Consider the following 72,089-nt stretch of genomic DNA (forward strand, 5'->3'; position numbering starts at 1 on the left):
CCATTATGATCCCTGATACACAGCCTAAAAGGTGTAATAGTAGTTCCCAGGTAAGTAAAATGAAAGCTCTCATGCAAAATATTTAAAGTATTTCTAATATCTCTACTGATAGTTGGATAAGTCCAAGAGGGGACATAAAAAGCAGATTTACTTACATTAACTTTTTTTGTTAGAAATAGCCCTCCAAAACCTCTTTAATAACATTGCAACTGTTAGTAGAAGCCTTGGTAATAATGGTAAGATCGTCGACATACATCAAATGACAAACTCTCGTATTAGAGCTCATAGGGAAACCTACCAAGCTACCATCATTCATTTTGCTATTAAGCATTACTGATAGAATTTGAGTCACTAGAATAAACAGATAAGGTGAAAGCAAGTCACCTTGGCGGATACTGTAATTGCCATGTATCATAATTAACCATATAAATGCAATTTCTAATCGAATCAATCCACTTAGAAGGACAATTACTAATCGAATCAATCCACTTAGAAGGAAAGTTCATTTTTTCCAAAGTAATAAGGATAGTCGATCAATTTAAACGATTATAAGCTTTCTCTATGTCAAATTTGACAATCATATAAGGTTCATTAGTAAGATTTCTCCAAAGAGTGTGCCATCTCCTAAGCAAGCAAGATATTATCCCCAATAAATCGACCTTCAACAAAGGCGAACTACTCAAGCATAATGAGCTGAGCCAATAGAGGTTTTAGTTGATTGGCTAACAACTTGGTTAGAATACAATATGTCACATTACAAAGGGAGATAGGGTGGAATTCAGACACCCTAGTAGGGTTAGACTTTTTAGGAATCAAAGCAATAAAAGTTTGGTTCCACAAAAGAGGTAGCTTGCTATTGTTTTGGAAAGACCACAGGGTTGTGCACAAATCCTCACTTATGTGGCTCCAATAGGTTCTAAAAAATTTGACATGAAAGCCATTAAGGCTAGGAGACTTGCCAAGTGGCATGCCCCACAAAATGTTTTTAATCTTAGTATCCGAATATGGCTCAGTCAAATCATCATAGCAGTCATTGGGGATTGGCACAATACCCTCCCAGTTCCAATCAATTGTTCTAACATTATTAGAACTGTTCCAAATGTAACCATAAAAACTAATAAAAGCATACTTAATTGCTTTAACATCATCAATTCTTTCACCGGAATCAAGTAACAGAGAGTGGATAGTGGATAGTATTGCTCTTTCACTTAATCATGGTCATCAAATGAAAGTAGTGAGAGTTCTTATCCCCTGAATGGATCCAACTATCCCTAGCCTTAGACTGCCACTTAACCTCCTCCTAACGGAGCAGAGCAGCATGCTTCTGGTAAAGAAAGTTAAGGTTAGGCTGAGAAGGATGAAGGGGAGTCCCCACAAGGTCAACTTGCTTAAGAGCGGCTGTAGGTTAACGACCTTAATATAATTTTCGATGCGGCCAATGTCATACCGGTTCCACAAGCCAACTTTATGCTTGACAAAGGTCAGCTTGGAGTATAAAGAAGGGTTGGGCTAGGGGGTGGTGGCAGAGGTAAAGGTGAATTCAGCAATATGGTCAACAGTTAAGTAGTCCAACCAAAAGTGCTCAAATCTAAAAGGCCTTTTGACAAAAGGCTTTCCAGAGGGAGAGAAGACATGTAGTAGCATAATCAGAACCAATACAAATAAAATGGGAAACACATGTAGAAGGAAAAGTGTGAAGCCACTAGCATTGACAAAAACTCTATTAAGCCGACATCAAATCCTCCCCACTTTAGGGTGATTATTGGACCAAGTAAAAAAAGGACCAGAGAATCCTAGGTCAACTAGATTAGTGACCATAAGGGTGTCCAAGAACTCCCTATTACTAGTCTCCATGGTGAAAGGTTACCACCTTTTTTATCATTAGCATCAAGCAAAACATTAAAATCACCAGCACAAATCCATGGCAACTTAATATATCTTAAAAACTTTAAATCAGCCGAGAGCATTCTTCTAATTAAATAAGAATTACTTGCAAAGATACCTGATGCCAACCAAGATGAATTGGAAAGTTTAGAGGTTACTATACTGTGTATTACTTGCAGTGATGCAAGAAGAATTGAGACCAAAACCTCAGACGTGTTCCAAATAATCATGATACCGCCAGACAAGCCACAGTTAGAGACTGCAAAAAACTCTCAGCTACAGCCAAGCCTACGAGCAATCAAGTTAGCCTTAGAGCCACTCACTCTAGTTTCCAACACAAATAAAACAACAATTTTTAAAGACCGAACGAGATCAAAACACTTATTGCTGGTGGCACTTTTCAAGGCTCCAAAGTAGTTTCAAATAATTGTATGCATTAAGAAAACTAATTAAAAACTTCCCTCTTGTGACCCGGAGGGAGGCTCAGCCACACTACAAGATTTCGTTTTCTTTATGTTTGAACGAGCCAAGGGGACAGTGTCCTTCTTCCTTTGAATAATCTCTTTTGATGCTTGCAAGGCCATTTGGAAGTTCATATATTTTCTAGACTTCCAGGCCTCCTCAAGGATCTTAGTTCCACCTTTACATTCTAGCTCCACAGCTAGATCCTCAGCAGCAGATGATGAAGGCATAGAGGAGATAGATGCTTGGACCTTCCTCACTGCTGCAAGGTAGGTTGCCAGCATTTCAGAGTTCTCTTCATTGCCAAGGGCAAAGAGATCTTTTGTAGGTCAAGGTCTATATCTCCAACCCTCTCAGCGCTAGAAGCCAGGTTATTTTCTTGAACCGTTTGATCTAACAGTTCAGAGTAAGCCACTTGGAAACCCCCAATGGTCATAAATTTAGTTAACTTACGAACACCAAAGATCGAACCACATGTAGGCACCACCTTGTGATCTATTTTTTGAAAAAAAATGCTAAAGGAGCCGTTTCGTTACCATGCACCTTGGGAACCTACTCTTTGCCTAGGTGACAAGATTGGTGAGCCAACTGGCTTGTTTTTCTAGAAGGACTAGCATGCGAGGTATGCATTCAATGGATGGCAGTCACATCCACAGGGCTCGAGGGAGTGGACTTGGGAACTAGGTTGACCATAGATTGGTCTTGGCTAGGTTGCACCCCTTTAGCCTTAGCCAAATTTGTTTGAATCCAAGCGCAAGTCATTTAGAATTACAACCCGAGACTACAAGTAGGTCCAACCAAATGACCACCTCCTCCCCGAGCACTGCTAGGCTTGCCCCGGCCTCCACGGCCCCCTCAAGCTCTCCTGGCCAAGCGCCAATTAATGAGAACCCAATGCTTGTAAGCTTGGTCCTTGTCCTCGACGCACACAGGCCCTGAGGGTTGAGCTAGCGAGGTCAACGAAGGCCTAGAAGTGGCCGGCATGCATGTCTAAGTCTCAGGCATCACCTCGTCAGAGGTAGAGGTGTCCATAGGGACAAAATTCATAGCGGGCAAAGGTTCCTCCACCTCCTTCGCCTAGGTCGAAGGTTTCCTCGCCAAACACTCTGAAATCCTGTGACCCACTATACCACAAGTAAAACACATAGAGAGCAGATTCTCATAGGCAGCCACCTGATACTTTTGATTTGGGCCAAGTAAAAAATCATGTTTAATAGGTTTGGTTAAATCTATTCTACACAAATCCTAGCATAGCATCCCTTCCCTACCACCATGGTAGTGTCATCAATTCTTAAAGGTGTACCAAGCATGGCCGTCACACTCATGAGGATGTGAGGCTTCTAGTACTCCTCTAGGAGGTCCACAAACCTCGCCCACACACGAGCTTTGGAGATGTTCTACTCTAGAGGTCTAAACTCCGGTTTCTATTTGGTTAGGTTAAGGACCAACCCTCTAACCACCCACAAACCTCAGTAAGAATAGTGATCATATCCTCTTCACTGCAAAATCAAAGCAGGAAGAATCCGTGCCAATTTATTAGTAATGCTAACAGGGCCAGCTAGTCCCCATTGCTGAATCAACTCAGATCTAACAATATGTAAAGAAGGCACCTTACCCAGGAACTTACCTAACAATGCATTTTTCCATTCCGCTCTGCCCTCAATAAGGATTGCAGGGTCAATGATGAGGACATCGGTGGTGGAAGCCTTAAACCTGGCTATCTGTTCCTCAGAGATGATATTGGCACTAGCAACTTTGGCCGGCAGCCTTTAGGCACTCGGACCCAAGACAAGATAGATTAGGAGTCAAAATCATAAGAGGTATTAGAGTGGGAAACACCATGCTTGATTGCCCAGCATCAGGAACAGACCTCAAACGCTTAGCATCAAGGGCAGAAATAGAACTAGACGTCTTTACTGTCAGTAGGCGTTGTGGCAAAGAGAATAGAGACTTTACCTAAAGGAGCTTAAGGCAACAGAACGATACTAGGAACAAGAGAGGAGGGAGATGGAATGGGAGAGGGAGAGGGCCTTGAGGAGGCAATCTCTCCCAAGGCCATTGAAGGGCCCGAGGAAGACAAATCGCCCCAAAATCGCTTCAACAGGCACTCACGATTTCTCTCGAGGTTGAGGCATTTTATATTGTCCCTTTTTTCACTCCTTACTATCTATGGATTCTTGAATGGTAAATGCACGTACAGCAATAGTAAACCCATGTATAACTAAATTTGGATAATTTTGCAAATAAAAATATAGACTAGATAATCCTGCAAAGAAAATTATTTTGGTTTATTAGGCAAATGAGCTGTTTTTTTTTTCTTTCTTTCTAATTTTTTTTTTCAAATCTTTTTCACTTCCATCAATTTTTATGATTAGATTTTATGGACTTTAATTGGTGATAAACAGCCAACTCTCTCCAAAGTCATATACACATATTTTTCAAGCACACTGCTTAAAATCTCCATAAGATAACAACACTATGGAATGACAACTTTTTTTAGTAATTGATTGAAGCATATGTGCTACCTAACTATAGGCAGGTCAAGATCAGATTATCCTGTCATATGTGACTTGTACATTATAGACATACAGACATCCTAAGTTCTCTGCATTTTGCTTCCGGCAACTCGCAAGTTTATTGTAGTAGAAAATAATCTACGAATTTTTATTTTATTTTTTTCTTGTAATATTCCAGTTAAACCAATTAGGTTGAGATTCAACTAAAAAATATTGAGCCCCTTTAATTATCTAAACATACTCCCACTCATAAGAAGAACTATGTGCATTCTAATTGTCTCAATCGCCTTACCTCTCTCCTGAGGAAATTCCAATTGATTATATTTATTACCAAATTCAATTAGAAACAACCCTCAGTTGTGGCATTTCAAGGCTAACGTGTTTCAACTCCCACCAAATATTAAATCAATGAGTGATTACCTCTTTGGTTCTAATGAAACATCCCTCTCATTTAGAGCCTCTCCCCTCATTAGACTACTCACAATAAGGAAATAATATAACATAGTCAATTGGCTTCAAACCATATACACAAGATCTATCATTTTTATTTCTCTTTGCACTATAACGGGTTGACAGAAACATTAGCATGGTTATGGAGTCAGTGGCCTGTTGAGGATAGGATTTATAGTCATCCTTCTATAGAATTTGTTGAAGTCTGTATCTATCTTTCACATACCCCCACAAGCTGATGGGGTAGGCACTCAATATAAGCTTGGTATAGTTAGTAAAGAAAAGCGAGCAAAGGATAGACCCTTTGTTAAAAGAAAAAAGTTAATATTTGATTAGTTGTGCTAATGTAAAGACGTTGAGCTCTTTACAGACAACTTTGTCGTGAACATAGTGATATTCAATTTTCAAATGCTTCATCTTTGAATGGTGGATTAGATGGGTAACGAGATGGAGCTGATGTTATCACACCAAATTAGAGACGTGGCGAGAGTGATATGCAAGCCATGGAACAAAGATAGCAACCAAGAGATTTTCACCAGTGTAAGCTAGTTGATGATACTCTACTTCTGTGCTAAAGCAAGAGATTATTTCGATGTTTCTTAGCGCACCAAGAAATAGGATAAGCTCCAAGGTACATCCGGATCACTACTGTAATCCACAGCAAAATATGCTTGGAGGTAAATAGTTCTAAGGTTGTAGAATAGGGCCTATTATGAAGATTTCTTCAAGTGCATTAAAATTTGCTTAATAGCTATCCAGGGGGAAACTAGTGGGCTAATGCATGAATTGACATACTTGGTTAACAGAAAAGGCAAGATTTGGGTAGTTAATAGTGAGGTATTGAAGAACACTGACGATGTTACTGTAATCTGAAGCATCAGGCAATGGATCACCATCATAGCAACTGAGCTTCTTCCTAATGGAAAAAGGAATGAACATAGGTTTGGCATCTATAAATTTAGTGCAAAATAGTAATTTAATAATATATTTGGTCTGGGAAAGGTATAAGCCATCATTGGCATAGTGAGCTTCCACTATAAGGAAATAATAGAGTTCGCCAGAGTCCTTCATCGCAAAAAGTATACCAAGCTTATTGATTAACTAAGAAATATTGTAGACATATTCTTAGTGATCAATATGTCATCGACGTATATTAGTAAGAAAATAATTATACCTGCTGATGAAAGGTAAACAAAGAGTAATCACATTTGGACTTCTCAAAATTACGATCCTCAAGATAGTTGGGAAATCGTTGAAACCAAGTTTATGGAGCTTACTTCAAGCCGTAGAGTGACTTGTGGAGGCAACAAACATGATGAGGAAAGTTAGAATCCGTGAATCTTGTAGGTTGTTGCATGTAGACTTCCTCAATTAGTGATTCATGAAAGGTAGTGCTAGTAGATTGCCACAACAATAACTATTCAGATAGTGGTGTGCCTTATAGAACCCTTGGTAATCATCTAACGAGCAAAGCCAATGTAGAAGGTTATGGTGCTGGAGGAGGAGAGGGTGCAAGTGAAGGTAGGTCTATTAATAAGTGCGTAAGAAATGCTGGGTTGGTTTGAGAGGATGTAGGTGTAGGTGTAGGTGATGATGGATGTACTGGTGAGTGGGTTGGAGGGGCCACTAAAGTGGGAGGGTTGTTGGTTACATGAGTTGAGAGTGTAAAAGAGTTTGCATTGATGTCTGATGAGGATTGATTATATTGTAGATCTTGGAAAGAATAAGAATATTCATAAAAAATAACTTTGACAAGAGAAAGAAACACAGCCTGTAGAAATATCAAGACAACAATAGCCTTGACGGTTGAGAGAGTAGCCAAGAAAAACACATTTCTTATAAAATTGAAGTTTATTAGTATCATATGGGCGAAGATAAGGAAAGCACACACAACCAAAATCCTAAAGAAATTTATATTTACGCAACCAAATGAAACAACTCAGTTACATTGTAGAGTAATATAGAATATGTGTGGCAAGACGTTTATTAGATAGATAGCACTATTAAATCGTCTACTCAATAGGAGAGGGGCATATGAGCATGGGCAAGTAAGATGAGGCCATTTTCAATAATATGACGATGTTTACGTTGGCTAGACTCTTTTGTTTGAGATAAGAGGGACATGAAGAGCGAAAATAAATCCATGGGTGGCAAGGAATCGGTGAAAAGTATGTTTGGTGCATTCAACCACCACCATTAGATTATAATGCCCTAATTTTTAAAGAAAACATTTTCGATAATGAATTTCAATTTTGATAAAAATCTCATAAAATTCGCTCAATAAAATGCATATGAAAAATCAATGAATATCTTGAGTAATCATCAATAAACGAAACGTAATATTTAGAGTCACATATAGAAAGTACGAGAGAGATCCAAACATCAGAGTAAATTAATTTGACAAGATTATTTGCAATGGAATTGGATAACTAGAAAGGTAATTTACATCTTTTACCTATAGGACACAACTAACAAAATGAAAGAAAATTTGAGCCCATATTGGGTAAAACTTTATTTGATAGAAGCTTTGAAATTGTAGCAGAAATAAGATGGCCAAGACAAGAGTGCCAAATTTGAGTAGAACCCGTGCACCATGGAGAGCAAAAGATCGTCTGTTGGCAGTAGAAATTTGGTAGTGAATGTTTATGGGATAAAGGGCACCTTCCCCATCTTTAGATCCTTGATATAAAAGAGTCTAGAAGAAAAACAAAGAAGCAATTATTATCATGAGTAAATTGATGAACGAATAAGAGATTAGTAGAAACATCAGAAAAATATAGAATCGCTATGGAAAAAAGTAGATGAGCCAATATGGGATATGGATAAAAATGCACCATTTCCTATAGTAACTTTGTCATTCCCATGATAGGGATCATGTACCTTAAGGTTCACATAATCATTGATGATATGGTTTGATGCATTGGTATCCATGACCCAAGAGGATAGGTTTGTGATTGTGTCCGACCCATTTGCTATCATTGTCGAGAGTTGTTTGTGTAGTATATGACCTTTGAATATATAGTTCATTTGTTATTGCATATTTGGCACATCATCGTAATAGAAGATAGAGGCGAAGAAGAGGGTGACACATACCGACTTGCGCGGCCATGACCACCACGGCTATGATTGCAGATAAAGGTGCCACAGGCTCGATTATGTGAGCCCCGTCCAACGCACTATTTTTGAGCATATAAAGCTATTGGGGATGCTTTAATGATGAGTGTGCCTTCATCCGCATTTCTATGCTAAGGAGGACAACGCAATCATCATACGAAATGGAGCTTTCATGGTGCTCATAGTGGCATTTGGCTGTCGAGCCAATGTTGTTCATGAGAATTAAGATAAGTCATCATCGTCAGTCGACTTTCCGTTCAAGACAAAGTTGTCAGCAATTTAAGTGATTTTATCCACAAAGTCAATGACTGATATGCGATCGCCTTTGGTGGTGAGTAGCATGTTCCGTGAGTTGCATGGTGCGATTGTGAGACTGAGATCCATGCGCTTCTCAAGAGACCCACATCTCGTGAAATGACTTAGGTCGTGGAATGGTGGCCAAGATAGAAGGCATTAGGGAGCTGTTCATCCAGCTTAAGATGAGCTAGTCCTTTTGTTGCCAATCTTCATATGCTGGATTAGGCTTAGTGGCTATCGCATCATCGACAACAAACTTGAACTAGGATGGGCATTTAATGGTCTCATTGAGAATATGAGAAATTTGGGTCAAACACAAGGGATAGTTGGTCTAATCGAGACTAATCTTTAGAAAATCAGAGAGGTTGAGCACAATAGCTTTGGACTAGGATGTAGCAGTATACTTGAAAAAGAAAGGAAATGTTTTTTAATAGTCGGTGAACTTTAGTTATAAAGAAATTGCATAACATAGTACATTGATTTCAAACTAGACAAACATAGTCTATCATTGTTTTTCTCTTTATATTGTTAAAGTAGTTAAAAGAAAATAGTGAGTTCATATCCAAGATCAGTCTAATCAAATAAATGATAAAATATGCTCAAGTGTAATTATTTTTATATAGAATTATAATCATGCTGAATGTCAAAATAGATGTGTATACATAATATATAATATATCATAATATGGTAAAATTCACTAGAATGTAATACTACTAATAGTTTAAATAGAAGACACAAACCACATATTTCCCACATTCGTCAATCAAATGTCAGCTTCTTAGTAGCAGGGTCCATGAGATCCCAAATCAGGGGTTTTGGATCTAAAAAATATTTAGGTAATATAAATGTTTATCCAATTAGAATCAATTTGTATAAAATATGATAACTTATTAGCTCTAGAGCTACTACATTTATTTTTATTAACTAACTATATTACATTATTGATAAAATTCTTTTATATCAATTATGAAATAAGAGTAAAAGGGTTGCTCCTTTTATATAAAAATAATCTAAGTATGAACATATAAAATACAAATACAAGTGTAGACAAAAATTTAATTATAACTAATTTGTTATTCTTACTCTATCTTAATCAAAAACTACAGTGCCTTTACTTAATTATATAAAATAATAAATAAATAAATAAATAGCCTAGTATTTCATTCTATACACAATGTACATCATAAATTGTTAAAATTACTTAAAATGTATATATTTTGAATATTAGTGTATACCTATAGATCTCATGATTATAATTAATGAAGATATCTATTAATCTAACAAAAACATAAACATATATATAAGTAATACTTATATTTATGTGTAACAATTTACAGCATTATTATGTTAATGAATATATATTATTAAAATAATTAACATCTAAATAATCTATTTGCATTAACTAAAAATAAATGCATAAATAAAAAGAAAATTGAAACTCCATTGCCACAGTGCTGGGCCAAGCCTACCACTGTGCAGTAAAGAGGAAAAGAAGACCGAAGAGGAAGAAGAGGAAGAAGAGAAGGAGAAGAAGAAGGAGAAGGAGGAGAAGAAGGAGAGGAAGAAGAAATAGAAGAGAAGGGAAAAGAAAGGAAAATTCAGGCCAGCAGGGATGGGCTCAACCACTGCTGAGTAGCCAATGACTAACCTCTTGTAGGGAGGGAGGGGCCTCACCAACGTGGCAATGGCGGTGACGAAGGTCTGGGGTGACCAGCATTGGCATACCAAGAGGGAGAGAGAGTTTGAGGATGAGGTGGAGAAAAGCAAGATCGAGAGAAGAGAGAGGAAGAGGCAGTGGGATGGAGGCAGCAACTGGGGGCGCGTGGCACCCTTAGCGCACCCCCGCATGCAACTTAGCATGAGTGAGCCATGTTGTGCCATGCAAATAGTTTTGTCTTTCTTTTTTCTTTTTCTTCTTTCTTTCTTTATTTATTTTTTGTTTCATATATTATTATTATTATTATTATTATTATTATTATTATTTTATTTTTAGGCCTAGGTTATTACAATAATGAAAGCATTACTGTCATGGAGTAATATGTGTTGTCATACAAAAGACAAAAGCATGCTTATGAATATGCATAATGATCATGATAAATACAATCATATTAACCATTAGGTTAAATCAACATGTGCAACTACAACATTCAGGGCTACCATGTCACATGCAATTATTCTAAAGTATAGCCTAGCATATCATATCAAGCAATAATAGAAAGAGAAGATAATTCACTTGCCTAGATAAGCACATCTCCGGTAGACTAGAAAACCCCAATCTAAACTAAGTTCACTCTAAAATTCATGCTTGTCCAAGGGATGTCTATAATAAAAGCTAAGTTCCCACCAACTTTCCAATCCATAATAAATAATTAAAAAGTTTAAAACCACCAATGACGAGCTTAACTAAGATCCAACGAGAAAAGAGTTTGGCTCAACCCAAAAAAGGGTTAAGCTTAGCTTATATGTACTCCGACAAGCCTAGCCCACAACCCACATCAGGCTCAAGCTAGCCTACAACCCATATGAGCTCATGCTAACCTAGTTGTAGACCATGCTAGGCTTAGAGGCTAGCCTAGCACCTATCAAAATGGGATTGACTTAATAAGGAATGGAAAATAGGATTCATTCCCTTTCTCACTCAACCCTCCACCTCGTAAGGGAGAGGACAATCACCGATGACTACCCATCACCAGCCACTAGGGATACGAGAAAAGGTTGGCTAATAAGGAAGGAGAAGGTGGCTTAAATAGATCTAACAAGCACAAGGTGGTCACCAATAGGAGTGAGAAAGGGTGAGGCCAAGGACAAGATGGATTTGGCACCGGAGAGAGGAGAAGCAAGATGGTGAGCGGCTAGGTGGAGAGCGAAGTTGATAGGGGAAATTATTTTGGGAATTGTTGTGATCTGTAGGATACAATGGAGGAAGCCACAATGGGTCAATCGACGCAAACAAGGCACCCAAGGCTGAGCCTAGCTAGGCCTTTCTAGAGGTAGAAATGATTCCATGCCAAAGTTCATCACTCCACCCGCTTTTAGAACATGAAGGTCATTATTCTAGTCACTACCAATTGACAAATTTGAGAAGAAAGGGATGGCTAGCAAAAGAGCGATGAAACTCCACATCAAATTCCAAATAGAAGGATTAACACACGAGAAGGGGAGACTGCTCATTGATGACTCCAACGGCGGGGTTGTCACCAAACTTCGGCCATTGAGACGATGAATCGAGGAGAGCTATAGAGATTTTGGGGAAAGAGAGTTTTTACTGAGAACAATTGAGATAGAGGAGAGGGAGTAAAGGGAGGAGATAAGGGCGATGGATACACAGCTTGAGGATACCATTTGTATGTGGCCTGGTGAATAGACAGTTGTCGATGAAAGTGAGAAGGGCAGTTTGAATAGTGTCAGGGAGCAGGCGTAGCAAATAGGAAAGGAGGCAAGTGGGAAAAATAAAATAAAATAAAATACAAACGTAGAGGGGAAGAAGATGAAAGCGGCACATACTAGCAATCATCATTTTTTTTATCAATCCTAAGGGATTAGAGGGATTGACGGACAAAGGGGGTGGTGGCCTAGTCGACAGCCAAGGTGGCGGCGGCTAGGGTTTAAAGGAATTCAGTTAGGGTTAGATAAGATAGCAAGAGGGAGAGGGGGAGATAGGAGACTCAATTCAATATTCTATTCATATCTAACCTGGTTGCAGTCCATAATATTTAAAGTAGGCTAACCGACTTGACCAACTAGCTAATTAAACAACTTAAGTTATTACGAAAAGAAATAGAAATCAACTCAACTAAAATGAAAATTGATTAATGCCCCATGATATGATCCAATCAGACCCAGTTCACATCAATTTACCATGTTGTCACTCACTTTGTCCTTATAGTGATGGCCCGAGTAGGATTGGTTGGTTTGACCTTGGATTTAGTTCGAACTAGCCTATTTTGTAGCTTTAATTCTAAGTGGTTAGTTGGAACCTTCTCCAACTTGGACTTGAGCCCGACCATCTTTGGAACTTCCAAGTAAGCTTCCCTCAACTCTAAAAATAAGAGAAAGAATTTGACCTGAAATAGAGGCCAAATTGGTTTAATTGGGTTGGTGCAAGCATGACTTGGGACATTGCAATGTTGCGTGCATCATGGCCTCAGGTGGAGCAGTCGATTGTCAGGGAAATTTTGATGCATCTCCCTCTATCCAAGGGGGCTTAGGTGACCTTATTATTTGCAATAAGATATCATGGCTACTAATTTTAGATAGCCCCATGATTAGATATAAGGAGGTGTCAATTTTGCGTCAAACCTCGTTCAGCTATATATGTCGTCTGTTCCATGAGCCGATCAATTATACCCTTTGTGTGACTTGGTACTATTGAATGGAGACTTCTTCTAGGTGGAAGGTTACTAAGAGGATCTTTTGATCCTCTGTTATCCACTAATTGTTCAACGCGGTAGATTCAACTGACTAGATTTTTGTCTCAAATCCAAAAACTTCAAGTTGCATTGTTCAGCCTTGAATCTGGTATTCTTGTTGTTTCCCTTTCTTTGTTCTATCCTGGCTTGTTGAGGGATAGTCATGGCCTTATAGGGCGGCTGTAGAGGGGTTTATCAAACTCCGCCTATGGTTTATCCTCCTCGAGGCGAGGCATCATAAATCGAGTGGGTGTAGGTAGATCGCCAACTTGCCTTAGGATTGGTGTGGATAAGATCGACTCTGTAGCCACTGGTCCTAGTACTCCATGTAATCTTTGCAGTCTAGAGGTCGGGATAGCAACCATGGTTACACCATTATTTTGGTCTGGTCCAATGGTAGGCCTAGTGTCAATGCCCATGGACGGTGGATATCCACCTACTAGATCTTGTATCCTTAGGTCTACTCGTAGTGAGGGATAGCTATGGTCCTCTGATGTAGCCATCTAGGTTCCAAATCTTTATGGTATGCATGTTCGGTGCGAGATCGTGGAAGATTTCTTATTTCTCGAAATCCTTTACTAGCGGCTTGGGTGGAGGATGGTGTAAATTGGCCCCAACCTCGAGGTGCATTATTGTTGATGTGGCCAGCAATGGCTCTCCTGGCTGTGGGTACACCTCTATGGTCCTTTGTCTTGTGGTGGTGGAGGTAGAGGGGTCTAGTTAAGAGGTGGGAACCTTGTTATTGTTAGGGGGCACTGTTGCGAGCTAATGAAGGCTTGAGTAAACACTACCATGGAGGCTTGCATGGTCATCTGTGATTCCAAGAGGGAGAGCGGCCATCGTCCGGACAAGATCTACATATCTGGGCATCCTTGGTGGTTAGGAGGTCCTAGGCAAAATGAGACTTGTATTAGTCTCCATGAGTCCTGCTAGTTTCATCATTGCAGAGGTGCCTTCATTTGGTTGTGAAGCCTTGGATCTAGTGATGATCATAATGGTCTGAGGATCTACTACTTGATACCAATGATGTGGCCCGATCCGGAAGGTATAAAAGGTTGGTGATGGTGAATTTGTTGCGGAAATCTCAACCTACGCAGTTCGGAGAAAATTTTCACTAAGTATTCTTCTAAGGTTAAAAAATTACAAAACAAAATGGATTGTCTTCATACTGGAGAGGAAGTGGCTCGGCATGGCTCTTCAGTGATTCACAGTTGGTTGTTAAGTTGGTAAATAGCTTTTGCAGTGGCAGAAACTAGAGTATTCTTCTAATAGTTCAGGAATGTATTAGCTAGGTGGTTTATCCTATATCCCCTTCTTTGGGTATGTCATTCGAATAGGTTTAATATTTTCCTGCTCATAACATCACTTCCTACAAAAGATACTTTGTAAAGTTTACACTGGCCCATTGTTGGAAGGTGGTGTGTTATCTTGAGCTCTAAATTGTTATTGATCTTTGAATTGCTTTCAATTCTCAAATTGCTAGAGAATTTATACAGAAACTTCTTAGCTTCTCTTTTTTCTTTCTTTTTAGCCTTAAACTTTGAATTAGTTCATGTGCTATTTACGAGAATATGAGAGTGGAGATAATTACATTGATGGAGTGGAATTTGTTTGACAGCATGGGGTTCCTTCTTCTACAAAAATTGGAAGGTTACGGTTGGTGTGAAACAAGGATGGAATTCCTTTGTCTAAGTTATGCATCCTTGTGTTATAGTGGAGACCAACTAGTGGTGCATGTTGATAATGGCATGGACCATTTATGGACTTGAGTACAAAACAACTTCAGGATGACGTGAATTCGGTGCCGACTGCTCGTCTCCTTGGGTCCATTTAATAATAATTATTTGCAAGTCGGTGCCGGCAAAGAGCACTGAGAGTGGTTTCTTATCTTTCTTTACTTTGTCGGCACTGTGTTTGGTTAATTAGAAAGGCAGTGCTGCATGGATTAACTTTTCTACTATCTTTCTTTCTATCAAGGGAAGTTTCCAAATAACACCTTTCATATTAGTTATTTTGTGATTAATACTCTATCTTTATATTATTTATAATTTAACTCTTTCTTTTTTATACAATTTTTATATGATAAAAAGTTAGATTGAACATAGTCTACTGAAAATTATAGACGAAAAGGAAAAGGAGGAGGTATTCAAGTACATTTAGCTTAAAGACGAAGGGTTAAAAAAAAATAATCATCAAAATTACAAAGAGAGGAACGAGCAACGAGAAATGGTAGTCTGACATATATTAAACAAAAGGACATGGGATAGTGTCATCTACCGCGGAACACTCTAAGAGGTAGGGGTGAAAACCTATCGGATACCGATTGGATAGTGTTTAACCTATATCTGAATTCATCTTTTTAGTCTGAATATGAATTTAGATATGGATATTAGACGGATAGCAAAATTTAAAATCATATCCTAACTAAATGGATACGGATAATTTTCGGATAGAGTATCGAATCTTAAACGGATATTGATTGAATTTTAAAAAATTATAATATTTTATTTAGATATAATTAACATAAAAATATTAAGAGTTTTACAACAAATAATTTTTTTGTATATCAAATATGTAAAATTAGAGAAATTAATCTCTATAAATAATATATAACGTATTATTAGTAACAATATTAATATTTACTATTTAAATAAGCAAACTAAAAACTATAAATTATTCAAAAAAATATGCGGGTAAACGGATATCCGATATCCATATCCGAATCTGAAAAATATATCCGACCCGTATCCGAATTTGTTTCAAAAACTCTATCTCTATCCAAATCTGTATCCGAATCGAATAGAAATTTTCTATCCGGATCCGATCCGAATCGGATCGGATAGCAGGTCGAATCGGAATTAATCAGACCCGTTTTCACCCCTACTCAGAGGCATTTCAGAGATCTGGTTCACGTCGCTTTCTCCCACGAGAGATCATCCTAAATCAGAGGCTTTGTGATAGGTTGATTAGTATTTTCTAGATGGGCGGCAAAGAAAATAATATAAGAGGACCAATCGTTATGGAAGATTATTATTATTATTATTATTATATGCTTTGTAAATTGGAGAACGTTAAATAAATAGTGACCGTTTGGTTCTTTGCATCTGGAGATTCCTATGTATTATGTATTAGGATCTTAGGAGATGCGTGCATTAAAAGATGCTATATATATATATATATATATATATATATATATATATATATATATATATATTCGTGATAGATTATAAATCCATGGCAGCCAATCAGGGACTACTGGCCCTGTAGATAATCTTCGTCCTTTATTTTTATAGTTAGTGACCACGTGTTATGTATAGATCGAGATGAACGATAATAAGATAGTATTATTTGTATTACTTTATTTCCTTATAATTATATTTAAATTTTAAAAGTATTATTTATTTAATTATATTTAATCAATATATTTATGAGATGTAAAATTATAGACAAATGAGTAAATCTTTCAACTCATCTTAAATCTGATTTGTATTATTTTAGATGCTTAGAAAGTTTTTCTATTTATCTAGATTAGTCAAATATAATATAAAAAATATTAATTTTAGTTTAAATATAATAAAAGGTAAAATGATATAAATAAAATTATAGAGATAAAATGATATATAATTTTCTAAAAAAAAGATAAATAACGAGGAACATGCAGGTACATAAGTACATGACGCAAGTCAGTGCGGTGACACATGCATATGTTGTTGTCCATCTCTAGTAGTTAATGCTGTATCAAATCTATATATAACTTTCATGTACATAGAAATAAGAGTAGAGAAAAATAACTTGGCCCAGATTATGGACCACTTTTGTCAAATAAGTGTTTGCTAAAATTATTAGAGAAATAGGTGGGTGATAGTCTGGATGTAATTAATAAGCCACTATCAGTGAAAGTAGCTCACTTTTGATAGTGTTTTTCTATATGGTTAGCAATAAATAGTTGATGTCTGATCTATTACAATTGAGCAAAAGCTGCAAGCCCTGTCAGCAATTATATATGAGTATGTAATGTTATGCTTATAAATATTTTATAAACATTTTCTTGTTTTGATGTGGCATTATACTGATCTATCTCATAATTATCACTATTAATAGTGATGTTATCTTATCTTGTTTGTAGAATGTTTATAAAGATAGCACTATATAATTATATTATCGTGACGATTGATATATAATTGATTCATTCCATCAAATAGTTTTAAAAGCCACCTTCGCGGAGATGAACGAGGTGAGCCAACATATATAAGGTATTAAACTATTGCAAGTGTTTTATATAGATAGTTAAGTTAACTTATACATATAATAACTATCAGATTATTAGTTGATACTAAAAAGTTAAGATGTTAGGTAACATATCGATAATGTATGTCAGATATATGTACATCATATAAATAGATGAAAGATTAAATGTGCAACGTTTCAAACCGCACAAGAATAGGTAATAGAAAATAAAAATTGAATGTAGTAATCGAGGTTTAAACTCTAGACTTCTAGACCAACTAGACAAACTAATGTAAGTGCTTGTAAGAGAATAAAACAAAAAACAAAAAGATCAAAAGATAGTTACTTATGTGGTAGGGTGTTGAATAATAAAAAAGAAAAAGTAAGGTCAACAAGATACTTATGGTCCAATTGTCTTGCCTCCCTATGTTCCACAACCCCTTCTGGCTTAGTCATCATCTCCCATGTTGCTCCTCTTCTTCTATCGGTTCCTTAAGCCATCACTTTTATGCACAACACCTTCATCAAAGCCTTAGCCAACACATCCCACACCGATTTTGCTTTCTTCTTCTATTCAGCCGCCCACAATTTTGACATCCCCAAACTTGGGGTTCGAATCTAATATCCATGCTCGCAATACCTCGACACATCTATACTACTTTTGCAAGTTTGCAAATACCTTGACCATATGTTAAAGCATTCTACAACATCACATAGAATACCATATTTATAAGATATACACAAAATAAGCTATTTGTGCTTGTTGTCATAAATGTCATTGTCATTGTTGTGGTCATTACAATCGCTTCCTTTATTTTTCCTTTGTCTTATCTTTTTTTTCTTCTCTTCTATCATTTTTATGATAGTGTTTTACAAGTTTGCGTGTGTTGAGGCTTAACGTGGTTTGAACAGATTTATAGGACTTCGATCTTCTTGTGCTAGTGGTTTTGTTAGTATTGTCATTATTGAAATTTTTTTGATCTGTCAAACTTTTACTATGCTCTTTCTATGGTACTACTAATAATGGCCAAGTGAAATGCTTGTTTCTAGGATCTTCGCCTTATCTCCTTTTTCTTCTAGTTATGCATGAGTTCTTATAATTATTTTTATATGCTTAACACTATATTTTAGGAGAAAATTTTATTTTATTTTACTAGTTAGGCTTAAATTCACTTCACTCTCAAATAGTTTTCTTTGTACTATTTTATCCCTCTATGGTTTAAAGCAAAATGCAACAAATATTTTTTTTCCATCTTATTTGACCAAATCACATGTCAAATTTAAATATACTTATTATATATAAAATTGTAAAAGATTAGATAAGCTTCTCAACACATCTAAATTAATACTGATTGAATTGTATATCATATATAATAAATATATGTATATTTTTATCATTAATATATTAGATGTATTAAAAGTTTATTCAATTATTTACAACTATCTCTAATGAGTATCTTTAAATTTAATATATTATTAGATCAAATACGATGAAAAAAATAATTTTTCAATTTGGATATAACCGTAAGGGAGTGATGTGAGGATAAAATTATAAATTTAGACCTAACACATGAGGTTGAATATATATATATATATATATATATATTATATTATATTTTATTACTTATAGCTAAGTTTGGAGCTTGTATCGATAGTTATCACTCCACTGTCCTATTATATTTGTGTATCAAATAATTAAATGAGAAAATTTAATGAAATAATAAGCAACTATGGCTTCCCACCTCTAAAGGGTATATTGCATAATCGTAAGAAAATTTAATTAAAAAGGATAAAGAATAAATTAGCTTTATTTAATCGCTCTTTAATCTAAAATCGCTTCTAAAACAAACATAAACTACAAAGTGGAAAGATAATTTTATTCTCTTATTCCGGAATGATTAGTTCCATCAAAACAGATGAAACATATGTTTACTGATTAGTTCCATCAAAACAGATGAAACGTACGTTTATCTTTCAATTACCTCGATTAATCTTTAAAATCAATCAATCAAGAGGAAGGGATCCTTGATCACGTTGTTTGCCATCACATACATCCTGACTCTCTGCATCTAATGTCTAATTGCTCATGCGGTTCTGCATCATACTCCTCAAGAGATGAAGAATTTATAATTAGGGCCTTCATGGGTTCTTACTTCTTTACCATTTACCACTTAACGGTCTTATCTGGCAAATTTCGATATTTATCTGGGGCGAAATGAAAAAGGATCCCGGACACTCCCTATAAACCACACTTCTCAATGGATCGCACACCCTCCACTTGCGTGCCTCCAAATCCTCAAGCCAAACCAGGATGCTCTCTCCTCTCCCTCTCCTTCTCCTTCTCCCTCTTCCTTTTGCCTTTGGTAAGTTCTCTTAGTTCATCCTCTCTTATCCATAGATAGCATCTGGTATATTCTTATTTGTCTTGTTTGGTTGCTCACTGAGTTTCTCGCAGGTTCCCCTAAATTCCTCTGAAAAATCTCGTATATCCATCAAGAGCCTTGAAATCTATCTGAACCAGTGTTTTCCAGTGAATTTTCAGTCGTACCCATTTGAGAATTTGAATCTTTTTACCTTAATTTTTCTCAAAAAGTGATCTTTCTGGGAGTTGTTTCTTTGTGGCTGTACTGTCGAAACCCATCTCAATCGTTATCCTATTTTCCATAGATTGTGTTCCTCCATCCTTTCCTTGCTGTGTGACTTGTGTAGACGTATCCAAAATTATAGGTTGTTTAGTGCAGGTCCTGTTGTGTTAATCCAGATATTGATATTCTGGTCCACTATCCAATCTGAAATTCTAGTTTTCCCCCATAACTCAACTCGAGATTCCATGGATACCCTTCTTAGAACCAACAACAGGATTGAATTGCTCCACCCACTTCACGGGCTTGCAGAAAAGCACAGCCTTTTGCCTTCCTTGAAGCTCCAAACCCAGGATTGCAGGGTTTCTTATGGAAAAAATCACCAGAAATGGAGTAGGAAAGTTTCTGCTAGAGCTGGTAGTAGCGCGCTTCTCGAATTAGTTCCAGAGACCAAGAAAGAGAATCTCACATTTGATCTTCCCTTATATGACCCATCAAAAGGTCAGGTGTTGGACCTTGCAGTTGTCGGTGGCGGCCCTGCCGGGCTCGCCGTTGCCCAGCAGGTTTCTGAAGCAGGACTCTCTGTCTGCTGCATTGACCCGTCGCCGAAGCTTATCTGGCCCAACAATTATGGTGTTTGGGTTGATGAATTTGAAGCCATGGACCTCCTCGACTGCCTCGATGCAACATGGAGTGGTGCAGTGGTTTACGTCGATGAGCTTAACACCAAGCTCCTTGGTCGCCCTTATGGGCGTGTCAATCGCAAGCAGCTCAAATCAAAGATGATGCAGAAATGTGTCTCCAATGGTGTTCGTTTTCATCAGGCCAAGGTAGCCAAAGTGGTGCACGAAGAGTTGAAATCATTTATAATTTGTAATGATGGGGTCACAATTCAGGCAACCGTTGTCCTTGATGCTACTGGGTTCTCTAGGTGCCTCGTGCAGTATGATAAGCCGTATAATCCTGGGTACCAAGTGGCTTATGGGATCCTGGCTGAAGTAGAAGAACATCCTTTTGATTTGGATAAAATGGTTTTCATGGACTGGCGAGATTCACATCTCACAGCTAACACAGCATTGAAAGAGCAAAACAGTAGAATTCCCACATTTCTATATGCGATGCCATTCTCTTCGACAAGAATATTTCTGGAAGAGACTTCATTAGTTGCTCGTCCAGGTTTGGCAATAGAAGATATACAAGAAAGAATGGTGGCCAGACTGAAACACTTGGGTATAAAGGTTAAAAGCATTGAGGAAGATGAGAGATGCGTGATTCCGATGGGTGGCCCTCTCCCGGTTCTTCCTCAGAGGGTTGTTGGAATTGGAGGCACTGCTGGTATGGTTCATCCATCCACAGGTTACATGGTAGCAAGAACGCTTGCAGCCGCTCCTATCGTTGCGGACTCAATTGTTCGTTTTCTAGGTTCTGACAAAGGCGTTTCAGGTAATGAACTGTCTGAAGCAGTTTGGAAGGATCTGTGGCCTATTGAAAGGAGAAGGCAAAGAGAGTTCTTCTGCTTCGGTATGGATATCCTGCTTAAACTTGATTTGCAAGCGACAAGGAGGTTTTTTGACGCCTTTTTTGATTTAGAACCTCGCTACTGGCATGGATTTCTGTCATCAAGATTGTTTCTTCCTGAGCTTGTATTTTTCGGACTTTCTCTCTTCTCGCATGCTTCAAATATGTCTAGGTTAGAAATCATGGCCAAGGGTACTCTTCCTTTAGTAAATATGATAAACAACTTGCTACGTGAGAAAAATTAGGGTTACTTGAGATTTCTACTTTATTGTGACAATGATCTTGTACTTGTGATCTGTATTTACATTGTTATTTTTAATAGTAACTTGCTTCATATATTATTGACACCCTTTGAGAAGCTGAATTTGATAATGTGAGCTGAGCATCGTTAGAGGTTCTCAAATGCTTTCTTTCTAGCAAATAATACTATGGATTCATTTCATTTTGTGATATCTTTCTCTGAGAAGTGAATCTTTGTTATAATGGATCTTACGTTAAGAAAAGTTTCCATCTGAGTTGCTAGTTTACCTTGGAATGAGTATCACAACCATACTGGTTTTGTTTTTACTAGCCAGGTAAGATGACTTCCTCTTTGTAGTATCTTACTGGAGATTTCTTTCTCAGCTATTATGGTTAGATATGCATGAAATTCCCTTGTTTAAACTAGATCAAAAAGTTGCCATATAAGCTGATCTACCAAATTTATTGACACTAGAAACCAATATTCCAAAATGAAATTCATATGCAAACTATTTGACTTTAATCTGATGGTAATATGTGTACATGCTTAATATCTTTGGAGGTCCATCAGAAGACATTAGGCAAATGTGACTCATAGTTAAAAATTTAAGGACATCTATTAAGAGTTATACCTTGGTTATAGTCTGTATAAATAGCTATTTTGTTGCACTAGTACGAGACTGCATGGTTGTTGATTGGACAGTATGTTTTGACTGTTTTTGGAGAGCTAATTCTGTAAATTAGGATTGATTTTTGGTTGGTTGATGTTTCAGCAGTTTATAAACTTTGGAAGTAGATGACAATCTGTAATGTTGTTACTTTAAGGTGGAATATCAATATCAATGATCCAAACTTATAATTATTCCAATTTGTGCTCTGATTATAAAGTAATAGGTTGGATGGATGAAGAACCCAACGCAATAATGGGGCATGTGTTGTTGTCAAAGTGTGTTTTAGAAATCTTAGGGTAATAGCTCTTAGGTAGTATGAAGCATTTTAGGCCTATGTGGAAATAGACTAATAGAGGAAGGAAATGGAGCTGGAGGAATTAGAAAGGCTTATGTGGAGCTTGATTTTGCTGCATTCATATATGGGAAGGAAAATGAGCACTTAGATTTATCCAATTATGGATTTAATGATAGACTTTAGGACTATGTTACTTTCAGAGGCTAAAGTTTCTTTTGTGCGTGCTATCTGATATACGCCGCAATGTCCTATTATCTTCCTGTTTTTATCTCTGAATAATGTTGTTATACATACATCTGCTGCTCATGTTTGTTACATGGCTAGCTATATCTGGAACTGTTCGTGCCAATCCTGGCAGGAATGGGCTACTTGAAGCATTATGAAAACATAGAAGCTATCTGCCATACTATATTAAAATTCTTTGTTTTGGATGCTGTACTATAATGTATTTGATTGAAGTAAACTAAGGCTGGGAGTAGGAATGAGAGGAGCATAGAGCTGGCAAATGGATCATTATCTGAGGAAGACAACTGTTTGAAGGCTTAGCAAGGGACTTAATTGATGGTAATGTTGCATTTTGATGTTTTTTGAGATTGAGGTTACTAAGCTACATTCGTAGAAAATTAGTTTCTATCTATGTCATAGAAGTTCTAGAGGCTGTACGTTTGTAACTTAGTTGAGCACTAGAGACTCGAAAGAGCATTCGCATTGAATCTAGGAATCGTGAGGCATACACTGGCATAGTTGAGTTTAAAGCTCCTAGTTAAAACTAGAGTATAGAAAAAGAAAGAAAATGGCAATATAAGATGATAGAAAAAGAGTAGTTCAACAAATTACTTGTAGCAGATAATCTTTAGGATTTTGGAGAAAGAAGAAAAGATGAAGAGAAGATGATTGAAATATATAGAAAAAGGAGAGAGCAGATGAGGTACCCAAATTTGGACCTAGAAGAAGCTTTTCTTCAGTTATGCAAAAGTTTACATGTAGATTGGGAAACGAATGCAAAACTCTGTACCTCCTCTGTTGTTCTTTTCCTTTCTTTGTTTTCTTCTTTTTCTCATGTTGTTTAACCCTTACATACTCTTATAAATTTACCAAACTAGAAGGAAGAAATCAGATCAGAAACAGATTCTGTTTCTTTTTCCAATTTCAATTCTCTAATTGTAGGTAACTTTCCAATTATTTACTGTCTTTTTTGTTTTCTGTTTGTAAGAATGGATCTTTGAAATTGATGTCATCCAATTATATGATCACTAAAAGCAGTTCCCTTTCACATTGGCCAATCTTTGGAATGTTTTCTATGCTCCAGCTAGAATTAAAGATGAGCAGACTGATCTCAGTTATGGTGTCTGATGAGAATAAGAACCAGTAGGAAGTTACTGCAACCCAGGTTGCAGAGAATCTGCTTTATTTGTATTGCTTAGAGCCCAAGTCAAGCTGTTTGTTTCCCCTACCACCTCCAAACTTCCATTGCTAATGCGAATATGAGAGCTTCCTTGTCAAACTTGAACTCTACTAAGTTAACAAAGAGTCCAACTGACCACATTATAATATCTTCATGTTCACATAACCATCTCAACTACCTAAACATATAGCAGTATCTTTACACAAGATGGCAGTGCGCATCCATCAAGAACACCCCCATGTTGCCCTACTTCCAAGTGCCGGCATGGGCCACCTCATGCCCTTCCTCCGCCTCGCCTCGGCTTTGGCAACCCACGGCTGCCAAGTCACCTTCATAGCCGCCAAGCCCGCTGTCTCTGACGCCGAGTCTTCGCATCTCTCTGCGCTCTTTTCTTCTCACCCACAAGTCCATGCACTTGAATTTCCAGTAGTAACCTTCGGCGCCACCGGTTCTGAACGCGGCGATCCTTTTTACCACCACTGCGAGGCGATCCGCCGGTCGGCTCACTGCTTCTTCCCTCTCCTCTCCTCTCTCTCACCTCCTCTCTCTTCTCTTATAGTTGACATAAGCCTAGCTTCTGCATTCATTCCACTAGCCAAAGAGGTAGGCCTTCCAAGTTATATACTCTTCACCTCTTCTGCAAGAATGCTCACTCTCTTCGCCTACTTGCCGACAACAACAATCGCCACCACAAATCGCATCGGCGACGTCTCGATACCCGGGTTGCCGCCTCTTCCCTTGTCGATGATCCCTCCCGCACTTCACGACCCGGCCAACCTATTCACCAGGCAGTTCTTCGATAACGGACGTGCGTTGCTCCATGCGAATAAGATCATAGTCAACACGTTTGAGAACCTCGAAAAGGAGGCCCTTGCGGCCCTGAACGGCGGAGCAGTGGTTCACGGCCTGCCACCAGTGGTGGCTGTAGGACCACTACCACCACTACCACCACCACCACCACCACCACCAACACCAACAACAACAATGCTAGCATGGCTGGACGGCCAACCGGCCCGGTCGGTGGTGTATATTAGCTTCGGAAGCCGGACGGCTTTGTCGAAGGCCCAATCCAAGGAGCTTGGGCTTGGGCTGGAGAAAAGTGGGCATAAATTTCTATGGGTGGTCAAGAGCAGAGCAGTGGATAAAGAAGAGGAGGCAGGATTGGAGGAATTATTGAGCCACGGATTCTTGGACAGGATAAGGGGTAAAGGTCTAGTGGTTAATAATTGGGTGGACCAAGATGTGGTATTGAGCCATGGGTCCATCGGAGCATTTATTAGCCACTGTGGGTGGAACTCCGTCCTCGAATCCATTGCGCACGGAGTGCGCATCTTAGCATGGCCTCGTGGTGCAGACCAAAGGATAAATTCAGAAATTGCGGAGAGGAGCGGGATTGGGATGTGGGCCAGGGAGTGGGGATGGAGTGGAGATGGAGAAGAGGAGGGGTTGGTAAGAGGGGAGGAGATTGGGGAGCTTTTGGGGAAGTTGATGGTGAACAGACGCGTGGGAGAGTGTGTTGCGTGTGTGAAGGAGGAGGCTGGGAGGTCTGTGGGAGTTGGTGGGAGTTCCCACGTGGGAATAGTTGGGCTTATTGAAGAGTGGAAGAAGTAACTGTAGAATACAAATGTAATCCCAAGTTTCTCCACCTCGAGTATTAATGAACATTTATTATGGAATTTAAATGCTTTTCAGCTGTAAGAGCATTTGAATTAGGCTTTTCTTGCCATTTTTTTAAAATTTAGCCTCGTACCTATTTAACTACTGAGAATTTTATAAATTATATCTTATATTTTACCTTTTTTTTTTCTTAATTCATATCTCATCTTTGAGAACTTTGTAATTTGACCTCTCATTTTTCTATAATTCTCATTTAACACCTTAAAGTTATATCCCACCATCATCTTCCTCACCTACCTTATCCACCATTGCTGCCACCACCATCTTTTCTTATCTCCGCCCTCCTCTCTTGCTCCTTATTTTCTTCTTTTTCTTTTGTGAAAAGGAAAAAAAGGATGAAGAAGACGGGGGTAATTTAGATATTTATAACTTGTTTTGCATATTATAACTAAATTTTCTTTTTTTTAGTACTGTCTAAATTAATCAAGTGTGTTAAATAAGAATTATAAGAAAAAAATAAGGAGTCAGGTTATAAAATTTTAAAGATGATATGTGAATCACAAAATAGATAAAATGTAGAATATGATTTGTAGAAATCATTCTAAATTTTTAAGTTTGTAACTTCACCTAATTTTTTCTTAAATACTAAAACTATCCTTACACCAATTTAAGAATATCTCATTGCATATATTAAAGGGTTAATTACGTCGACATCTCCTGAGCTATATCTGGTTTTTATGGGGACTCCCTTGATATGACTCGATCCATATTGGTTCCACTCGCGATATTGAGTTCATTAGGATGAGTCTATTTATTTAGTTGATTTTTGTTTAAAGAAATAAAATTATTTTTGCTAGGGCACATTCGAATGGGCCATGCAAACGCCTGCACGTGTTCATAAAAATAGAGATTATAAATTATGTGTTCGAATGTTTGTACACGTTCGCAATGATAGAGAACTATAATTCTACGTTCGAACGTGATTGGGTGCGTTCGAATGCATCGCGGTGAAAATTATTGGTTTGTTAGGGTTTTTAACTTAGTTGATGGGTCCTTAGGGTGAGCCTTTATAAATATGTGGAGAAAACCCTAATTAGATTTTATCTGATAATTGAAAATGGCATTGTGCCTTTATCTTCTTCTCTTCTTGCTCTAGCCATTGGCGCCCTCTCCCACCTCATTCCTTCCATTGCCTAACTCTTTGGTCGGTTTTCTCTAACTCCTAATCTCTCTCTTCTACAACAACTTCTCTCCCTTTACTCCAAGGAATTAAGCTAGCACCTATCTAGCCATTAAAGGGCTATTAAGCTAGGGCTTATCTAACCTTCATCCACTGTTCAGTCGATATCTCAAGATTTAGCCATCTAAACCCTACGATCGTGGATTCATTGGAAAGATCTTTCCAAAAGCGACAATATATCCAAAATTCAGGAAGATCCAACGGCTAGATCATCCAAAGCGTCCTTCGAAAATCATGTTCTCAATCTAGTCTAAAACTATTTCGGATTGGATCAAGCCGATTCGTAACAACTGATATTAGAGCCAATGTTCCTTGGACAGTCATGATACCACTAGATTGAAGGCAGTAAGGCAAATAAGTGACCAAGGCTTGGAGATGGACCACATGGATTTGTCGAGGTAACCATCCCAACCTCATCTACGAGATCCCATGGAGTACTTAGTGGGTTTAGCCGATCTATCTCAAGCCATAGCTTCCATGGCACAAACCATGCTAGAGATCAAGGCGACACTTGTGGACATGAACGAAAGGCGTACCCCTAAGCAAATTAATAGTAGGGAAGTTAATTAAGGTGGCATCCGACCTAGAATCATTGAGGAAGATCCAGCAAGGGCGGCGACTTCTATGGCTCCACCACTAGTTACTGCCCCACCAGATCGTCAACCTCCACCTCATGAGCCTTATTAAAGACAAGAGGATCATAACTTACCACGAGATAGGATTAAGCGAGGACCAATCCTGGAGGCACCATGGCGACAACGCGATGAACTGCAAGGGCATCGCACCGATTTACCACCATTACACCCGAGGGCATCTATGGCCCCATGCCCAAAGAAGGAACCTTGGGAGGAGTGGGAAGAGCTCCCATATCAACCAAGGGTCCAGCATCATGAGCCTCTTCACCAAGGACACGAGAATGGACACGAATAAATGCTACAACCTTGCACTGTTCGAGTTGATTTTCCTAAATTCAGTGGGAGTGACCTGTTGGATTAGATCTATAAGGCAGAGCAATTCTTCAGTTATCAAGAGACACTTGACCACCAAAAGGTGCTTTTGACTTCATTCCACCTTGAAGGCGTAGCGGTGAGATGGTTTCAAGCAACACATTGTGCGTGCGTCTCCATTACTTAGGAGGAGTTTGCTAATGCACTTTGTGTGTGTTTCGGATCCTCTAACTATGAAGACTTCTAAGCCATATTGACGAAGCTAACCGAAAAGACCTCTATAAGAGCCTACCAAGAGGAGTTCGAAAGAATTAGCAATCGAGTCCACAAGTGGTCGGACTCAGCTCTCAAAAGCACTTTCATCTTCGGGCTTCGTCGTGATATCAAAGTGGAAGTCAAGGCAACACATCCTACTACTTTGTTGGAAGCCTTTTCAACGGCTTAAATGATGGAAGAGAAGATAAGGGAGTTAAAGGCAACACACCATCCAGTATGGAGCACTAGCGACCCGCATTCTAACTTTAGACCGTCGATCTCGGGTGTGGCACGTTCGGGGTGGGTTAGACCAACCCCACCACCAACAACACTTGATCTTAGGGGACAGCTGATGGGACGATGCCTCACACTAGTGGAGATCGAAGATCGACGCTCAAAGGGCCTATGCTTTTATTGTGAGTAGCACTTCATACTGGGCCACAAATGTTCCAAACAGCCTGCTGCCATCATGCTCATAAAGGTGATGATCGAGGATGATCCCATTGAAGATCTTGAGGAACAGTAAGAGGCGGAAGGTGGCCAGACTGAAGAGGACAACCCGCTTGATGTCCAAGTCGAGCTCTCCCTTCACTCTTTCGCCAGCGAGTCGACTCTGAAAACTCTTTGGGTCAAAGGTATGATTAAGAAGAATAAAGTCCTAATTCTTATTGATTCAGGAAACATCCACAATTTTGTAGATTCTCGAATGGTGAGGCATTTGCGATTGGAGTCGGAGTCTTCCAATAGCTTTGATATGGTTATCGGTGATGGCACCATGTTGAGAACGGAGGGCATATGCCGGAGAGTCTAACTACAAATTTAGGGCCATGTCTTCTGAATTGATCTTTATTCGTTAACTACAAATTCAATGGCTTTGCAATCTTGGATCGGTCACCTTTAACTTCATCATCATTGCAATGGAGTTCAGTCATGAAGGCCGGCCGATTTAGCTAGTAGCCACATCAAGCAAGAAAGCTAAGGGAGCACTGTAGTCCCTAGAGGGTTTGTCGAAACCCATGTGCCATAGGTTCCTCATGCAACTCATTGAAGGGGCTAAGGACGTGGACGATCCAACGCACTTACCCACTGACTTAAAGGCTATTTTGTAGGAATTTAAAGATATATTTCAGCAGCCACATAGATTGCCTCCACCTAGAATGCAAGACTATCGCATCGAGATCATACTCGAAGCGGGTCCAGCAAATGTGAGGTGATACTGTTATCCCTTCATCCAAAAGGAGGCTATAACAATGATTGTCTAAGAGATGTTGTCTAGCAGGGTGATAAAACCAAATCGAAATGCCTATTCTTCACTGGTCTTGCTTGTGTGGAAAAGGACGGATCGTGGTGGTTTTGTGTGGACTATCGAGCTCTCAACTCCATCACCATCAAAGATCGGTACCCCATACCAGTGATCAAAGAGTTGCTGGATGAATTGGCAGGTGCATATTATTTCTCAAAGTTAGATTTGAGAGCGGGGTACCATCAAATCAGAGTAGTATCATTCGATGTGCATAAGACATCGTTTAGAACTCATGATGGGCACTACGAGTTTCTCGTTATGCCTTTTGGTTTTACTAATGATCTTGCTTGATATGATTCGGACTTCACCGACGTCGTCTCGAGCATGGATTCACTTTAGGAGTGTTTTTATTTCATGTTTTAGTGTTTAATTTCTATTAAAATAAGTTTTTTGTAAGTCGCGTTCGAACGCGGTTTGTGAACGGGGTTGTGAACGTGGGTGAAGAGAGTGCATTATGCATTCGAACGCGGTGCGTTCGAACGCACTGTGAACGCCTACATCGCGTTTGCAAATACCGAGAGGGGCGTTCGATCGCGCGTTTGAACGCCTGCATCGCGTTCGCAAATCTAGAGGAGTGAACTCGGTGCGTTCGAACGCGGTTGGGCGAGTTCGAACGCGGTCGGCGAAAATTATATTTTTAGGGTTAATTTTGAGTTGTTGGTTAGCCTTTAAAAGGATGTGGATGGCAACCAAAGTCAGGATTGATTATTGAATATTGAGATTGAGTTTTGCCTTGCCTCCTTCGTCTTCTTCGCTCCTGTTCTCTCAATCCCCGGCGACACCGCTTCTAACCTCTCTCGACCGGTCAATCACCTTAGTCTCTTAGGGGTGGCCTTCTCCTCCCCCTTCTTCCAATCTATCCAACACTTGCCCTAACCTTTCCATCAACCATAACCCTTCCATCACCACTTTTTCACCGGTGCCACCCTATTAACGCCGGTCCTCCACCATCCACGGATCCAAAACAGATCATCCTGATGTTCGTCCACTAAATGAACGATATCTCGAGATCCCCAACCCGAATCGCCTGAAACTTGATTTGTTGGAAAGATATTTTACGAGGCTACAACATATCAAAATTTCATGTCGATCCGACGGTGGCATATTTTGGGATCTTATTTCAAAGTTCCGTACCAGATCTAGTCCAGATCTGAGAATCGGAAGAGATCGATCCTTAGCCCATAAGGAGAGATCGTATCATTGCCACTTTTTAGAGCTTAATGAATGATATCTTTATACCTCATTTGAGGTATATGTGCTGATATTCTTTGATGATATATTAGTATATAGCCGTATATGGGAGGAGCACATGTGACATCTTCGGGCGGTACTTGGCTTATTGTGTTTACACAAATTAAAGGCCAAGGACTCCAAGTATTGATGGGAGCAGCAAAGAGTTGACTACCTAGGCCACATCATATCTAAAGATGGAGAGGAAGCTGACCCTAAGAAGATCCAAAGTATGGTGGAATGGCTGCTGCCCAAGACTACCAAAGAGCTACGTGGCTTCCTTGGCTTAATCGGCTACTATCGTCGGTTTATGGCGAACTATAGCAAGGTTGCGGCTCCCCTCATGGCCTTGCTGCAGAAGGGTGCATTCACATGGACGAACAAATCAAAGGAAGCATTTGAAGCCTTGAAGAAGGCGATGATCTCAGCCTTGGTCCTTGTTTTAGCAGATTTCACCAAACCGTTCACCATTGAGTGCGACACATCCGGAGTCGACATTGGGGCTGTTTTCCAAGAGGGTAGACCTAAGGCTTACATGAGTAAGGCTCTTTCTGAATGTTCACAGCTGCTATCCACTAATGAAAGGGAGATGCTCACCATCATCCATGCTATCACCAAGTGGAGGCCTTATCTCATCGGGTGACACTTCATGATTCACACCGATCAAAGGAGTTTGCCATACTTCCTTGGGCAGCGCATACACACACCAGCCCAGCAAAGGTGGGTGTCCAAGCTACTTGAATATGATTATGAGTTGGTGTACAAGAAGAGGACCGAAAACAATGCCGCCGATGCCTTATCAAGGTACTCGAATCCAACCGAGCTGGCAGCAATTTCAGCATCGATTTTTCTATTTTTTCTAGTAGCTACAGGAGGCCTATAAAAGGGATCTGGACACCATGAGGATGTGGATGACCTTGTTGCAGATTCTATTTGTATGTAAAAAGTTGTGGTGAAGGACGAACTCTTGGTGGACAAAGGCAAGATAATTGTTTTAGCTGAATGCCACTTGCGCTTGGAGTTGATGCACTGCTTCTGTGACACCCCTATGGATGGACATGATGGGGTGTTGCGCACCTATAAATAGTTGAGCCAGAGTTGCATATGGGCTGGAATGAAGAAGGATGTACAATCCTACGTCAAGGCTTGTGAGATGTGTCAAAGAGCGAAGATGAAATCGGCAAAACTTGTTGGCTTGCGACAACCGCTTCCGATTCCAATGAAAGTTTAGGAGGATGTTGCCATGGATTTCATCGACGATCTACCTAAGGCTAGAGGACATTCCATGATCATGGTGGTGATAGATCGTCTCAACAAGTATGCATATTTTTCAGCCTTGGCACATCCCTACACGGCAAGAAAGGTCGCAGAGGTTTATGTGCGTGACGTGGCCAGGATGCATAGTATGCCAAAGTCGATTGTTTCATATCGTGATCCTATATTTGTGAGTCAATTTTTGCAGAAATTCTTTGCTCTCCAAGGGACTACCTTTTGTATGAGTTCAGCCTATTACTCTCAAATGAACAACCCATCCGAGGTGTTGAATCATTACTTAGAGTAATACTTGCGGTGCTTTGTCAGCAAGCGACCACAGCAGTGGCTATCTTATTTGTCATGGGCTAAGTGGTCATACAACACGGCCTTTCACTCAACCATTAGCATGTCCCCGTTCGAGGCCGTCTATGGTCAGCCACCTTCGACCTTGCATATATACTTGTCATCAGCCCAAGCCAACTAGACTGAGGTGGATGCGGTTTTGCGAGATCGTGATGAGGTATTGAGGAGATTCAAGATGCACCTAGTAGTTGCCCAGAACTGAATGAACCAAGTCTATGACCAATGACACCAAGAGAGGTCTTTCTCGATTGGGGACTGAGTTTACATCAAGCTACAATGATATCGGCAAAGGTCGGTTAGACCTATTCCTAATCAAAAGTTGGCTCCAAAGTTTTATGGACCGTACTAGGTGATTGAGAGAATTGGACCCGTGGTGTACCGTCTAAACTTACTTGAGGAGGCACAAATACATCAAAATTTTCATGTCTCAAGTCTTAAGGCTCAAGTTCCCCCTACCGAGATGATTGGAGTTGTTCCACCCGAGCCAATAAGGGCTGATTTCGACGAGTCAAAAGCCGGACTGAGTACTCCTATTCTAGTTCGGATCCTAGTCAGATGATGCACTCGTGTCCAGGACGATTAGGTGATTGAGATTTTGCTGGAGTGGTGAGGACGCACAGTGGATGAGGCAATTTGGATGCTCGAATTTGACTTCATGGACCACTATCCAGTGCTGACACCTTGAGGGCAAGGTGAACGAAAGTGTGGTAGAGCGATACGACTCGGTCCATATTGGCTCCACTAGCGACACTAGGTTCATTAGGATGAGCCTATTTATCTAGTTGATTTTTGTTTTAAGAAATAAAATGAGTTTTGCTGGGGCGTGTTTGAATGCAGGGACCGCGTTCGAACGGGCCATGCGAATGCCTACACGTGTTCACAAAAATAAAGAATGCAAATTGTGCATTCAAACGGACTTAGGCTGTTCGAATGCGATTGTTCGAATGCCTATACACATTCGCAATGACAAAGAATTGTAATTCTGCGTTCAAACGTGATTGGGCGTGTTTGAACGCACCGGGGCGATCAGTTTGTCAGGGTTTTTTTAACTTAGTTGATGGGTCCCTGAGGTGAGCCTCTATAAATATGTGGAGGAAACCCTAATTGGAGTTTATCTGATAATTAAAAAATGGCATTGTGCATTTATCTTCTTCTCTTCTTGCTCTAGCCATTGACGCCCTCTCCCACCTCCTTCTTTCCATCGCCTAAGTTTTTGGTCAGCTTCTTCTAACTCCTAATCTTTCTCTTCTACAATAACTTCTCCCCCTTCATTCTAAGGAATTAATCGAGCACCTATCTAGCTATTGAAGTGCTATTAAGCTAGGGCTTATTTGACTTTCAGTCATTGTTCGATCAATATCTTAAGATTTAGCTATCCCAATCCTGTGATCTTAGATTGTTGGAAAACTCTTTCCCAGAGCGACAATATATCCAAAATTCAAGAAGATCCAATGGCTAGATCATCTGCAGCTTCCTTCGAAAGTCACGTCCTCGATATAGTCCAAAATCATTTCGGATCGGATCAAGCCGGTTAGTAACATCCATAAATTTTTTAGGTTACAATGTCCCCCTAAATTTTGTAACCTGAACGTGGAGTGAAGTTCATATTTAAGATTTAAATTTGGAAAAAGAGAAGGAAGGAAATATATTGAAGGCTTCTAATAAGATTATGTATTAAATGTGTGATCAATTTAATAAAAAATTCTACAAGTAGCCTAACAGAAAGACTTCTTTATTGTCTTTAATGGCTGAAGATGTCAAATTATAGTGAAAAATATTAAGAAGGTGAAAATAAAAATAACCTATATAGTAGAGTACAATTTGTAACTAAGAAGAAAGGAGTCTAAGGCTCTTTCTTGTATATATTCAAAATTAGATGGGGTAAGACAAGTTGGATGTTGTCCTCGGTTTTTTTTTTTTATCTTTATTATATTTGTTTTTTGAATTTTGTATATAAAATTAACTATATATATATATATACTAATAATACAAATGTGTTCGAGAGAAAAATGCTTAACTTTTTTACCATTTTATATACGATATATAATGTTGATTTTTTAGTATTTTATTATATAATTCCCAGATCTAGTTAGTGCTTTATAAAAACACATACAAATATAAGAAATATAAGAATAAATAGAAAAGTGAGGAGAATAAAGAGAAGAGTCTGTATTTATCTTAAGAATTTTGTTATTTACACTAAAAATTCACTTGCTTTTAATTTTTGTGAATTATGCCCATTCTTAGTTTTCTATGCAGATGAAAAAAAGGAAAATTTATATATAACACCCTATTTTTTAACGAAATTATAGTTTATACCCTATATTTTTACAATTTACAAATCGAGCCATATAATTTTAAAGAATATGTGTAAAAAATACTTAGATTTGAACTAACATTATGAGAATATTTTATTAAGTCAAAATATTTTATTTTTAAAATAACTAAAATATTATTATTTCTAAAATAACTAAAATATCTTTATTGTAACTTGGTTGAGGGTATTTTCATAATTTTTAAATATAGTTAACTTAACCTAGATGTTTGGTTAAGTCTAACCAGCAAATCTAATAATAGTGTATTTTCTACACATATTTGCTAAATTATACATCTCGATTTGCAGATAGTAAAAATATAGAGTGCAAATTATAATCTCGCTAAAAGGCATAAAAAATTAAAAATAAACAGTAGCATAAAAAAATGGTAAGAGTCACAATTTTCGTACTTAAACTATGAAATTTTAATTCAGTATTATTTCAAAAAAAAATGGTACGGATTCTTTTGTGTTTTTCGTTAGGTATTCGATCCCAGCAAAAAGTAGGGTGGGGGTATACTGTTTGTCATAGCAATGATGGTCAAACTTTCAGAGCTTATTTAGAATTTGTTTTGACCAAGCTTGGGAGTTGGGTTGAAGGGATTCTTGCATAAATTATGTATCTCTTCGATCTTGTGATTCGAATGCCACATACTCCTTATTGACCCTTGCCTACTTAGGGTAATGCATGTTATATTCTTGACAGAGTGAAGACGGGTCAAAGTCTTATCTTCGTCAAGGTTCTTTGGATAAATCATGCGGTAGAGGATGTCTTATGGGTAGACATGAAAACGGATCGGATAGTGCTTAATCTATATCCGGATCTATATTTTTAGTCCGGATACGGATGTTGGACGGATAGCAAAATTTAAAACCAAACGGATACGGATAATTTTCGGATAGATCATCGGATCTTAAACGGATATTGATTGAATTTAAAATAATTATAATATTTTATTTAGATATAATTAATACAAAATTATTAACAGTTTTATAACAAATAATTTTTTTGCATGTCAAATATATAAAATTAGAGAAATTAATCTCTATAAATAATATATAATGTATTATTAGTAGCAATATTAATATTTACTATTTAAATAAGTAAACTTAAAACCGTAAATCATTTAAAAAAATGCGGGTAAACGGATATCCGATATCCGTATCCGAATCCGAAAAATATATCCGACCCATATCTGAATCCGTATCCAATATATTTTTAAAAATTCTATCCGTATCCGAATCCATATCCGAATCGGATCGGATAGCGGATCGGGTCGGAGTTAATCCAATCTGTTTTCACCCCTACTCGTGGGAGAGTGAAGGCGAATTGTGAGTTGTGGGTTTAGTACTACCATTTTGAGTTTGTTACAGTAGATTAGTAAGAATTTTTTGGGATGAAATTTTATTTATGATGTGCAGAGTTGTAACACCTAGGAAATAGAAAATAAATAAATAAATAAAAATTCTTTTCTTAGAATGAGCAAGTCGGGTGATGTGACCCCATTCATACAACTATGTAGGCAGGGTCACCTGAGGCTATGCATGCAACTAGTGTTGTGCATCAATGTGGCATGCTGGAGGGTAGTCCATCAATGTGGCATGCTGGAGGGTAGTCGGCCTCGAGTCACAACATGCCCACAATCTCGCTCTTATACTCTCCCTATATCGACATCTCATACTCATACATGACATCTCCCTACCAAGATCTTCAAGCTCTCTCTATAATTAGGTGCCGATGAGGCCTAGGAGCTGTCTCTATAGTCAAAGTCCTCGATGAGCCCCTTTAGCCCCTTCATCCCTTTAATTTGAGTGTTTTAAGTGGATGAGTGTTTCAATCGTTCATCCCTAATAGAAATAGGGAATGCTTGGTTGATCAATGGTGATCGGACCAATGACCTTAGTACTCGATGCCTAGTGAGCTTGAATGTGGGTGCTCTGTTTAGTGCCGATTAGCTCATCGTGATCTCCATTGTCATCCTCCTCGGACTGTGGCAACCTCCTATCATCTCCTCCAATCTCACTCACATCTTTGTAGCCCCTTGTTTCACCTTTCTCCCCTCTTTCCTAGACTCTAGGCCTTCTTAGCCTCCACACCCTATTATTCCATCCTTGCTGACTTTGGATCAGAGCTTGTTGGACCCTATTGCACAGCGGTGACCTTCCTCAACAACCTCCTTACCCTCTTGGTCATCTAATGACGGGTGGTTGACGACATTTTTCCTCTTGTTGTTAGTGTTGGTGTGTGATCAAGACAAGATAAAGGGGTTGACCCATTCCCTCTATCAAGTTGGGCTAATCGAGCTAGAGACCAGGTGGGCTAGGCTAGGTTAGCTCAAGCGGGCCTAGGCTAAGTAGGTTCAAGCTGGAGTCTACACCTAGGCTAAGTAGGTTCAAGCTTGAGTTAGGTGAACTGTGGGCTACACTTGGCCAAACCCGTCGTAGTCATTTCACACTTTTATTATATTGTAATTATTGTGTGTATAGTAATAACTCGAAGTTTATTGCACTTATCTTTGGATCTGCGCCAATCCTCCGGGTGATTCGAGTTTAGAGTGTATTCTCTTCGTCACTAGGAAAAAAATAGTAATTTTAGGCAAGTGAACTATCCTCCTTGAAACTAATTGATAATATGAAATGGTAATATAATTTCATAAATGTGACACCTACTACCAAATACACGTAACCCTCATGAGGGTGGAACCCAAATGACATATAAGTCAAGGTTTCAACATAATAAATAGAAGAAAAAACTATAAATAAAAAGAAGTCCATAATACCATAGGTCAAAACGAACTCCAAAATACATAACCATAGATAGATGCAATTGCCTACACAGAGGCTATAGGCTATCTAGCTTAATTTATATGAATAAATAAGTAAAAAGAAACTATAAACTAGTCTTTGCCAAATCTTCTATAAGCTTGAGGCTATCTATTGATTTAAAAATATTTTCACTAGAAGGTGGTGAGCATAAAGCTCAGTAAGTATTCACTACTATAGTCTAAGAGTAGTACAATTAAGGATGTCATAATAGATAAATATGAATATGCATATTATAATTAAATCAATGCATCAGTACTATATACTTATCATGCTCATCTAATGCGCACATGCATTAGAAATCAATAACATAGCATGCACCAATTTGAATGTTATGATCCAACCACAGGAGTCGAGTTAGTTCAGTTGAGTTGAGTCGAGTCAACTTAAGTATATTAGTTAGCTTTATCTTACTATTTCAAATTTTAAATAAATCGGGTAATCCGCAAGTAGATCCGATCCGCTAGGATTATTACTCCTATAAATAGGAGTGGTCATGTGTTGATTAGAAGGAATCTTGGAATGAAGATTAAGTTAATGTTGCAAATCGAACTAAAGAGATTTAGATTGGGTATTTGGATTGAAGGAAGTTCTTTGATGGTGATGGAAGGATAAAAGATGGATGAATATAGAGGTAGGGATAGTTGTGATTAGAGAAGAGATCGGACGAGGGGAAAGAAGGCATTGCTCCTAGAGGAATAAGGTAGTGACAGACGAGGAGAAGAATCTAACTAATGTTGGCTAGGGGTCGATAAAAAGTTAGGGCAAGAAGAAGAGAGAGAAAAGGAGATAGAGAGAAAGAAGATTCATACATAATATAACCCAACTAGGGTGCACTCCACAATACTTAAAAGCTTCCCTTTTGATCCAAACAATAAAAATAAATCTCTAAAATCCAAGCATTCTCGCCACGGCATACTCGAGCACGCCCGAGGCCGTTCAAATGCGCAAATCCCATTCACTGTCTTTGCGAACGCATCTAGGCATACGAATAGGCGCATTCAGATGGGCCTGAGGCTGTTCGAATGCACAAATCCCGTTCTCTATTTTTATGAATGTGTGTAGGTGTTCGAATGGTGTGTCCGAACATGATCCTTGACGTTCGAATGTCCCCCAGCAAAAAGCCTTATTTTCCCAAGCAAATTTATTTCTTTCGATACAACTTGATCCAGCTCTAGTTGTATCAATCTACCACGCTTTTGTCACCTTAACCTCAATGTGAGAAATTCAAAAAGCGATCCATGATGTCCTCTTCAGACTCCCACTTTGCCTTGTCAGAATATCGTCCGAGCCACTCCACTAATATCTCTATCTCTAGTCACCCTTCTCAACGTCGCCTCTGTCTTGCCAACATGCTCGTATGCATGTATCTCCTCCATTGGGTCGGGTATATATGTGCTCACTACCTGATCCGCCTATACTCTCGCCCGTAGTAGCAATACATGAAACATGGGATGAACTTGAGATCCCTCCAGCAAATCTAATTTGTACGCTACTAGTCCCACTCGCTCCAATACGCAGAATGGTCAAAAATACCGATGTGCTAACTTGGGATTGCGTACCTGACATAAGGTATCTTGCGGATATGGTTGAACTTGCACGAATACAAGGTCCCTAACCTCAAACTCCAACTCCCGATGTCACAGTCATATACTTGTTTAATGCGGCTCTGGTCCGCTGTCATGTGTTCCTATAACCTCCGTAGAACTACATCCTGATCTGCCAGCTCTATCTCTGTCTCCGTCTTCACTATTGATGCCTTGGGGTGTCTTCACTATTGATGCCTTGGGGTTGTATGTTCTCAGGGTAGGTGGTGGTCTATGTGACCTTGAATGGTATCGTCTCGATGGTGCTGTGAAATATAGTATTTTAGGACCACTCCGTCCATGGTAAGTAGTCGAGCCATCTCTTCAGTCTCTCACCCACAAAGCACTACAAGTATTGCTCTATGCCCCAGTTCACCACCTCAATTTAGCTATCTATTTGTGGGTGATAGGATGAACTGAGGTTCAACCGAGTACCATAGAGTGCGAAGTACTCAGTTCAAAAGTCACTAATAAAGACTCAATCTCGGTCGGATACAATCGAACGCGGCATGCCGTGAAGCTTGGCAATGTCATGCATGAACTCCTCTGCCATCGTCCTTACTAAATATGGGTGTACTAGGGCTAAGAAGTGAGCATACTTTGTTAGCCTTTCTACCATAACGAATATGACTGAGTACCCCCTCATAGAAGGTAAGCCTTCAATAAAATCCACAGAGATGTCCTCCTAAATCCTCTCCAACATGAGCAATGACTAGAGTAGTCCGGTTGGCCTTAGTGAGTCAGTCTTTGCCCGTTGGCATACCTCGCTAGCATGTACGAATGCCCTTAGCTCCTATCGTACTCCAGATCACGTACAACTTTGTAGTAGTCTCATATGAGTCCGTAGGATCCCCTCGTGTCCAGTCTTAAGGATAGAATGAAAATGTTCCATCACTCTTTGTCGTAGGCCTAGGTCGACAGGTATCCAAATGTGCCCATGGTCAAATAGCAATCCGCTTTTGCTCATAAATCTAAGATGACTCGTAGGGTTGTCCTCTATCTCTTGCAACATTCTCAAGATATTTGGATTAGTAGCACCTATGACTCGTATGTCATCTAAGAAGGAAAAGATAGGCACGGACAGGGCTGCCAATTTGGCCTATTCGGGTTGTTGGGAAAGCGCGTCAGTAGTCTTATTCTCCGCTCCTTGTACTATAGCTCGTAGTCATATCTTAATAGCTTGGTGACCCATCTCTGTTGCGTGGGCATGTAAATCCACTACCCCATAAAATAAGGTAAGCTCATTTGATCTGTCCGGATCACAAATCGCCTACCAATCAAATATGGTCTCCACCTCGTCATGGCGTGCAAGATAGCGAGCATCTCTTGCTCATAGGTGGATAGCTACTGTGACCTCTCGGTCAAAGCTTTGCTAAGGTAAGCAATGGGCCTCCCAATCTATATCAATACAGCTCCTATGCCTGCTCCTAATACATCTCACTCGATCACGAATTGCTTGGTGAAGTCGGGTAGTGCCAATATTGGTGTGATCACCATTGCTATCTTTAGCTCCTCTATTGCCTTTGGTGCTGCATCAGTCCATTCAAAGGCATCCTTCTTCAGCAAGACTGTTAGTGATGCTGCTATCTTCCCATAGTTGGCCACAAATTTATGATAGTAGCCTGTTAAACCAAGAAAACCATATAGCTCTCGTACCATCCTCAGTTGTGTCCAGCTGAGCATGCACGCCACCTTACTCGAGTCGGCCGTAACTCCCTCTGCTGAAATGATATGCACTAAGTACTCCACTTGTCGCTCGCCCCATAGGCATTTACTCTGCTTCACCTTGAGAGAGTGGTCTATCAAGAGTACCAACACGGACCGTAGATGAACCATTTGCTCCTCCCAAGTCTTATTGTACACCAAAATGTCATAGAAGAATACTAACACATACCGTCATAGGAGTGGACGGAATATGTTGTTCATCAACCATTGGAAGGTCACTGATGCATTCGTCAACCCAAACGGCAACAACTGAAACTCATAGTGCCCGTCATGAGTTTAGAACGCCGTTTTATGGACGTCCTTAGCACACACTCAGAACTGGTGCTACCCTACATGAAGGTCTAACTTGCTGAAGTATGATGCTCCCGTCAGCTCGTCTAGTAACTCCTCTACGACTAGTATCGGATATCTATCATTGACAGTTATAGCATTCAGTGCGTCGTAATCTACACAGAAATGCCAGCTGCCATCCTTCTTTCTCACTAATAGAATCGGTGAGGAATAGGAACTTTGGCTTGGCTAAACAATGCCCTACTCCAACATCTCCACAACTAGCCTCGAGATCTCTCCCTTCTGGATGTGTGGATAATAGTAGGGTCGTACCTTTGCCGGTTCAGCCTCCGGTACAATCTCGACCCTGTGATCAACGTTCCTGGCAAGTGGTAGCCCTTGTAGAGCATCAAAATATTTAGAAAAGTCAGCTAATAAGCAATCCAAATCAAGACGAGTAGCTAAGTCAGAGACGATCTCACTCTCTGTGGCCGCTAGCTATAAGAAGTAGGTAACTTTGCCTATCCGTGGAGCTCCCACCAACAGCCGTAAGAAGGGGCTCATTTGCGTACGAACTCCCCCGAGTCATACTACATGTTCATCTCTCCAAAATGTGAGTCTTATTTATGAAAAATCAAATGTGATGGGACCAAGACTTTATAGCCATTAGGTGCCTAGCACAATGTTAGCTCCTCGAAGTGCTAACGGGTACAAGTTCAAAGTGAAGCTATGTCCTTACACCCGTACCACCACTCCTCGACAAACATTGTCGGCTCTAAGGCGAGTGCCATCACCGATGGTCACATCAAATCCAATAGTGGGCTCAGCCTCGAGCCTTATACTCCATACTAATCTCTTGTCTAAAAAGTTATGCGTGCTCCCCATGTCAAATGAGGATGTGTACACACTGCTTTCAGATGAGCCCATCCACCCGTAGGGTCTTTGGGGCGCTAATACCAAAGTATGCATGCATCGAGATCTCGCTTGCATATCCTCCTCCACGATCTCTTCAAGCTCCTCTTCGACTACCTCCTCTGTGACATCTCCCTCAGCCTCTTCATCATAATCGTCAATCAACATGACACTGCCCGTAGCCTTAGTGCATCGATGCCCCGGCGTGTAGTGCTCGTTGCACTAAAAACATAAGCTCTTGGGTCGTTTTTTATCCACCTGCGCTTAGGATAAGGATTGGCCCTTGGGTTGCATAGCTCCTCCTCTGAACTCGGTCGTCGGTCTTGGGATACCCCGCTGTCCAAAAGAGGGCGTCGGTGGTTTCGTCATGGAACTGGAACCGTCAATTATAAGCATTATTTATATATCGGCTATCTTTCAATGTCCAATTCGTCCTCATAGCCCCTTTTAAAGCAGTATACTTAAGTTCTATTCTTGTGGCAATTTCAAAAGCCTCCATTGAAGTTCACGGTTGCATGGAATAGACATAAGCTTTTATCTCCTCACATAGCTGCGCCAAAACGTGCTCTTCAATGCTTCTTGTGGCCACCTTGGAAAGCAACGATTGCTAAGTCGCTCAAATCTTCTTGATATGCTACTATAGTAATTTTTTGTGTCAATTTGGAGAGTGTAGCACCATAATCTTCATATCCAATAGTCCCAAACTGTCGAGCTAATGCAAAGGTGAATGCCATCCAACTGTCGAACTGTTGATGGGCATGCATTGATTGGTACTAATGTAATGCTGCATCTTCCAAATGAAAGCTCGCAATAGGTACCCTAGCGTCTTTTGACATGCCATGACATGAAAAGTACTATTCGGTACGAAAGATCCAATCAATAAGATTACCTCAATTAAACTTTGGAAATTCTAGCTGAGTGGATCGGATCGCTCGCGGAGGCCATAATCACATCCATTATCTATTAAGGGATCCATCCTCATTGTTGGCGGATGGAGGAAGTGAATCTCCACACTACAATGTTTCCTTTCCTCTTCCTTGCGAGCAGCCAAATGTTCATCATCATATGGCCACGTTGCTCCCGGTTCGCCCCAGCCTTGGTGGTGATTATTTCATCGACAATCCACGCCGTGGTTCACTCCCGGTGGGGCTGGGTATAGTATCCTTGACTAGGAGGGTTGGGTAGTAATGCGTCCGTCTACTCTAGAAAAACTCTCGTCGTCAGTGGAGTTTGGTTGGCCACTTGTGTAGTTGCGGCGGGTTCCTCCGGTGTTTGCCCTCCGCACGATATCATACGAATCACCTCATGTAGGGAATGCATAAGGGCTTCTTATATTCGTTGGTTATGGTCCATCATCCTTTGTTGTTGGTCCATCATTTGCTGAATAAACGCTGCAACATTAGGATCAAGCGGCGTGGAAAGAGGCGCACTCGGAGTGGTACTGGTACTAGCGACGCTAGTGCCACCCGTGATTGTCGGTGCGCTTGGGTCTGGGTTCGAGTTAGCATCCGTCATCCCACGCTTCGCTCTCGACCTTGTGTTAGTCATAGTCCGAGAACTAATGGTTATAATACCACTGTTATGAACTGGACTAAGGAGAGAGTTAGATTAGGTATTTGGATTGAAGGAAGTTCTTTGATGGTGATGAAAGAATAAAAGATGGATGAATATAGAGATATGGATACTTGCGATTAGAGAACAGATCAATGAGGGGAAAGAGGGGGTTGCTCCTAAAGGAAGTAGGGCAGCAACAGACGAGGAGAAGGATCTAACCAATGTTGGCTAGGGGTCAATGTGAAGTTAGGGCAAGAAGAAGAAGAGAGAGGAAAGGAGATAGGGAGAAAGAAGATTCATTCATAACAAACCCAACTAGGGTGCATTCCACAATACTTAGAGGCTACCCTTTTGACCCAAACAATAAAAATAAATCCCTAAAAATCAAGCATTCTCATCGCAACATGTTTGAAAGCGCAGATCCCGTTCACTATCTTTGCAAACACATGCAGGCGTTTGAACGGGCGTATTCAAACAAACCCAAGGCCGTTCGAATGCACAAATCCTGTTCTCTATTTTTATGAACGCATGCATACGTTCGAATGGTGCGTTCGAACACAGTGCCTGCCGTTCGAATGCGGTCCAGCAAAAAGCCTTATTTCCCAAACAAATTTATTTCTCCTGATAGAACTCGATCCAGCTCTAGTTGTATCAGTTAAGTTATTCATTATTTCATATTTATCTTTTATAACTGTTAGATTGTCTTTATATTTCTAGGAGTATGTCGTAGCCTTAGAAATATTCTGATCTTTCAAACCTTAGTCATCTTTCTCCAACAGTATCCACCCTATTTTACGATCATCCACCACCACCCTTGGCCATCCGTTACCCTCCAACAACCATCACAACATCATATATTTACCGTTTTGCCCTATTTGACCTTGCTCCACTATTTTATCTTTTCATCTAGACGTTTAATTCTCATGAAACTAGATTCATTAGAACTCTAACTTCCAAGGCTACCTTTATATAAATTTTCATAATAATATTATAAACAAGATCTAGACTGATCTACACATGAGCTAGATCTTTCGATTTACGTCATGCTCGTAGGCCCACGGGTCTATATGTAGATATGACTCAATTAGCTAAAGTGGGTCTATCGGGTCATTCCACCGATCATCCTCGGGCTTGGTATCATGCACATAAGTCCCAAACTAGTTTACCAAAGGTGGTTGAGTTGGATCACAATAATGTAGCACGCATTGAGATACGTGCACTTTATCTCTTTCATAGGATTGTCCTAACCTTAAGACCAAAATTAGATTTTGGCCTAGGGGCATCGTTGTGGGCTGCATGGGCACCGACGATGGCTATGGAAGGTTATGTGTCATCGATAGTCAACCTCCAAGTGGTCCTTGCGACGGCGAAGCGGCGGTGGAAGCAAATATCGAGCTCAGGCTTGGGTGGCTATAGCGGTAGCTATGGCTCCTTGCTGGCATGTCCTCCGACGGCTGCAGTTGGTGGCCATAGTCCCACTGCCTTGGAGCCCTGGTGGCGGTGAGATCTACTGAAGTCACCCCGACATGACTTTGCTCAAGTAATATCACCACGAGCGTGACCGTCGGGTTCGACCATCTAGTGGTTGCCAGTGGCTACAGTGGCCACCATGGTCTTGCAATCGGCTCGTGGGAGCCAACCATCGTTGTAGGTGGTTCATGAGAATTCAACGTCTAGATAATAACATATTAATAAAATAATATAGCAATATCAAATAGGGTAAAATAGTAAATATTCGACGTTACGGTGGTCGTCGGAGTGTGGTGGACGACCAAGGGTGGTGGTGGCTGGCCATAAGGTAGGGTAGCTGCTGGTGGAGGAAAATGGCTGAGATTTACGGCTATGATCTACTCCTAAAAAGATAAGGACGATTTAACGGCTACGGTAAAAGATAAAGACGAGATAATGAAATAACTTAAGACGATTTAACGGCTATGATTCCTTCTAATCAACACATGACCACTCCTATTTATAGGAGTAAAAATTCTAGCGGATCAGATCCACATACAGATTATATGATTTAGTTAAAATTTAAGATAATAAGATAAAGCTAACTAACAAACTTATGTTGGCTCAACTTGACTCAACCGAACTGACTCGACTCCCATGGTTGAATTATAACACTAAACTATTATGTCATCAAACTCAAATCGAGCTCCATCCATAGGCCATGTCAACAATATACAACAGGATATATATATATATATATATATCTCATTTCAGACTATCAAACCTTCAACACAAGATTATACAGAGTCATGCTCGTAGGCTACAACACTCACACCTAACACAATACCCATAAGGGAGGGTAGATCTCCGCAATAACTCGCTTGCCCATCACCCGGTGAACAGTATGACTAATTGTCCATCACTTCAAACTAAAATCATCAAACATAAGCCCATTATATAGCTCAGTATCGTACATCGATACTACCATTTGAGCCCTTAGCTCCACATCATCGTACCACCGTATAGAATGAGCCGTCACTTATGGGTGCTCTCACCCTATATCATTAGCTACCGCTAGGTCTACGTTATCCTACTCATCATTTTCTAACTTTAATATCCTAAAAGATTTGACTCTCGTTAATTGATAATAAATTGCCCATCGCTTAGTGAAACGGCTGTTTGATTATCTGTAATTGACAGACTAAGACCTTAAACGTGTGTCATAATATATAAGTATTAATAATATATCCCACTCGTAATCCTGTCTAGGGAGATGTTGGATACTGTCGAGACATAGACGTCATCTATTTATGGTTGTACACATGATATTATATAGCATAATAAGCATAATGAAATACACATTATTATACTATGGAAGTAAATTAGTATGCAAGAGAGGACCGACTTATCAAAGTTACCTACCCATATTGAATGAATTCGGGCCTTCTAAACTGCCACCCTTCTTTCACATATGTCAAGTATGGGCAGCTAATCATGGGTTGAAAGGGGTTGGGTTTCAGTGATAGACTCAGATACTTAATTGGGAATCGGGTCGCCTCGCATCTGAAGATCTCAGCCAAAATAATAACATTATCATTTTGAGAAAGGGAGAGGCAAGAGTTACATAGGTTAATGCTGGGGCTTGACACCAAATGTAAGAGGCCGGTGATGATTTTGAGGTTGGAGATAAATGCAATATTTGCCTTAGAGAGAAAAATTATCATCGACGAATTAAAGGATCAGGTGAAGCAATCCTGGGAAGGGCGAAATCCTCTTATCAGGCCCTCGTGATTAGCGCAGAGGAGCCTGACAACGATATTAGAGACCAAGATGAAGAGGAAAGGAGAGATGGGATCACCTTGGCAAAGGTCGCCACCAAGGTTGAAGAAATTTGAAGGGTATCCATTGACTACACCTTGGTGAAAAGTGCTTGGCTTGCAAGTGGTTAGGAGAGTGTCTCACCTTATGCAGTTGAAAGACTTAAAAAAAAAAAGATCCAGCTTGATCAGGATGCCCTATTTGCCACTCCTGCGCACCCACGCAAAATAGTTCGTGTGCAAGGGCGAAGTTGTCGATGATAGATCTGCCATTCGATGAAGGCGGATGATCGACAGTCTAGCACCAGGTTCTCCATCACTGACAAGGGCCTGCTGCTGAGAACTTTCATAATGATTTTGAAGTTACAATTAAGAAGGCTGATCGACCAGAAGTCAGAGAAAGTTGGCCGAGTCCTTCCTGAGAAGGAAGGTGAAGAAGGATTTATTCCACACTCCAAGATGAATGTCCATACTGTCGAAGTCACTGAAGACCCAGATGTATCTGCTGACAAAAAGAAGGATTAGGGAATCCATCCTGCTTCTTGACCTTCCAAGCAACAAATCCGAAGACAGCGGCCTACATAGTTTGATTACTTTGGACGTAGCGCATCTCCATTACTGTGCAACCAAACAAATAATTGCTGCGCAAAAGTCTTCATCAAATTTATTGACCAACAGTAGAGTTCAGTAAGAAACAAAACTATGACTTGCGTTCTAGTTTCAATATCTACTCGCATATATGATTCTATGTTCCAATTATTCTTTGGCAGCCATGACTCAAGGATGATGGGAGCGATTACCTACGCGAGCTTTAGGCTAACTGGATCATTTGTTGATACATCCAAATCGTCCACCGTGCATGCCAATATAGTCCAAGAACTAATAGCTCTAGACTCAGCTAAAGCTAAGATATGTAAGATGGCCTGCTCCCTATTGTTCGGAAGATATTTGACCAAAATATGCTTCGAAAATTTATTTACCCAAATAGCCTCAAATAGTCTACCCCTATATTAATTACCTAAATGGAAACATTTCCGATACATGCAATTTCATGGGTTGGATAGGGAAAACACTAAATTAGTTAGTCTTATAATAAAATTAAAATTATTAACTCACCAACTAATAAAAAAAGCTAAAATAATAATTTATTTTAATATTTTCATGGGCCTAAGAAGTAAATTTTATTTAAATGGATGAAGTCTTTATATTTTATACTATTTTAACTCATCGATTACTCTAAAAATTTAAGTAATTAAAAAATAATAATTTATTTTATTTTATATTTGTTGTTCTCATACTAGACTTTATTTAAATAGGTAATTTTTTTTTTATTTTGATGATAGGATTCAAATTTAAGATATATATTTTGATACTACGTTAATATATCAATTTTAAAAGCTTAAACTTTAGAGTTAATTGCTAATATGTTTTGATACTACGTTAACTATTAATGTGTCTCTTTTAAGAATTAAATTTGGAAGATAAACTGTTTGGGTGAATGAATTTATGGCCTAGTTTGTTCAAAACCTCAGCACGTAAGCATGTATGTAATCCGACTGCAGGAAATTCATGCAGCTACGGCGGCCAGAATTCGTCTGCTTGGATGCTTTTTGTCACCAGCTCATCGTTTGTCTTTTTCTTATTGCAATGTAATATAAATATGCATAGATGTCTGTCTGCCTGTGAACACCAATAACCACTACATATCTATTATCTACCTTTACATACCCCACATAAGATATCTGGGAGAGAGTTCGGGAGAGAGTTCGGGAGAGAGTTCTGGGGAGAGTTCTATAGAGAGAGAGGGTGATGGGAGGAGGAGAAGAAGAGGGAGCTCTATTTGAAACCAAGGTTGCAAAGGGGAGGAAATGGTACAAGCTCTATGCTTGCTCTGTTTTTACTGGGATTTGTATGATTTGGGTGTACAGAGCAACCCACATCCCAATTAAGGACGGGGAGGAGGAGAAGAAGAAGAAGATGATGTGGGCTCTTTGGATTGGGCTCTTTGCAGCTGAGATTTGGTTTGGTCTCTATTGGCTTATCACCCAATCCGTGCGCTGGAATCCAGTCTATCGTCACACCTACAAAGAAAGGCTCTCTAAGAGGTAAACCACAAGGATCACTCTCTCTCTCTCTCTCTCTCTCTCCAGGAATTTGCATAGTAGTGGTGTTGTTAATTGCAAGGTTTGGAGATAAGATTGACTATTGGGGGAGGAAAGCAACATATCTCTCACTGTCCTTTTCATGAATCATTTAGGGAGGAGACCAGTCAATGTATAATCCGTCTCCCAAGAAACTCCTTCGCACGCCTAAGTAGTGATTTAGAATACTAATCCTTTTCTTGTTGAAACTTTTTGAGAAGTCATTTGTAAACGTTTTCTTTTCCCTGAGGTGGGTGTTGGTTGTTCGTGGATTTGTCCAAATTTAATTAAATCTTGAAAGAATAAAAATTAGAGGCAAGCTAATTAATATTTTCAGATTATAGATTTATAATGAAACCCAGAGAAGTAGAGCCTTTTTTTTTTCCTCACAGTTAATTCGGCTCGTGAAACAAACTCTTAACATTAGGGCAAACAGAAATCTACCTTTTGCACTGGAGCACTAAGTGATTAATGGACCAGTCCACTTGATCAGCCCACCCATTAATTGCCTTGACCACTTTTAGCGAATCACTGAAAATCCAAACCTTTCCTCCCCTACGTGACTTAACCATCCTCCTCAGGCCTTACAACAAAACTTGCGTTTCACCTTCTAAGTACTAAGCTGGGTGAACACTCAATCCCTCTATGAACCAGCTCATTGCGACCTTTCCAAATCTCTCACTTTATTGGAATTAGAAATATTCACTAGAGATTGCAAATTAAAAGCTTAATTATCTAACAAAGTATGAGAGCCAACTTGTTTTTGTGACATTATTTTGAACATAAAATGTTACATTTGATGTGCAGATACAAGGACAATTTGCCCGGAGTCGATGTATTTGTATGCACAGCGGACCCGACAGTAGAGCCGCCGATCATGGTTATCAACACGGTGCTATCGGTGATGGCGTACGACTATCCGACAGAGAAGTTAAGCGTCTACCTCTCCGACGATGGCGGGTCCGAGCTCACCTTCTATGCCCTCTTAGAGGCATCTACGTTTGCGAAAATCTGGTTACCCTTTTGCAAGAAGTTCAAAGTAGAGCCTAGATCCCCAGCAGCTTATTTCAAATTACAAGAGTCTATAGGCCCACAAGATGGACTTGAGGGTGTTGAATGGTTAGCAACAAAGGTAGCTACAAAGATTCTCATCTCACATACCTCTTTTATTGCCTTAATACTAGAGTTAGTCCCAATTAACTAACATTAGAGTGTTTGTCATCTTAGCTGATCGCTAATTAACTTGTTTGCAATTGGACTTGTTGAAGAGCTTGTACAAGGAGATGGAGAACAAAATAAATGGTGCAGTGAAAGATGGCAGAGTTCCTCACAGCATCCGCAAACAACATAAAGCGTTCTCAGAATGGAACATTGCAACGACTCCGCGAGATCACCACGCGATTCTCCAAGTAAATATTTATATATATATATATTTGTCAAATATCATAATTACCATTATTTTCTTCCAAGTTGCCATGGAAATAATTGAGCTCTTTTAAAAATATTATTTTGCCCGTTAAATCTACTCGATCATATTTAAAACTGAACTCCAGTTATGTTGACTTCTGTAAAATTGTAACTATAGTTATTTTTTGATAGAATATTCATATAATCTTCCTAACAAATAACTATGAAATTTAACAAATATACGTAACTGACTAAAAATACCCTTTTTCTTTTCATGATATTGTGTAACATTTGCCTAGTAGGATATTCTACACAGCTGTAGACTACTTAAAAATATATAGTGCCAATTATGATATCTTAAATATTTTCAGCAGCAATTAGGTAAAAAACTTTAACCCAAATAACAAAAGGAAAGTAATGACTAACAGGGAGCAAAATGAAAAATATCCTACTCCATATACTTTGTTTTTCCTCTGATTAAAAATTTTCTCTAGATTTTAATTGATGGTAGAGATAAAAACGCAATAGACGACGAAGGATTCGTATTACCTACTCTTGTTTACATGGCTCGAGAAAAGAGACCCCATCACCACCATAACTTCAAAGCTGGAGCCATGAATTCTCTGGTACGTGCTCTTTCACTCGTCTCCTAATTTTTATTTTAAATGCATTTAATTAGATGACCACAAATTAATTTTATCTTTAACTACCATTCTTTCTCGAAATGCACAGCTGAGAGCTTCATCAGAGATAAGCAATGGTGGAGTCATTCTCAATGTAGACTGTGATATGTACTCCAACAACTCTGAGACTATCAATGACGCGTTGTGTTTCTTCATGGATGAAGAGAAGGGCCATGAGTTCGCCTACGTCCAACTTCCTCAGCACTTCGATAACATCACCAAGAATGACGTTTATGGTAATCGCTTCAGAATTGCATTCGAGGTAGGCATTAAAACCATCTGGACCGATGCATGTAATAACTTACGAAGTGTTCGTACGCTTCTTGGTTAATTTATACTTCCCATCAAATTTATACTCTATCAAGGGCGTGTCATCACAAATTCATCCCTTTTACGTTATCTGGTTATGTAGGTAGATTTTCATGGTTTGGATGGACATGGGGGGCCTCTCTATGTGGGCTCTGGTTGTTACCACAGAAGAGAAAGTCTATGTGGAAAGAAATTTGATCCAGATCGTAAGGTAAAATTTAGAGTAACAAAGAGGAACTTCCAGGCAAATACATCAACTCTGGAAGAGAAAGCTAAGACTCTCATATCCTGCACTTATGAGGACAACACTGAATGGGGCAAAGAGGTTCTTCCTCCTCTCCCTCTTAACTCTTTCTATCAATGACAAATTACTCTCAAACAACTAGAAGAAGAAGAAGAAAAAAATTAACCCTTGTGTGAACAATTTGCAGATGGGTTTGAAGTACGGATGCCCAGTAGAGGATGTGATCACTGGCTTGTCAATCCAATGTAGGGGGTGGAAGTCCATCTATTTCAATCCTCCAAGGAGTGGCTTCTTAGGAGTTGCCCCTCTGACCTTAGCTCAGACATTAGTGCAGCAGAAGAGATGGTCTGAAGGAGACTTCCAGATTTTCTTGTCCAAGTATTGCCCCTTCATATATGGCTACAAGAGAATAAAACTAGGCCTTCAAATTGGTTACAGCATGTACTGTCTATGGGCACCTTGTGCCTTTCCTATACTCTACTACGTCGTCATCCCGTCCGTTGCTCTCCTCCATGGAATCTCCTTGTTCCCCAACGTAATAATGGTTTCATTTTCCCTTGTCTTTTCTTGATCCATGGAATTAGTTTTAGAATTAACATGATGATCAACTAACGTACAGGTTTCGGACATTTGGTTTGCGCCTTTTGCATATGTTATGGCTGTAACATCTGCATATAGTTTGTGGGAGGCATTAATGGTTGGAGACACAGTGAAAGGATGGTGGAATGAGAAAAGGATTTGGTTGTACAAGAGATTAACTTCTTACCCTTTCGCATTCATCGACACCCTACTAAAGCTGGTCGGTGTGAGCAAATCGGCATTCGTCATCACTGCTAAGGTGGCTGATGAAGAGGTCTTGAACCGGTATGAGCAAGAGATCATCGAGTTCGGATCATCGTCGTCTTTGATGTTTACTATCCTATATACACTTGCGATGCTCAACCTTCTTTGCCTCTTAGGGGGAGTCAAGAGGTTGGTTCTGGATGAAGCTGGGGAGATGAGCTCAATGCTGGTGCAACTTATCATCTGTGGAAGTATTACTCTTATAAACATGCCTATCTACCAAGCAATGTTCTTCCGGACTGATGGTGCTTGTGTTCCAATGTCTCTAACATTTACTTCGTTCGGTTTAGCAATGCTAGCTTATATAGTCCCCATGTAGAAGATCTAATAACTAGTTGATGAGAAATTCAACAGAGAAATAAAAGAAGGTTTCACGAATACTTCTAGAGTTGCTGATTGTTTCCCAGATGTTATAAAATTTTGAATTTACGAAATAATATCTGAGATTGTAAGTAGCACGAGTATATGATTTGCTGGAATCACAATTCACAAGGAATATTTTGGAAGTATTGTATCTTTGATTCATATAACTTTTGAGCCATTCTCACAAATGGCAACATAAATCGAAAAATGAAGAATTAATCTACTAGTTCATATTCTTCAAATGTAAGAGGTGAAATATTCACCGTGCTTTGTTTTCTTTTTGTTTGAGAAAAGTAGGCACGGCCCAGTTAAAATATTAGCAAAGAGCAATTTACAGGAGGAGCTAGAGTGAGGGAGAGAGAAGGGAGAAGTCCTCAAAGGAGATAGAAGAAAATGGAAGAAAGTAACCCATCCATAACCGGCAAATCTCATAAAGAGATTTGAAGGGCTAGTAGATATTTTGTCTTCGCGCAAGAAAATCCTTTCAATGTACTTCTAAAGGAGCCTCCAATGAATCTTCACCAAGATCAATAATCTTAGATTGAGGCTAAATGATTTGTTGCTCCTAGGAATGGCAAGAAAGAGTTCCAAAAGTGCAAGGTGAATGAACACCCAAAAAGAGTCAGTGAAGTGACTCCATCTCACCATCATAAAGCTAACAGACCATTGAACCCTTCGGGAGCAAAGATGTCAGTCATATGGATTTTGTTAAAGTTGGTGTATGTTACAAACGAGATCTGGATCGATCCGAATATAAAAAAATTATGAAAATTTAGTTGATGATAGCTTCTTGAGTTAGGGTTCTAATAGTTTTAATTTCACATAAATGAAAGAATAAAAATATATAAATAAAAGAGTGGAGCAAAGTCAAAACTGGACGCGGTCGTCGAAGGGTGTTGGACGGCAAAGGATGGTGGCGGACGGCCGTAAGGTAGGGTGACTTGTGGAGGTGATGGTGGCTATGGCTTAGAGGTAGAATTAGGGTTTCTAACTTAGATTTACTCCTAAAAAAATAAAGGGCTATGATTAACTTACTTATACTTCTTAATAAGTGGTATTAGAGCCACCATTGCTCGAACACCATGCCAACAACCAGATCCATGGCATCGAGACCGGTACAATCTCCCCTTTTAGCTAAGGTTCAATTTATTCCGATTTTCAAATTTGGACAGGAGCTGACACGAAACTTTGGAAACAGATCCCGAAAGGTTCCACCGTCGTATCGACGTGAGATTTTAATATGCTGTATCCCCAAAAAAGAGCTTTCCAATAAATTAAGTTTCAAACGAATCGAATATAGGGATCTCGAGGTATCGTCCGATTAGTGGACGAACGTTCTGGGATCCGTCTTAGGATCTGCAGATGGAGGCACGAGATCCTAGATGATGGTAGATGGTGGTGAACTGGTGCTAATGCGGTGGCACCGGTGAACAAGTGGTGGTGGAAGGGTTATGGGTGATGGAAGGGTTAGGGCAAGTGTTGAAGATTGGAAGAAGAAGGAGGAGTGGGTTGCCCCTAAGGAACTAGGGTGATTGGCTGGTCGAGGGAGGTTAGAAGTGGCGTCGCCGGGAATCGAGAGAACGGGAGAGAAGAAGACGAAGGAGACAAGGCAAAAACTCAATTCATCAATAATAATTCCATGGTTGTCATCCACACCTTTAGAGGCTAACCAAACAATTCAAAATTGGTAATTATTAACCCTAAACAGTACATTTCCATCGACTGCGTTCGAACGCACCCGATCGCGTTCGAACGTAGATATTTCACACTTCTCTGGATTTGCGAATGCGATGCAGTTGTTCGCTTCGCGTTCGTAGGCACGTTTGAACACACATTTCACACTCTCTAGATGTGCGAACCTGATGTAGCTCTATTCACAAGTGCGTTCGAGCGCACTCCACCCGCGTTCGAACACGACATATAAAAAACTTATTTTTTTAGAATTAAACACTAAAACAAGAGACAAAGACATCCCTAAAGTGTATCCATACTCGAGACGACATCGGTGAAGTCCAAATCGTATCAATCCACCACGCATCTGTAACCTTGTCCTCAAGGTTTGAAATTAGGAAAGCGATCTTTGAACTTTGACTCAAGCTTCTCCATGATTTGATCCTCTGCATTGGTTCCCCACATATTTGAAAATAGAGGAAGGGTTGGTGCTGAAAAGGAGGCGAGCTTACTTGTGTCTGGTTGGCACGAAAGGGCATCGGTTGCTTGGTTCTCGATCCCCTTTTTGTGGACTAGTTCGTAGTCATACCCAAGGAGTTTCGTGACCCACCGTTGCTATGCTAGGGTGTGCACACATTGCTCCATAAAGTAGGGTAAGCTACGCTAGTCCATGTGGATAGTAAACCATTGGCCAATTAAGTAGGGTCGCCATTTGGTGACAACGTGTAGAATTGCTAGCATTTCGCGCTCGTAGGCGGATAGTTGTCGCGACCGGTTTGACAATGCCTTACTCATATATGCCACGATTATGCCCTTTTACATCAAAACCGCTCCAATGTCCTCACCCGAAGCGTCGCATTCCACCACAAAGAGCTTGCTGAAATCCTACAGTGCTAGAACCGGTGCGGTAGACATGGTTATCTTCAATGCTTTTAAGGCCTCCGTCGCCTTGCCCATCCATTGAAACCCTCCTTTTTGAGTAAGGAGGTCAGCGGGGTAGCAATCTTGCTGTAGTTGGCAATGAATCGCCGGTAGTACCCCGTCAACCCAAGGAATCCCTTCAATTCTCGATGATTAGTGGGAATCGGCTAGTCCATCATATTCTTGATATTACTTGGATCGGCTTCCACTCCTCTCACTGAGATTATATGTCCCAAGTGCTCCACTCGCAGCTATCCCCAAAGGCACTTGCTCATCTTGACTTTTAACTGGTTTTGTCGCAAGATATTTAACACCTCACACACATGTTGCAAGTGCTCGCTCCAATTCCCGCTATATACTAGAATATCGTAAAAAAAGATGAGCACGTATCGACGCAAGAGCGAGCGGAAAAGGTCATTCATCAGCCCTTAGAAGGTGGCCGGTGCATTAGTGAGCCCAAACGGCATGACTCGGAAATCATAGTGGCCATCATGAGTTCGGAACACCGTTTTGTGCACATCTTTCGGATCGACCTGGATTTGATAATACCCCACTCTTAAGTCAAGTTTGTTGAAGTAAGCCGACCCTATGAGTTCATCGAGCAACTCCTCGATCACCGGTATTGGACAGCGGTCTTTGACAGCGATTGCATTCAAGGCTCGGTAGTCAACGCAAAATCGCCAACTCTCGTCTTTCTTTTGAACCACTAGCACTGGCGATGAGTAGGCACTTCTACTCGGTTGAATAATCCCTTGCTTGAGCATTTCCACCACCAATTTGCTAATCTCTTCCTTTTGGATATGCAGGTACCGATAGGATCGAATATTTGTTCGTTCAACCCCGGAATGATCTAAATGCAATAGTCATGCCGACAGGTCAGTGGCAGTCCTCAGGGTTCCTCGAAGAGATCCTTGAATTCCTACAGCAACTCTTGCATGTTAGTGGCAATTTTCCTTGGTGGTGGATGTTTTAGTTTAGCAATAACCATTTACAATAGTAGAGCTCGGTCCCCTGCACAAGGAAGGCCCAAAAGTGGTTGCAACGTCGACCCTTGCCGCGGTTGGTCTCCATCCAACAACACCCTTCGACCATTCCTCCGAAATGTCAGTATGAGGTTTGAAAAATTAAATGTTACGGACCCCAAGCTTTAAAGCCATTGGGTCCCCAAGACAATATCGGCACCTTACAAGGCCAACGGATAAAGATCCAATGTGAAAGTTTGGCCTTGCACCTTCAATTCCACACCTCCACAAATAAAATCTGTCCTCAATGTGGTGCCATCTCCAATCGTCACATCGAACCCTTCCGTGGGTTTTGACTTGAGCTCAACTTCCTAAGAAGCCTCTTGTCAATGAAGTTGTGAGTGGCCCCAGTGTCAATTAAGAATCTCACTGTGGTTTTCTTGACTTCATCGTTCACCCGCAAAGTCTTTGGAGCAACTGTCCATTAAAAGGCATGGAGGAAGATTTCAGCTATCATATCCTCCACGGGTTATTCCTCAGCTATTCCTCCTTGTTGTCCAGTCCCTCCTTCATCTTCAGCTACAAACTCATCCTCCACATCCTCCAACCCATCTATTAGCATCACTGATCCCATCGGTTTAACGCAGCGATGTTCGGGTACAAATTTCTCATCACAACGAAAGCATAGGCCTTTGGCTCTTCGTTCCTCCACTTGAGCAGGTGTGAGTGATCTTCCCGGATCTTTACGTGCGTACTTCATATCTTGGGATGGTTTCACGGGTGCTCGAGGAGGCACCATTGCAGCAGCGGTTCTTGGTACTCCGATAATATTTTCTGCCGCTATGGTTGGTTGAGCTTGATTGCGGCTTTCTTGACTCTAGTTCTGTTTCAGATGTAACTTCATGGCTTGATATTTGTCTTCCATGAGCACTGCATCTTCAAAGGCCTCCTTTAAGGTTCTAGGCCTTAAAGCCCTCCTTTAAGGTTCTAGACCTTAAAGCCCTCACGTCAGCTTGTATGTCTCCCCATAGCCCGGAGATGAAGGTGCTGCGAAGTTGCTGATCCGTCCATGGGGGTTGGCATCGACTACTTATCCTTTCAAATTCTTCTTGATATGCCCCAATTGTGGTCTTTTGCACTGTCTTTGAGATGAGAGCATCGAAGTCTTCATACCCTGACGTTTCAAATTGTTGCGCAATATCGGCGTAAAAGTCAGCCTAAGTTTCGATAGCCTCATTGGCATTGGCTGCTCGAAACCAATGAAGAGCCGCATCTTCAAAGTAGAAGCTTGCAAGCGTCACCTTATATTCTTCCGCCATACCCTGGTATGTGAAGAATTGCTCCGCCTTATACAACCAATCGATCGGATCGCCACCTTTAAACTTGGGGAATTCGAGACACACAATTTGCCCACGGATGCTGTTGTCTTGATCCGGATCATGTCCAAGTCCTTGTCTAGCCGGAGGAGGATGCACTATAAATGGTTGATGATCCCTCATTCGATGTTGATTAACTCGCCATGGTTCCGGGTCGTATTGCTCCACCCACGGATCTAGATCTCCAAGGTGATCTCCATAGTAGTGCGCTCGTCAGATGGGCTCACCTGCAATTAGGCCTGGTGGAACCATCCTTGCTTGTCTCTGCCCATAAGGTGGTGGCAGCAATGGCTCTTGTGGTTGCAAATTCTGAACCGATGGCGGCAAGTTCATGGGAGTGGACTCACGTCATGGGGTCGATGGTGCATTTCCATTCGCTACTCGCTTGTAATTTCCGCATCATCTCCATCATCATATGGTTGTTGATGACCATTTGTTCAAAAAGAGACCCCAACACGGCTTGAACACTAGGTTCTTCCATATACTGATTTGATCAGACGGTTTCGCGGGTGGAAGTCCCCGCAACCGTTCCCCTCCTCTATTGGGAGAATCTCTTTTTCCTCATCTCGCCGTGCAGCCATGGCTCTGGTTGTCATCATAGGAAGGGCGTGTCCGAGGAACGGTGGCTTTGATACCAGATTGGTACGATCTCTCCTTTTGGCCAAGGTTCGATCTATTCTGATTTTCAGATCTGGACAGGATCTAACAGAAACTTTAGAAATAGATCTCAAAAGGTTTTGCCGTTGGATCAACGTGAGATTTTAATATGTTGTAGCCCCAGAAAAGAGCTTTCCAACAAATCAAGTTTCAAGTGAATCGGATGTAGAGATCTTGAGATATCGTCCAATTAGTGGACGAATATTAGGGGGTCTATCTTAGGATCCGTGGATGGAGGCATAAGATCCTAGATGATGGTGGATGGTGGTGCACCGACGTTAATGGGGTGGCACCGGTGAACAAATGATGGTGGAAGGGTTATGAGTGATGGAAGGGTTAGGGTAAGTATTGCATAGATTGGAAGAAGGGGGAGGAGTGGGCTGCGCCCCTAAGGGACTATGGTGATTGGCCTGTCGAGGGAGGTTAGAAGCGGCGTCGCTGAGGATCGAGAGAACGGGAGAGAAGAAGACGAAGGTGACAAGGCAAAAACTCAATTCATCAATAATAATTCTATGGTTGCCATCCAGACCTTTAGAGGCTATTCAAACAATTCAAAAATGGTAATTATTAACCCTAGATAGTATATTTTCATCGACCATGTTCGAACGTGCCCGATCGCGTTTGAACACACATATTTTGCACTTATCTGGATTTGCGAATGCGATGCAGGTGTTCACAAGCGCGTTCGAACGTGGAGTTCGAACGCATATTTCATATTCTCTGGATATACGAACATGATGTAGACGTTCACAAGTGCGTTCAAACACACTCCACCTGCGTTCGAACGCGACATACAGAAAACTTATTTTTTTAAATTAAACACTAAAACAAGAGAAAAAGACATCTCTAAAGTGTATCCATGCTCGAGACAACATCGGTGAAGTCTAAATCGTATCAGAGACCCAATGAAGGCACCTTTGTCGAAGGAGAGGCCATATATATGGTCAGATCTGAGATGAACCCAAACTCATTGGTTAGAAATTCTCCAATGACTTCTTCCATCAACTCAGATTTAATCAAGATGTTCACGGACATGATGGAGATGCAGCAAGCCATGCAAGTGTCGATGTAAATGATGATTCAGGTCCTCTTGGGCGCACCAAGGAGTACGGCGACAATCGAGCTTCCTGCTCGCACTCGAATTGCACCACTGATAAAACCACCTCTACGTCAAAGGACACCGCCTCCACCATTCCGTGCTAGAATAGAGGAAGACCATGAGGACTTCATGGGTGGCCAAGCCAGGGGATCCTTGCTGCCTACGCTACTAGAAAGGCATAATGTACCATCGCCGACTTTTCACCGCAACTGAGCATCGGATTTGCCTCACCATGATGACGATGATGAATGGGCGAATTATGGAGAAATAGTGACTCCTCAATATCATCCTAGGGATGCTAGACTAAACCCAAGAGAAGGAAGGCCCAACCGATATGAGGAAGAAGAACACAGGGTCCGTGTGAGGATAGTTCGCCTCAACTTTCTACCTTTCAATGGAGGCGATCCGCTCGATTAGGTCTATCAATTGGAGCAATTCTTCTAGTACTAGTGAACACCCAATGCATAAAAGGTGTTGCTAGAATCCTTCCATCTCAAAGACACCGCCACCGATGGTACCAATCCACAAACCGAGCTCAGCCCTATCGGACGTGGGAGGATTTCACCGATGCTATTTGCATTTAGTTTGGATTCTCCAGTTATGAAGATTTCCAAGCTGCTCTCACCAAGCTAACCAAAAAGGACTATGGTGAGATCATATCAAGAGGAGTTCGAGCGTGATAACAATCAAGTTTGGTGCTGGTCGGATTCCCAACTCAAGAGCACATTCATTAGTGGCCTTCGGCGAGACATTCAAGCCGAAGTGAAGGTTGCTCCTCCAACTACATTGCTTGAGGCTTTTGCCACAATTTAATTGATGGAAGAGAAGCTTAGGGAGCTTCAATTAGTAGCAAAAGGGGGCTGGAGCACTATGAAGGTTAGAGGAGTGCCTCAGCAAACCCTGACCACACCTCATATGCCGCAGCTCCACCGAGGACAACATGTGCAAGACTGCTTCCATGGCAAAAACCATAGGTGAGGGGACCTCCTCGAGCTACCATGAGAAGATTTACCCAAGCCTAAGTCGAAGAAAAAAGAGCTCAAGGGTTGTGCTTTTATTGTGATGAACGATTCACTCCTAGGCCCAAATGTGCCCAACTGGCAACCACGGTGATGGTGTTGGATGAAGCGGAGGATGTGGAAGAAGATGAAGTAGCGAAGGATGAATTAGAGGACTTGGTGGAAGACTAAGAGGCCTTAGAGAGCAACGAGGAGGTCCATGTTAAGATCTTCATGTATATCTACACTGGCGCTAATGCACTGAGGAAGCTTCGGGTCAACGGCATCATGAAGAATCAAATATGAGGATCCTCATGACACCAGGAGCACCCACAACTTCATGGATGAATGTCTAGTAAAGAAGATAGGAATGGCTATAGATGCTACCTCTGTATTTAATGTAGCACTTGGAGACGGCATGACACTCCGGATGAACAACATATGCTGAGAGGTTCTTTTGAAGATTCAAGGGGCAATTCCTTCACCTTGGAACAACATATGCTGACATTGTATTGGGGACCTAATGGATGCAAAGTTTGTGCCCAGTAATATTCGAATTTTTAGAAATGTGGAAGGATTTTAAGCGAAGTGGCGAACGAATTTGGTTAGACAAATGTGCCCAACTTCAGCCGATGGTGGGGCTGCTAAGGGCTGGCAGCCATGGCCTTCTAATGCAACTAATCAAGAGCCAAGTGGACCGTATAAATGAAGAAGAAGTACCTGCTGATCTGTCCAGCTTGTTGAAGGAATTCAACAAGGTGTTTGAAGAACCATGTAGAATGTTGTCGGCTCGACCCCAAGACCACCACATTGAGATTACTCTCGAAGCCGAGCCGGCTAATGTATGACTCTACCAGTACCCATTTGTGTAAAAGGAGGAGATCACAAGGCTTTTCAAGGAGATGCTGGACAATGAAATCATCCAACCAATCCGGAGCTCGTACTCATCACTGATGCTCCTAGTGTGGAAGAAAAATGGTACATGGTAATTTTGAGTGGACTACCGTGCACTCAATGCCATCATAGTGAAGAATAGGTATCATATTCTTGTCATTGAAGAACTTTTGGATGAGCTTTCACGGGCCTCTTACTTCAACAAATTAAACTTGCGAGCCGGCTATCACTAAATCTGAGTGAGACCCCAGGATGTGCACAAGACCGCATTTTGCACACATGACGGGCATTATGAGTTCGAGGTCATGCCTTTTGAACTCACTAATGCCCTCTCGACCTTTCAAGGGTTGATGAACGTCTTTAGGATGTTATTGAGGTGGTATGTGCTTGTCTTCATTGACAACATCCTTATGTACAACTGCCGTTCATGGAAGGAGCATCTTGTCCACCTCCACGAAATGTTGCGGATTTTGAAAGACAATAGGCTGAAGGTGAAGGAGTCCAAGTATTTATAGGGCCAGCCTAGAGTGGTGTATCTCGGCCATATCATATCAGTGGCGGGAGTGGAAGCCAATCACTTCAAGGTGCAAAATATGGTGCAATGGCAGATTCCAAAGACACCAAAAGAATTACGGGGCTCTCTTAGATTGACGGGCTATTATTCAATTTTTGCCAACTATGGCAAGATCACCGCCCCTGACATCATTACTGAAAAAGGGGGAATTCTAGTGGATCGAGGTAGCAACAAAGACATTTGAAGAATTGAAGAAGGCAATGACCACAGCGCTGGTCTTAGCGCTACCTGATTTCACCAAATCTTTTGTGGAGGAATGAGACTCGTCAGGGGTTGGAATTGGGGTTGTCCTCATGTAAGAAAGGAGGCTAGTAGCATATATGAGCAATGCATTGTTGATATAGAACCAGATGATGTTTACATATGAGCAAGAGATGCTAACCATTGTCTATTCCATCACCAAATGGAGGCCATATCTCATCAGGCGGCGATTCGTTATGCATATTGACTAGCAAAGTCTTCTCTACTTCCTTAGACATCTGATTCACACTCTAGCATAGCAGCGATGGATGACAAAGTTGCTGGGCTATGACTACGAATTGGTGTACATGAAGGGAATTGAGAATTAGGTCGCCGATACACTATCGCGACAACCTGACTCGGCTGATCTAGCCATGATTTTGATCCTAATTTTTTCCCTTTCTTTCAAAGATTATAGTTGCATGTTTAGAAGATCCAAAGATAAAGGAACTCATGAAGAAAGCAGAGGAAGAACTAGCAAGCTATCCCGAGTTAGAAGTGAAGGACGGTCTACTACTAGACCGAGGGCGAGTGTGGGTACCGGCCAAACCCGAACTGCGGGTGACTTTGATTTGGCACTTCCACAACACTCCTATGACGGGCCATGAAGGAATATCCAGGACCTATAAGAAGTTAACATAAAATTGTGTATACGCAGGAGTGAGAAAAGAAGAGTTATCCTATGTTCGATCTTGTGAAATATGTTAACGCACCAAGGCAAACTCGACGAAACCAATGGGGATGCTGCAATCCCTACCTATTTCGGACCATAATTTGGGAAGATGTGGCGATGGATTTCATTGAAGGACTTCCCCATGTCAGAGGACACATAGTTATAATGGTGGTGGTCGACCGGTTGACGAAGAGTGCACACTTTTTAGCTCTAGCACACCCATACATCGCAAAGAAGGTAGCAGAAATTTTTGTAAAGGAAATAGCCCAGTTGCATGGCATGCTGAGGTCTATAGTTTCAAATTGTGATCCGGTCTTTATGAGTCACTTTTGGCATAAATACTTCAAACAACAAAGTACTGAACTCAAAATGAGCTCGTGTATCATCCACAAACCGACAGGCAATCCGAAGTGGTTAATCACTGCCTTCAGCAATACTTGCGGCTTCGCCGGAGAGCAACCCAAGAGATGGCTAGCTTACCTACACTAGGCGGAATACTCATACAATAGGGCTCACCACACCACTATTGGGATGACACCCTTTGAGGAGGTCTATGGACGCATGTCCCCCACATTGCAATCCTATGATCGACCGAGCGCACTAGACCATTCCGACATAGATGAGGTGCTAGCGAAACTAGATGAAGTGCTCAAGTAGCACAAGATTCATCTAGCAACGGCACAGATCTAAATAAAGCAAGTGTATGATCACAAACACCAAGATAGAAGCTATGAATTTGGCGATTAGGTTTATGTTTGACTCCAACCATATTAGCAAATCTCGGTGCAACCCATTCAGAACCAAAAGTTAGCTCATCACTTCTTTGGTCCATTTCAGATTCTTGAGAAGGTGGGAGGGGTCGCATATCAGCTGGACTTGCCTAAGTCTTCCATGTATCTAGCTTGAGAGCTCGGGTTGGTCCAATTAAGCAGGTTGTGGTAGAACTACCCGAGCCCAAACTGGAGGCAATTGAGCCCACTCTAGAGAAGGTCCTAGCTCGAAGTGTTGGTGAGCTAGGTCGGTCAAACACAGGAACAAGCCACATGGGAACCCGAGGTAACATTGATGGACCGTTACCCTAGATTTGCACTTTAAGGACAAAGTGAGCAGAAGCATGGTGGAGTGATGTGATTCATACCACACTAAGTCATCTCATGCATGGATATGAACTATGGACCCTTTTCTTATTTTGGTTTCTTAGTTTTCTTTAAAAAATAAGAATTTTGGCTGTCATGTTCGAATATGGGTAGGTCGTGTTCGACCGCCCCATTCGAATGCTTACATACATTCGCACATACAGAGAACGCAAATTGTTCGTTTGAACGTGTAGAGGTCGTGTTCGAACACCCCTGTTCGAACGCCTGTATTTGTTCGCACTTATAGATAATGCGAATTGTATGTTCGAATGCACTCGACCTCAATCGAACACACTCATCGAGAATGGACTGTTTCTCAGTTTATAATTTGTTAGTTTTATTTGTTAGGTTAGCCTCTTAATATATGGAAGGCAACCTATTTTGGAGAATCAATAAATATTCTGTTTTCTTTCCTTCTTCCTTTATTCTAACTCTTCCCCCTCCTCGCTTAAATCCTACCTGTGTGCCACCTCGGTGCTAGTTACTCCTCCCTTTTGACTATTGGGTCCAACCTCCTCCTTGGGATCTCAACCACCTTCTCCTCCCTCTTGCTTCAACCAATAGCACCACGTGCCACCAATCCATCACCACAATCACCACTATCATCACCATCACTCGTCCTCTCCACCTCCACTGTAACATTGCCTATTTTTAGGCCTAGCTGTAGTTAGAATCTGCAAAGGGCGTGAAAACAAAAAATGTAGGTTAGGAATATTTTCCTCCAACTGTGTGGATTGTTTTCCCTACATCAGAGTTTGATCAAAAAGCTGAGGCTCAGTCTATAACATTGTCTTATGAGCTTACATAAGAGATTAATATAAATCAATTAAAAGATAAATAGACTTGATCCATCGAGTTCAATATCCTCATAATACAATCTGATTTGGCCTAGTTTGCATTAATCCACCACGCTTCAAAGACTATGTTTTTGATCTACCTAGTAGATTCATTGTGGAGATTCAGTTCTAAGAGTCCTTTAAATCAAATAGTCAAGATTTTGTTGACAAATATTTTTTTATAAAATCATTCAAGTTAGATAGTTAGATCAGTATAGTATGTGATTATTAGAGTAGCTAGCGGAAGCGTGGAATATAGATTTATTTCTAATGATTGTGAGCAAAATAGATTAATTGCTTTTTATGATGATAATATGGATACATTGATCTATTATAATTTAGCAGTTTGAATTTAGATTTATTATTGAGATAAATAAAAATCAGATGGCTATTTTTGGATTGGTGTTATAGTATTCCATTGGAGATCTAGTAATTTCTATAAAGTGATCAAGATTTGATTTTATGTTTGAAGATAATTGAAATTATTTTTGGATTGATACTTCATATATTCATCTAATTGAATTATATTTGAGGACTTGAATTTTATATTTGGATTAAAAAAATGAGTTTTCACTATGATAATTCGGAGATACTTGAGCTTATGTTTGGATTATTATATTTTGGAATTTTATCGTATTAACAGTGATTATACACATTAGGATTATAGAATAAGAAAATTATACAAATTGGAAAGAACGATACTTGAATGAGAATATTATATAGATAAAATTCCTAATATTATCATGATTTTGAGATTGAGGATTAATTTGAAAACGGTTAGTAATGTGAATGTGCAAAAGGAAGTGATTATATTTAACCTTTTGATTTAGTATGGTATTGAACAATTTTTGTGTAGACTTGTGAATACCTAGATGCGTTAAATAATAGAATAACACAAATATCCTTAAAGATACTATTTATAGAATTGTGAAAAATATTTAGATGATCCAATCTTTATTTAGAAATATAAATTATATTGGTCATATAATATCAATAATTTTGAAGAAGCACAAGTGAGATTTTTAGTCTATATTGATTACTTGATAAAGTATACTATTACTTATTTGGATGTTGATATGAATTTTGTTGTGAACAAAATAATTCATTACTGATGTTATGACTAAAATAATTTTCTATGATACGAGGATGACATGATTTATGTTTAAACATCAATCGTGATATATAGAAAGAGATAGTATGAATATTATTGATCTTATTAGTGGATCTAAAATTTCCTTTTCTCTATATACCTTTGATAAATTATATAGGTGATCAATTTATGATTAAAATATTGAGAATTATGCAAGAAATCTCTAGAGTAACTAAATCAACAAGTTGTAGAAATGTGTGCATCAAGTGTACAAAATATTTGCACTCAGAAAACAAGACATATTGTACTATTAAACTAGCATATTGCACCTCTTATGTAAACTCTGTGCATTCTATCAAGAAAATGTCAGCATTTGATATACAAAATAATGCGCATCTATATGATTTATACATTTTCATATTAGTCAAAATGTGTATTATATCATAGAAATATGTGTATCTAGTGTACAATATATGTGCATTTAGAACAAAATATATTGTATAATTAATAGCTGAATAAGTCTTTGCCACTTCAGGTAGAATATAACTTGCAAAACAAATTATGAACTTATGAAGTAAATCCAATAAGATTGTCTCAAAAACTGAAAAACACTTTTAAATGAATTCCAACCCAAAATAATGGACATTAGTAAAATTAGAAGAGATTGTCTTAAAGGAACATAAAATAGTACTAATCAATTAAAAAAATAGAGATATTTGGCCTGATAAGAGTACGAAGAATATTGAAGAATCTAGATATAAGTATAGCACAAGAGATTCATTCATATTTAAAATTATTTCCTGTACAAAATAATTTCTAAGTGACTATGAAGTGCATTTACTTTGGGAGCTTTTCCTTTTGTAATGCACACCTCATCTTTTAGTGGGATTCAATTCTAATAATTTGGACATGATTATATAATACTATTTCTCATGGAAATAGGAGTAAATAACTTGATTCCTTTGGAATTAGCCTTAAATATTTCAAGCAAGATTAAGGCAAGATTAAGGCAAGATAACATTTCTCAGTCTACATTGTGATATTAATGTGGCCCGAAGGAAATCCAACTACTACTGCTATGCAGGAAATTCACTTTTGGCATATTTTATTTCCATCTTGCATTAGTCTATCATGGTTTTATCTAGTAATCTCGCCACTGAAGCATATTTTATATTATGATAAACAACAAAAAATGGGATTCCTTGATAGATTTGAGAAATTATTATAGTTATACTACCTTAAATTATATTATTAATTTTATGTAAGAAAATATCTACACAATTAAATGATTCATAGTAGATTTTAAACATCAGTCTGAGACACTTTATTTTGGACCAGATCATGCTATCTAGTGCCTCAAGAGGTGAATGTGGGATAGTCCACATACAAGATTCTAGATCAATTGCACCTTAATTCTTACTATCATATTTAAATTTAACCAAAAAGTGAAAACTTTGGCCTGCTTTATTTCACTCATATATTGATGATGAGATAATGTGAACATGAGCATAATGATATTTTAGTTAAATTTCATATGAAACTTAAGCTACAACTATACCAACTTAGAGGAAATACTGAAATCATAGTACGTTCGAGTTTCTCCCCATTATTTGTAGGTTGAAGAAGCTTCTAGTCTTTACTATATATTTTTATTGCTTCTAAGGCCTAAAATTTTAACTTCAGTTTGGTCTGAAATCGACATGTATAACAAAATGAGAACTTTATAAATTGAAGGATGAGAAAAACTAATGAAGATACACAACTAATTACTTCATATGTTGCAGAATTATTGATATCAAATAACAATTGACTACAATGATCAAAATTAAACATAAGGGAAAATAAATAAGAAAGAACAAACAATGATAAACAAAATAATTCAAAAATATAGAGAAAAATAAATAATATACTAATCAAAACACTAATTACCTAAAATAACCTCAGAATTTGTCTTGTGCCTTTGCGTAGGAGCCATAAAATCAAATAAAAATAGTGAACATAGTGAAGAAGAGAATAAGATAGCAAGAATTGAATAAAGAAGAGTTGGATGCGTGTGTTAGGATTTGATGCAAACAACTTTAAAGCGAAATATTATGGTCGATATATGCGTTGAGGTTTGATGCATGAGAATGGAAGGACAATGAAGAGAGTAGACAGGAAGAAGAGGAAGTATAGGAAGATGGAGAAGAGGAAGACAACCTCGATGTATGAGAGAGGAAAGTTAGGGTTGATGGTGAGGAGAGAAAAACCGATTTGATGTGTGAGAAGAAAATAACTAAAAATAGAAGAAAAGGAAGAGGTTTGAGCGGTTAAAAGATTTAATTAACTAGATAAATTAGATTAAACTGTTGGGTTGGGTTAAAAAAAATTAATTTAATCTAAATCCGTAAATCAAAATTACAATTCCTATTTTTACTGATTTAATAATTGAGAGACTTTTTGTTGCAAATTGCCCCCACGAGGTAACTATTAGTGTGTTCTTTTAAGAATTAAATTTGGAATATAAACTGTTTGAATGAATTTATAGCCTATTTTATTCAAAACCTCCGCACGTAAGCATGTATGTAATCCGACTGCAGAAAATTCATGCAGCTAGGGCCGCCAGAATTCGTCTGGTAGACTGACTTTTGTTACCAGCTCATCATTTGTCGTTTTTTTACTGCAATGTAACGTAAATATGCATAGAGGTCAGTCTGCCTGTGAAGACCAATAACCACTACATATCTATTATCTACCTTTACATACCCACATAAGATATCAGGGAGAGAGTTCTGGGGAGAGTTCTATAGAGAGAGAGAGATGGGAGGAGGAGAAGAAGATGGAGCTCTATTTGAAACCAAGTTTGCAGAGGGGAGGAAATGGTACAAGCTCTATGCTTGCTCTGTTTTTACTGGGATTTGTATGATTTGGGCGTACCGAGCAACCCACATCCCAATGAAGGATGGGGAGGAGGAGAAGAAGAAGATGATGATGTGGGCTCTTTGGATTGGGCTCTTTGCAGCTGAACTTTGGTTTGGTCTCTATTGGCTTCTCACCCAATCCGTGCGCTGGAATCCAATCTATCGTCACACCTTCAAAGAAAGGCTCTCTAAGAGGTAACTACAAGCATCACTCTCTCTCTCTCTCTCTCTCTCTCTCTCTCTCTCTCTCTCTCTAGAAATTTGCATAGTACGTAGTGGTGTTGTTAGTTGCAAGATTTGGGGATATGATTGACTATTGGGGAGGAAAGCAACATATATCACGTTGTCCTTTTCATGAATCATTGTTTAGGCAGGGAGGAGAACCACTCAATGAAATCTTCTCGCAAGAAAATCCTTGGCACGCTTAAGTAGTGATTTAGAATACTAATCCTTTTCACGTCTAGTACGAACTTTTTGACAGTCATTTATAACGTTTTCTTTTCCCCGAGTTGTGTGGTGTTTGCTCGTGGATGTGTCGAAATTTAATTAAATCTTGAAAGAATAATAATTATTGCATGACTGTTTAATTAAATATCTGAGGCAAGCTAATTAATAATTTCAGAATATAGATTTATAATGAAACCCAGAGAAGTAGAGCCTTCTTCAGAATTAGAAATATTCACTAGAGATTGCAAATTAAGAGCTTAGTAATCTAACATAGTGTGGGAGCCAATTTTTTGTGACATTAGTTTGAACATAAAATGTTACATTTGATGTGCAGATACAAGGACAATTTGCCCGGAGTCGACGTATTTGTATGCACGGCGGACCCGACAATAGAGCCGCCGATCATGGTTATCAACACGGTGCTATCGGTGATGGCGTACGACTATCCGACGGAGAAGTTAAGCGTCTACCTCTCCGACGACGGCGGGTCCGAGCTCACCTTCTATGCCCTCTTAGAGGCATCTAAGTTTGCGAAATTCTGGTTACCCTTTTGCAAGAAGTTCAAAGTAGAGCCTAGATCCCCAGCAGCTTATTTCAAATTACAAGAGTCTATAGGCCCACAAGATGGACTTGAGGGTGTTGAATGGTTAGCAACAAAGGTAGCTACCAAGTTCTCATCTCACATACCTCTCTTACTTGCCTTATACTAGAGTTAGTCCCAATTAACTAACATTAGAGCGTTTTTCGTCTTAGTCGATCACTAATTAACTTGCTTGCAACTGGACTTATTGAAGAGCTTGTACAAGGAGATGGAGAACAAAATAAATGGTGCAGTGGAACATGGCAGAGTTCCCCACAACATCCGCAAGCAACATAAAGCGTTCTCAGAATGGAACGTTGCAACGACTCCGCGAGATCACTGCGCGATTCTCCAAGTAAATATTCATTTTTTTTTTCAAACATCATAATTACCATTATTTTCTTCCAAGTTGCTATTGAAATAATTAAGCTCTTTTAAAAATATCATTTTGTCGGTTAAATCTAACCGATTATATTTATAACTGAACTCCAATTAAGAATATCCCATCCGTCCGTCCGTTGAAAATTTGTAATTATAGTTATTTTTTAATAGAATATTCATATAATATTTCTAACAAATAACTATTAAATTTAACAGTATATATATGACTAAAATACCCTTCTTCTTTTCAAAATTTATATTATAAAATATGCTTAGCCAATTTTCTTTCTTGCATAAAAAATTATAGTGCTAATTATGATATCTTAAATATTTTCAGCAGCAATTAGGTAAAAAACTTTAACCCAAATAACAAAAGGAAAGTAATGACTAACAGGGAGCAAAATGAAAAATATCCTACTCCATATACTTTGTTTTTCCTCTGATTAAAAATTTTCTCTAGATTTTAATTGATGGCAGAGATAAAAACGCAATAGACAATGAAGGATTCGTATTACCTACTCTTGTTTACATGGCTCGAGAAAAGAGACCCCATCACCACCATAACTTCAAAGCTGGAGCCATGAATTCTCTGGTACGTGCTCTTTCACTCGTCTCCTAATTTTTATTTTAAATGCATTTAATTAGATGGCCACAAATTAATTTTATCTTTAACTACCATTCTTTCTCGAAATGCACAGCTGAGAGCTTCATCAGAGATAAGCAATGGTGGAGTCATTCTCAATGTAGACTGTGATATGTACTCCAACAACTCTGAGACCATCAATGACGCGTTGTGTTTCTTCATGGATGAAGAGAAGGGCCATGAGTTCGCCTATGTTCAACTTCCTCAGCGCTTCGATAACATCACCAAGAATGACGTTTATGGTAATCGCTTCAGAATTGCATTCGAGGTAGGCATTAAAACCATCTGGACCGATGCATGTAATAACTTACAAAGTGTTCGTACGCTTCTTGGTTAATTTATACTTCCCATCAAATTTATACTCTATCAAGGGCGTGTCATCACAAATTCATCCCTTTTATGTTATCTGGTTATGTAGGTGGATTTCCATGGTTTGGATGGATATGGGGGGCCTCTCTATGTGGGCTCTGGTTGTTACCACAGGAGAGAGAGTCTAAGTGGAAAGAAATTTGATCCAGATCGTAAGGCAAAACTTAGAGTAACAGAGAGGAACTTCGAAGCAAATACATCAATTCTGCAAGAGAAAGCTAAGAGTCTCATATCCTGCACTTATGAGGACAATACTGAATGGGGCAAAGAGGTTCTTCCTCCTCTCCCTCTAACTCTTTTTATCAATGACAAATTACTCTCAAATAACTAGAAGAAGAAGAAGAAAAAAATTTACACTTGTGTGAACAATTTGCAGATGGGTTTGAAATATGGATACCCAGTAGAGGATGCAATCACTGGCTTGTCAATCCAATGTAGGGGATGGAAGTCCATCTACTTTAATCCTCTAAGGAGTGGATTCTTAGGAGTTGCCCCTGTGACCTTAGCTCAGACATTGGTGCAGCAGAAGAGATGGTCTGAAGGAGACTTTCAGATTTTCTTGTCCAAGTATTGCCCCTTCATTTGTGGCTACAAGAGAATAAAACTAGGCCTTCAAATTGGTTACAGCATGTACTGCCTATGGGCACCTTGCGCCTTTCCAATACTCTACTACGTCATCATCCCTTCCTTTGCTCTCCTCCATGGCATCTCCTTATTCCCCAACGTAATAATGGTTACTCTTTTTCTTGTCTTTTCTTGATCCATGGAGGTAGTTATAGAGTTAACGTGATGATCAACTAATCTACAGGTTCAAGACATTTGGTTTGCGCCTTTTGCATATGTTATGGCCGTTACATCTATATATAGTTTGTGGGAGGCATTAATGATCGGAGACACAGTGAAAGGATGGTGGAATGAGAGGA

General features: G+C 39.7%; 5 protein-coding genes across 6 annotated transcripts in view; all 5 read left to right on the forward strand.

Moving 5' to 3' along the window:
* Nucleotides 1–19,568: 19,568 nt before the first annotated feature.
* On the forward strand, nucleotides 19,569–21,806 carry LOC140767348 (lycopene beta cyclase, chloroplastic/chromoplastic). Its single transcript, XM_073107215.1, has 2 exons — nucleotides 19,569–19,722; nucleotides 19,815–21,806. Exon 2 carries the CDS (start codon nucleotides 20,190–20,192, stop codon nucleotides 21,702–21,704), a length of 1,515 nt encoding a protein of 504 aa, XP_072963316.1. The 5' UTR covers nucleotides 19,569–19,722; nucleotides 19,815–20,189; the 3' UTR covers nucleotides 21,705–21,806.
* Nucleotides 21,807–24,277: 2,471 nt separating this feature from the next.
* On the forward strand, nucleotides 24,278–25,681 carry LOC140766858 (UDP-glycosyltransferase CGT-like). The gene is made up of 2 exons (XM_073106520.1): nucleotides 24,278–24,518; nucleotides 24,666–25,681. Exons 1-2 carry the CDS (start codon nucleotides 24,278–24,280, stop codon nucleotides 25,679–25,681), a joined length of 1,257 nt encoding a protein of 418 aa, XP_072962621.1.
* A 5,213-nt stretch (nucleotides 25,682–30,894) lies between these two features.
* LOC140766859 (uncharacterized mitochondrial protein AtMg00860-like) lies at nucleotides 30,895–31,305 on the forward strand. Its single transcript, XM_073106521.1, has one exon. The coding sequence runs from the start codon at nucleotides 30,895–30,897 to the stop codon at nucleotides 31,303–31,305; it is 411 nt and encodes a 136-aa protein (XP_072962622.1).
* A 17,117-nt stretch (nucleotides 31,306–48,422) lies between these two features.
* Nucleotides 48,423–52,736, forward strand: LOC140767546 (cellulose synthase-like protein E6). 2 transcript variants are annotated; one of them, XM_073107501.1, is made up of 9 exons: nucleotides 48,423–48,834; nucleotides 49,678–50,002; nucleotides 50,139–50,279; nucleotides 50,772–50,903; nucleotides 51,010–51,222; nucleotides 51,373–51,594; nucleotides 51,701–52,048; nucleotides 52,133–52,377; nucleotides 52,473–52,736. In XM_073107501.1, exons 1-9 carry the CDS (start codon nucleotides 48,539–48,541, stop codon nucleotides 52,498–52,500), a joined length of 1,950 nt encoding a protein of 649 aa, XP_072963602.1. In that variant the 5' UTR covers nucleotides 48,423–48,538; the 3' UTR covers nucleotides 52,501–52,736. The 2 variants fall into 2 exon arrangements, with proteins under 2 accessions (XP_072963602.1, XP_072963600.1); XM_073107499.1 differs by having other exon boundaries at nucleotides 48,424–48,834; nucleotides 52,133–52,736.
* Nucleotides 52,737–68,645: 15,909 nt separating this feature from the next.
* Nucleotides 68,646–72,089, forward strand: part of LOC140766860 (cellulose synthase-like protein E6) — a 3,872-nt gene continuing 428 nt past the window's right edge. The window contains exons 1-8 of the mRNA XM_073106522.1: nucleotides 68,646–68,941; nucleotides 69,528–69,852; nucleotides 69,988–70,128; nucleotides 70,615–70,746; nucleotides 70,853–71,065; nucleotides 71,216–71,437; nucleotides 71,543–71,890; nucleotides 71,975–72,089. The exon at nucleotides 71,975–72,089 is cut by the window's right edge and continues 428 nt beyond it. Of these exons, the coding sequence (XP_072962623.1) occupies nucleotides 68,646–68,941; nucleotides 69,528–69,852; nucleotides 69,988–70,128; nucleotides 70,615–70,746; nucleotides 70,853–71,065; nucleotides 71,216–71,437; nucleotides 71,543–71,890; nucleotides 71,975–72,089 (1,792 nt within the window). The remainder of the gene's footprint in view (nucleotides 68,942–69,527; nucleotides 69,853–69,987; nucleotides 70,129–70,614; nucleotides 70,747–70,852; nucleotides 71,066–71,215; nucleotides 71,438–71,542; nucleotides 71,891–71,974) is intronic.

The sequence above is a fragment of the Typha angustifolia genome, chromosome 9, assembly GCF_048772165.1.
Source record: "Typha angustifolia cultivar Huaian chromosome 9, ASM4877216v1, whole genome shotgun sequence".
Lineage (NCBI taxonomy): Eukaryota > Viridiplantae > Streptophyta > Magnoliopsida > Poales > Typhaceae > Typha > Typha angustifolia.

Coding starts and splice junctions, on each gene's coding strand:
- LOC140767348 (XM_073107215.1), top strand. CDS start 20,190: ATGGATACCCTTCTTAGAACCAACAACAGGATTGAATTGCTCCACCCA.
- LOC140766858 (XM_073106520.1), top strand. CDS start 24,278: ATGGCAGTGCGCATCCATCAAGAACACCCCCATGTTGCCCTACTTCCA. Junction 24,519..24,665: donor AGTAACCTTCGGCGCCACCG/GTTCTGAACGCG, acceptor TCATTCCACTAG/CCAAAGAGGTAGGCCTTCCA.
- LOC140766859 (XM_073106521.1), top strand. CDS start 30,895: ATGGTGGAATGGCTGCTGCCCAAGACTACCAAAGAGCTACGTGGCTTC.
- LOC140767546 (XM_073107499.1), top strand. CDS start 48,539: ATGGGAGGAGGAGAAGAAGAGGGAGCTCTATTTGAAACCAAGGTTGCA. Junction 51,595..51,700: donor ACACTGAATGGGGCAAAGAG/GTTCTTCCTCCT, acceptor AACAATTTGCAG/ATGGGTTTGAAGTACGGATG. Junction 52,049..52,132: donor GAATCTCCTTGTTCCCCAAC/GTAATAATGGTT, acceptor ACTAACGTACAG/GTTTCGGACATTTGGTTTGC.